Genomic DNA, 71,271 nt, shown 5'->3' with positions numbered 1-71,271 from the left:
ATCTTGCAAAGTCTTTCAGTCTATCTTGCTTTGTCTATTTTGCATTGTCTTTCCGTCTATCTTGCACTGTCTTTCAGTCTATCTTGCACTGTCTTTCCGTCTATTTTGCTCTGTTTTTCTGTCTATATTGCACTGTCTTTCAGTCTATCTTGCACTGTCTATCCGTCTATCTTGCTCTGTCTATCTTGCACTGTCTTTCCGTCTATCTTGCACTGTCTATCCGTCTCTCTTGCTCTGTTTTTCTGTCTATCTTACAATGTCTTTCTGTCTATCTTGCAAAGTCTTTCCGTCTATCTTGCTCTTTCTATCTTGCATTGTCTTTCCGTCTATCTTGCACTGTCTTTCCGTATATCTTGCACTGTCTTTCCATCTATATTGCTCTATTTTTCCGTCTACCTTGCTTTGTCTATTTTGCATTGTCTTTCCGTCTATCTTGCACTGTCTTTCAGTCTATCTTGCACTGTCTTTCCGTCTATCTTGCTCTGTCTATCTTGCACTGTCTTTCCGTCTATCTTGCACTGTCTATCCGTCTCTCTTGCTCTGTTTTTCTGTCTATCTTACAATGTCTTTCTGTCTATCTTGCAAAGTCTTTCCGTCTATCTTGCTCTTTCTATCTTGCATTGTCTTTCCGTCTATCTTGCACTGTCCTTCCGTCTATCTTGCACTTTCTTTAAATCTATATTGCTCTATTTTTCCGTCTACCTTGCTTTGTCTATTTTGCATTGTCTTTCCGTCTATCTTGCACTGTCTTTCAGTCTATCTTGCACTGTCTTTCAGTCTATCTTGCACTGTCTATCCGTCTCTCTTGCTCTGTTTTTTTGTCTATCTTACAATGTCTTTCTGTCTATCTTGCAAAGTCTTTCCGTCTATCTTTCTTTGTCTATCTTGCATTGTCTTTCCGTCTATCTTGTAATGTCTTTCCGTCTATCTTACTCTATTTTTCTGTCCATCTTACAATGTCTTTCCGTCTATCTTGCACTGTCTTTCTGTCTATCTTGCACTGTCTTTCCATCTATATTGCTCTATTTTTCCGTCTATCTTGCTTTGTCTATTTTACATTGTCTTTCCGTCTATCTTGCACTGTCTTTCCGTCTATCTTGCACTGTCTATCCGTCTCTCTTGCTCTGTTTTTCTGTCTATCTTACAATGTCTTTCTGTCTGTCTTGCAAAGTCTTTCCGTCTATCTTGCTTTGTCTATCTTGCATTGTCTTTCCGTCTATCTTGCACTGTCTTTCCGTCTATATTGCATTGTCTTTCCGTCTATCTTGCAATGTCTTTCTGTCTGTCTTGCACTGTCTTTTCGATTATCTTGCACTGTCTTTCCGTCTGTCTTGCTTTATTTTTCCGTCTATATTGCTTTGTCAATTTTGCATTGTCTCTCCGTCTATCTTGCAATGTCTTTCCGTCTATCTTACTCTATTTTTCTGTCCATCTTACAATGTCTTTCAGTCTATCTTGCAAAGTCTTTCCGTCTATCTTGCTTTGTCTATCTTGCATTGTCTTTCCGTCTATCTTACACTGTCCTTCCGTCTATCTTGCACTGTCTTTCCGTTTATATTGCATTGTCTTTCCGTCTATCTTGCACTGTCTTTCAGTCTATCTTGCACTGTCTTTCCGTCTATCTTGCACTGTCTATCCGTCTCTCTTGCTCTGTTTTTCTGTCTATCTTACAATGTCTTTCTGTCTATCTTGCAAAGTCTTTCCGTCTATCTTGCTCTTTCTATCTTGCATTGTCTTTCCGTCTATCTTGCACTGTCTTTCCGTATATCTTGCACTGTCTTTCAGTCTATCTTGCACTGTCTTTCCGTCTATCTTGCAAAGTCTTTCCGTCTATCTTGCTCTTTCTATCTTGCATTGTCTTTCCGTCTATCTTGCACTGTCCTTCCGTCTATCTTGCACTGTCTTTCCATCTATATTGCTCTATTTTTCCGTCTATCTTGCTTTGTCTATTTTGCATTGTCTTTCCGTCTATCTTGCACTGTCTTTCAGTCTATTTTGCACTGTCTTTCCGTCTATCTTGCACTGTCTATCCGTCTCTCTTGCTATGTTTTTCTGTCTATCTTGCAATGTCTTTCTGTCTATCTTGCAAAGTCTTTCCGTCTATCTTGCTCTGTCTATCTTGCATTGTCTTTTCGTCTATCTTGTATTGTCTTTCAGTCTATCTTGCACTGTCTTTTCGATTATCTTGCACTGTCTTTCCGTCTGTCTTGCTTTATTTTTCCGTCTATCTTACTTTGTCAATTTTGCATTGTCTTTCCGTCTATCTTGCAATATCTTTCCGTCTATCTTGCTCTGTTTTTTCTGTCTATCTTACAATGTCTTTCCATCTATCTTGCAAAGTCTTTCCGTCTATCTTGCTTTGTCTATCTTGCATTGTCTCTCCGTCTATCTTGCACTGTCCTTCCGTCTATCTTGCACTATCTTTCCGTCTATATTGCTCTATTTTTCCGTCTATCTTGCTTTGTCTATTTTGCATTGTCTTTCCGTCTATCTTGCACTGTCTTTCAGTCTATCTTGCACTGTCTTTCGTCTATCTTGCCCTGTCTATCAGTCTCTCTTGCTCTGTTTTTCTGTCTATCTTACAATGTCTTTCTGTCTATCTTGCAAAGTCTTTCCGTCTATCTTGCTCTGTCTATCTTGCATTGTCTTTTCGTCTATCTTGTATTGTCTTTCCGTCTATCTTGCACTGTATTTTCGATTATCTTGCACTGTCTTTCCGTCTGTCTTGCTTTATTTTTCCATCTATCTTGCTTTGTCAATTTTGCATTGTCTTTCCGTCTATCTTGCAATGTCTTTCCGTCTATCTTGCTCTGTTTTTCTGTCTATCTTACAATGTCTTTCCGTCTATCTTGCAAAGTCTTTCCGTCTATCTTGCTTTGTCTATCTTGCATTGTCTCTCCGTCTATATTGCACTGTCCTTCCGTCTATCTTGCACTTTCTTTCCATCTATATTGCTCTATTTTTCCGTCTACCTTGCTTTGTCTATTTTGCATTATCTTTCCGTCTATCTTGCACTGTCTTTCAGTCTATCTTGCACTGTCTTTCCGTCTATCTTGCACTGTCTTTCAGTCTATCTTGCACTGTCTTTCCGTCTATCTTGCACTGTCTATCCGTCTCTCTTGCTCTGTTTTTCTGTCTATCTTACAATGTCTTTCTGTCTATCTTGCAAAGTCTTTCCGTCTATCTTGCTCTTTCTATCTTGCATTGTCTTTCCGTCTATCTTGCACTGTCTTTCCGTATATCTTGCACTGTCTTTCAGTCTATCTTGCACTGTCTTTCCGTCTATCTTGCAAAGTCTTTCCGTCTATCTTGCTTTGTCTATCTTGCATTGTCTCTCCGTCTATCTTGCACTGTCCTTCCGTCTATCTTGCACTGTCTTTCCATCTATATTGCTCTATTTTTCCGTCTATCTTGCTTTATCTATTTTGCATTGTCTTTCCGTCTATCTTGCACTGTCTTTCAGTCTATCTTGCACTGTCTTTCCGTCTATCTTGCACTGTCTATCCGTCTCTCTTGCTCTGTTTTTCTATCTATCTTACAATGTCTTTCTGTCTATCTTGCAAAGTCTTTCCGTCTATCTTGCTCTGTCTATCTTGCACTGTCTTTCAGTCTATCTTGCACTGTCTTTCCGTCTATCTTGCACTGTCTTTCTGTCTATTTTGCTCTGTTTTTCTGTCTATCTTGCACTGTCTTTCAGTGTATCTTGCACTGTCTTTCCGTCTATCTTGCACTGTCTTTCAGTCTATCTTGCACTGTCTTTTCGATTATCTTGCACTGTCTTTCCGTCTGTCTTGCTTTATTTTTCCATCTATCTTGCTTTGTCAATTTTGCATTGTCTTTCCGTCTATCTTGCAATGTCTTTCCGTCTATCTTGCTCTGTTTTTCTGTCTATCTTACAATGTCTTTCCGTCTATCTTGCAAAGTCTTTCAGTCTATCTTGCTTTGTCTATTTTGCATTGTCTTTCCGTCTATCTTGCACTGTCTTTCAGTCTATCTTGCACTGTCTTTCCGTCTATTTTGCTCTGTTTTTCTGTCTATCTTGCACTGTCTTTCAGTCTATCTTGCACTGTCTATCCGTCTATCTTGCTCTGTCTATCTTGCACTGTCTTTCCGTCTATCTTGCACTGTCTATCCGTCTCTCTTGCTCTGTTTTTCTGTCTATCTTACAATGTCTTTCTGTCTATCTTGCAAAGTCTTTCCGTCTATCTTGCTCTTTCTATCTTGCATTGTCTTTCCGTCTATCTTGCACTGTCTTTCCGTATATCTTGCACTGTCTTTCCATCTATATTGCTCTATTTTTCCGTCTACCTTGCTTTGTCTATTTTGCATTGTCTTTCCGTCTATCTTGCACTGTCTTTCAGTCTATCTTGCACTGTCTTTCCGTCTATCTTGCTCTGTCTATCTTGCACTGTCTTTCCGTCTATCTTGCACTGTCTATCCGTCTCTCTTGCTCTGTTTTTCTGTCTATCTTACAATGTCTTTCTGTCTATCTTGCAAAGTCTTTCCGTCTATCTTGCTCTTTCTATCTTGCATTGTCTTTCCGTCTATCTTGCACTGTCCTTCCGTCTATCTTGCACTTTCTTTAAATCTATATTGCTCTATTTTTCCGTCTACCTTGCTTTGTCTATTTTGCATTGTCTTTCCGTCTATCTTGCACTGTCTTTCAGTCTATCTTGCACTGTCTTTCAGTCTATCTTGCACTGTCTATCCGTCTCTCTTGCTCTGTTTTTTTGTCTATCTTACAATGTCTTTCTGTCTATCTTGCAAAGTCTTTCCGTCTATCTTTCTTTGTCTATCTTGCATTGTCTTTCCGTCTATCTTGTAATGTCTTTCCGTCTATCTTACTCTATTTTTCTGTCCATCTTACAATGTCTTTCCGTCTATCTTGCACTGTCTTTCTGTCTATCTTGCACTGTCTTTCCATCTATATTGCTCTATTTTTCCGTCTATCTTGCTTTGTCTATTTTACATTGTCTTTCCGTCTATCTTGCACTGTCTTTCCGTCTATCTTGCACTGTCTATCCGTCTCTCTTGCTCTGTTTTTCTGTCTATCTTACAATGTCTTTCTGTCTGTCTTGCAAAGTCTTTCCGTCTATCTTGCTTTGTCTATCTTGCATTGTCTTTCCGTCTATCTTGCACTGTCTTTCCGTCTATATTGCATTGTCTTTCCGTCTATCTTGCAATGTCTTTCTGTCTGTCTTGCACTGTCTTTTCGATTATCTTGCACTGTCTTTCCGTCTGTCTTGCTTTATTTTTCCGTCTATCTTGCTTTGTCAATTTTGCATTGTCTCTCCGTCTATCTTGCAATGTCTTTCCGTCTATCTTACTCTATTTTTCTGTCCATCTTACAATGTCTTTCAGTCTATCTTGCAAAGTCTTTCCGTCTATCTTGCTTTGTCTATCTTGCATTGTCTTTCCGTCTATCTTACACTGTCCTTCCGTCTATCTTGCACTGTCTTTCAGTCTATCTTGCACTGTCTTTCCGTCTATCTTGCACTGTCTATCCGTCTCTCTTGCTCTGTTTTTCTGTCTATCTTACAATGTCTTTCTGTCTATCTTGCAAAGTCTTTCCGTCTATCTTGCTCTTTCTATCTCGCATTGTCTTTCCGTCTATCTTGCACTGTCTTTCCGTATATCTTGCACTGTCTTTCAGTCTATCTTGCACTGTCTTTCCGTCTATCTTGCAAAGTCTTTCCGTCTATCTTGCTTTGTCTATCTTGCATTGTCTCTCCGTCTATCTTGCACTGTCCTTCCGTCTATCTTGCACTGTCTTTCCATCTATATTGCTCTATTTTTCCGTCTATCTTGCTTTGTCTATTTTGCATTGTCTTTCCGTCTATCTTGCACTGTCTTTCAGTCTATTTTGCACTGTCTTTCCGTCTATCTTGCACTGTCTATCCGTCTCTCTTGCTATGTTTTTCTGTCTATCTTGCAATGTCTTTCTGTCTATCTTGCAAAGTCTTTCCGTCTATCTTGCTCTGTCTATCTTGCATTGTCTTTTCGTCTATCTTGTATTGTCTTTCAGTCTATCTTGCACTGTCTTTTCGATTATCTTGCACTGTCTTTCCGTCTGTCTTGCTTTATTTTTCCGTCTATCTTACTTTGTCAATTTTGCATTGTCTTTCCGTCTATCTTGCAATATCTTTCCGTCTATCTTGCTCTGTTTTTCTGTCTATCTTACAATGTCTTTCCATCTATCTTGCAAAGTCTTTCCGTCTATCTTGCTTTGTCTATCTTGCATTGTCTCTCCGTCTATCTTGCACTGTCCTTCCGTCTATCTTGCACTATCTTTCCGTCTATATTGCTCTATTTTTCCGTCTATCTTGCTTTGTCTATTTTGCATTGTCTTTCCGTCTATCTTGCACTGTCTTTCAGTCTATCTTGCACTGTCTTTCGTCTATCTTGCCCTGTCTATCAGTCTCTCTTGCTCTGTTTTTCTGTCTATCTTACAATGTCTTTCTGTCTATCTTGCAAAGTCTTTCCGTCTATCTTGCTCTGTCTATCTTGCATTGTCTTTTCGTCTATCTTGTATTGTCTTTCCGTCTATCTTGCACTGTATTTTCGATTATCTTGCACTGTCTTTCCGTCTGTCTTGCTTTATTTTTCCATCTATCTTGCTTTGTCAATTTTGCATTGTCTTTCCGTCTATCTTGCAATGTCTTTCCGTCTATCTTGCTCTGTTTTTCTGTCTATCTTACAATGTCTTTCCGTCTATCTTGCAAAGTCTTTCCGTCTATCTTGCTTTGTCTATCTTGCATTGTCTCTCCGTCTATATTGCACTGTCCTTCCGTCTATCTTGCACTTTCTTTCCATCTATATTGCTCTATTTTTCCGTCTACCTTGCTTTGTCTATTTTGCATTATCTTTCCGTCTATCTTGCACTGTCTTTCAGTCTATCTTGCACTGTCTTTCCGTCTATCTTGCACTGTCTTTCAGTCTATCTTGCACTGTCTTTCCGTCTATCTTGCACTGTCTATCCGTCTCTCTTGCTCTGTTTTTCTGTCTATCTTACAATGTCTTTCCGTCTATCTTGCAAAGTCTTTCCGTCTATCTTGCTTTGTCTATCTTGCATTGTCTCTCCGTCTATATTGCACTGTCCTTCCGTCTATCTTGCACTTTCTTTCCATCTATATTGCTCTATTTTTCCGTCTACCTTGCTTTGTCTATTTTGCATTATCTTTCCGTCTATCTTGCACTGTCTTTCAGTCTATCTTGCACTGTCTTTCCGTCTATCTTGCACTGTCTTTCAGTCTATCTTGCACTGTCTTTCCGTCTATCTTGCACTGTCTATCCGTCTCTCTTGCTCTGTTTTTCTGTCTATCTTACAATGTCTTTCTGTCTATCTTGCAAAGTCTTTCCGTCTATCTTGCTCTTTCTATCTTGCATTGTCTTTCCGTCTATCTTGCACTGTCTTTCCGTATATCTTGCACTGTCTTTCAGTCTATCTTGCACTGTCTTTCCGTCTATCTTGCAAAGTCTTTCCGTCTATCTTGCTTTGTCTATCTTGCATTGTCTCTCCGTCTATCTTGCACTGTCCTTCCGTCTATCTTGCACTGTCTTTCCATCTATATTGCTCTATTTTTCCGTCTATCTTGCTTTATCTATTTTGCATTGTCTTTCCGTCTATCTTGCACTGTCTTTCAGTCTATCTTGCACTGTCTTTCCGTCTATCTTGCACTGTCTATCCGTCTCTCTTGCTCTGTTTTTCTATCTATCTTACAATGTCTTTCTGTCTATCTTGCAAAGTCTTTCCGTCTATCTTGCTCTGTCTATCTTGCACTGTCTTTCAGTCTATCTTGCACTGTCTTTCCGTCTATCTTGCACTGTCTTTCTGTCTATTTTGCTCTGTTTTTCTGTCTATCTTGCACTGTCTTTCAGTCTATCTTGCACTGTCTTTCCGTCTATCTTGCACTGTCTTTCCGTCTATCTTGCACTGTCTTTCAGTCTATCTTGCACTGTCTTTTCGATTATCTTGCACTGTCTTTCCGTTTGTCTTGCTTTATTTTTCCATCTATCTTGCTTTGTCAATTTTGCATTGTCTTTCCGTCTATCTTGCAATGTCTTTCCGTCTATCTTGCTCTGTTTTTCTGTCTATCTTACAATGTCTTTCCGTCTATCTTGCAAAGTCTTTCCGTCTATCTTGCTTTGTCTATCTTGCATTGTCTCTCCGTCTATATTGCACTGTCCTTCCGTCTATCTTGCACTTTCTTTCCATCTATATTGCTCTATTTTTCCGTCTACCTTGCTTTGTCTATTTTGCATTGTCTTTCCGTCTATCTTGCACTGTCTTTCAGTCTATCTTGCACTGTCTTTCCGTCTATCTTGCTCTGTCTATCTTGCACTGTCTTTCCGTCTATCTTGCACTGTCTATCCGTCTCTCTTGCTCTGTTTTTCTGTCTATCTTACAATGTCTTTCTGTCTATCTGGCAAAGTCTTTCCGTCTATCTTGCTCTTTCTATCTTGCATTGTCTTTCCGTCTATCTTGCACTGTCTTTCCGTATATCTTGCACTGTCTTTCAGTCTATCTTGCACTGTCTTTCCGTCTATCTTGCAAAGTCTTTCCGTCTATCTTGCTTTGTCTATCTTGCATTGTCTCTCCGTCTATCTTGCACTGTCCTTCCGTCTATTTGCACTGTCTTTCCATCTATATTGCTCTATTTTTCCGTCTATCTTGCTTTATCTATTTTGCATTGTCTTTCCGTCTATCTTGCACTGTCTTTCAGTCTATCTTGCACTGTCTCTCCGTCTATCTTGCACTGTCTATCCGTCTCTCTTGCTCTGTTTTTCTGTCTATCTTACAATGTCTTTCTGTCTATCTTGCAAAGTCTTTCCGTCTATCTTGCTCTGTCTATCTTGCATTGTCTTTTCGTCTATCTTATATTGTCTTTCCGTCTATCTTGCACTGTCTTTTCGATTATCTTGCACTGTCTTTCCGTCTGTCTTGCTTTATTTTTCCGTCTATCTTGCTTTGTCAATTTTGCATTGACTTTCCGTCTATCTTGCAATGTCTTTCCGTCTATCTTGCTCTGTTTTTCTGTCTATCTTACAATGTCTTTCCGTCTATCTTGCAAAGTCTTTCCGTTTATCTTGCTTTGTCTATCTTGCATTGTCTCTCCGTCTATCTTGCACTGTCTTTCAGTCTATCTTGCACTGTCTTTCCGTCTATCTTGCAAAGTCTTTCCGTCTATCTTGCTTTGTCTATCTTGCATTGTCTCTCCGTCTATCTTGCACTGTCCTTCCGTCTATCTTGCACTGTCTTTCCATCTATATTGCTCTATTTTTCCGTCTATCTTGCTTTATCTATTTTGCATTGTCTTTCCGTCTATCTTGCACTGTCTTTCCGTCTATCTTGCACTGTCTATCCGTCTCTCTTGCTCTGTGTGAGGAAACGGGGTGCTACTGGACTGAGAACTATGTAATCATCACCCGTTTCTCACGGTTTATTGTACTTTTTAATCCTTGGCCCAGTCTAAGTATATACACCAGAGCATTGGTGTATTATGTGTATTATTATTTCATGTTATTGGATACATTTTGCCCATACTATTACCTGTGATATTGTATGTAGTATAAATAGAAACAATATTGCCATACTGTGTGAAAATATCAGAACAACAGCAGTCATTTTGCTTGTGCTAGCTAATGTAATTACCATTTGTCTCAAATGTGTATTGTATGGGGTGCAGCTGAGATGAGGTTTGTGATCAGAACAATGTCTGAGTTAATTAGCTGGCAGCCCATGTTAATTAGCTAGGTCAACAGATAACCTGAGAGGTAATGAGGTTAGAACTTCTACTCATATGCAATGTGCCTCCACAGTAATATATTGGTTGAAATAGCATGGGGAAATGTATCAATATGTGTCAATATAAATGTAATTGTATCAAAAGGTATCACAGACTTATATTGTGTAACCCTGCTGATATAATGTGTCAAAAGTCTTATTGTTCCATGTAAGCGTGCAGTGTCATTCCTTGATGTACTATTGTAACCCCATGTGTATTGTATACAGCCAAAACAGCTAATTGAGTCAAGCCATTCTATTGTCTAATCAAGGTAACAGGGACAGTATGTCTAGCAGCTAAATTGTTGACTGGGAGGCCCCTTCTGTAAAGGGGAGGTTTGAGACATTGGACCCTACTTCCTGGGTACAGAGAAAATAAGATAGGGGAGGAGAATGCCAGGGGAGTGATGCTAGTTTGGAGGATCCTGGTGTAGAAGACATCAGTGAAAAGGACTCTGGGCCAGGAACTGTGGTGCCGCTGGAGGGAACCCTACCAGGACAGGGTTGGTGTGAGCTAGTAACCCAGGCTAGGAGACACCATAACTGTTTTGCTAAACGGTAGTGGTAATATTGCGGGAGGATAAGACCCTGAAAGGGACAGAGATTATGACTTTGGAGTGCTGACTGCAGGAGGCTGCTGGAGGATACGTGCTACCATTTACCCTGTAACTTGTGAACGTCTTGTGGTGTTGTGCTGTCGTAATAAAGTCTTATTTTGGATATATCTTGGTCTACCCGAGTGAGTTGAATCCCACAGAGGGTAACAATGTCTTTCTGTCTATCTTGCAAAGTCTTTCCGTCTATCTTGCTCTGTCTATCTTGCATTGTCTTTTCGTCTATCTTGTATTGTCTTTCCGTCTATCTTGCACTGTCTTTTCGATTATCTTGCACTGTCTTTCCGTCTGTCTTGCTTTATTTTTCCGTCTATCTTGCAATGTCTTTCCGTCTATCTTGCTCTGTTTTTCTGTCTATCTTACAATGTCTTTCCGTCTATCTTGCAAAGTCTTTCCGTCTATCTTGCTTTGTCTATCTTGCATTGTCTCTCCGTCTATCTTGCACTGTCTTTCAGTCTATCTTGCACTGTCTTTCCGTCTATCTTGCAAAGTCTTTCCGTCTATCTTGCTTTGTCTATCTTGCATTGTCTCTCCGTCTATCTTGCACTGTCCTTCCGTCTATCTTGCACTGTCTTTCCATCTATATTGCTCTATTTTTCCGTCTATCTTGCTTTATCTATTTTGCATTGTCTTTCCGTCTATCTTGCACTGTCTTTCAGTCTATCTTGCACTGTCTTTCTGTCAATCTTGCAAAGTCTTTCCGTCTATCTTGCTCTGTCTATCTTGCATTGTCTTTTCGTCTATCTTGTATTGTCTTTCCGTCTATCTTGCACTGTCTTTTCGATTATCTTGCACTGTCTTTCCGTCTGTCTTGCTTTATTTTTCCGTCTATCTTGCTTTGTCAATTTTGCATTGTCTTTCCGTCTATCTTGCAATGTCTTTCCGTCTATCTTGCTCTGTTTTTCTGTCTATCTTACAATGTCTTTCCGTCTATCTTGCAAAGTCTTTCCGTCTATCTTGCTTTGTCTATCTTGCATTGTCTCGCCGTCTATCTTGCACTGTCCTTCCGTCTATCTTGCACTTTCTTTCCATCTATATTGCTCTATTTTTCCGTCTACCTTGCTTTGTCTATTTTGCATTGTCTTTCCGTCTATCTTGCAATGTCTTTCAGTCTATCTTGCACTGTCTTTCCGTCTATCTTGCTCTGTCTATCTTGCACTGTCTTTCCGTCTATCTTGCACTGTCTATCCGTCTCTCTTGGTCTGTTTTTCTGTCTATCTTACAATGTCTTTCTGTCTATCTTGCAATGTCTTTCCGTCTATCTTGCTCTTTCTATCTTGCATTGTCTTTCCGTCTATCTTGCACTGTCTTTCCGTATATCTTGCACTGTCTTTCAGTCTATCTTGCACTGTCTTTCCGTCTATCTTGCAAGGTCTTTCCGTCTATCTTGCTTTGTCAATTTTGCATTGTCTCTCCGTCTATCTTGCAATGTCTTTCCGTCTATCTTACTCTATTTTTCTGTCCATCTTACAATGTCTTTCAGTCTATCTTGCAAAGTCTTTCCGTCTATCTTGCTTTGTCTATCTTGCATTGTCTTTCCGTCTATCTTACACTGTCCTTCCGTCTATCTTGCACTGTCTTTCCGTTTATATTGCATTGTCTTTCCGTCTATCTTGCACTGTCTTTCAGTCTATCTTGCACTGTCTTTCCGTCTATCTTGCACTGTCTATCCGTCTCTCTTGCTCTGTTTTTCTGTCTATCTTACAATGTCTTTCTGTCTATCTTGCAAAGTCTTTCCGTCTATCTTGCTCTTTCTATCTTGCATTGTCTTTCCGTCTATCTTGCACTGTCTTTCCGTATATCTTGCACTGTCTTTCAGTCTATCTTGCACTGTCTTTCCGTCTATCTTGCAAAGTCTTTCCGTCTATCTTGCTTTGTCTATCTTGCATTGTCTCTCCGTCTATCTTGCACTGTCCTTCCGTCTATCTTGCACTGTCTTTCCATCTATATTGCTCTATTTTTCCGTCTATCTTGCTTTGTCTATTTTGCACTGTCTTTCCGTCTATCTTGCACTGTCTATCCGTCTCTCTTGCTATGTTTTTCTGTCTATCTTGCAATGTCTTTCTGTCTATCTTGCAAAGTCTTTCCGTTTATCTTGCTCTGTCTATCTTGCATTGTCTTTTCGTCTATCTTGTATTGTCTTTCCGTCTATCTTGCACTGTCTTTTCGATTATCTTGCACTGTCTTTCCGTCTGTCTTGCTTTATTTTTCCGTCTATCTTACTTTGTCAATTTTGCATTGTCTTTCCGTCTATCTTGCAATATCTTTCCGTCTATCTTGCTCTGTTTTTCTGTCTATCTTACAATGTCTTTCCATCTATCTTGCAAAGTCTTTCCGTCTATCTTGCTTTGTCTATCTTGCATTGTCTCTCCGTCTATCTTGCACTGTCCTTCCGTCTATCTTGCACTGTCTTTCCGTCTATATTGCTCTATTTTTCCGTCTATCTTGCTTTGTCTATTTTGCATTGTCTTTCCGTCTATCTTGCACTGTCTTTCAGTCTATCTTGCACTGTCTTTCGTCTATCTTGCACTGTCTATCCGTCTCTCTTGCTCTGTTTTTCTGTCTATCTTACAATGTCTTTCTGTCTATCTTGCAAAGTCTTTCCGTCTATCTTGCTCTGTCTATCTTGCATTGTCTTTTCGTCTATCTTGTATTGTCTTTCCGTCTATCTTGCACTGTCTTTTCGATTATCTTGCATTGTCTTTCCGTCTGTCTTGCTTTATTTTTCCATCTATCTTGCTTTGTCAATTTTGCATTGTCTTTCCGTCTATCTTGCAATGTCTTTCCGTCTATCTTGCTCTGTTTTTCTGTCTATCTTACAATGTCTTTCCGTCTATCTTGCAAAGTCTTTCCGTCTATCTTGCTTTGTCTATCTTGCATTGTCTCTCCGTCTATATTGCACTGTCCTTCCGTCTATCTTGCACTTTCTTTCCATCTATATTGCTCTATTTTTCCGTCTACCTTGCTTTGTCTATTTTGCATTATCTTTCCGTCTATCTTGCACTGTCTTTCAGTCTATCTTGCACTGTCTTTCCGTCTATCTTGCACTGTCTTTCAGTCTATCTTGCACTGTCTTTCCGTTTATCTTGCAAAGTCTTTCCGTCTGTCTTGCTTTGTCTATCTTGCATTGTCTCTCCGTCTATCTTGCACTGTCCTTCCGTCTATCTTGCACTGTCTTTCCATCTATATTGCTCTATTTTTTCGTCTATCTTGCTTTATCTATTTTGCATTGTCTTTCCGTCTATCTTGCACTGTCTTTCAGTCTATCTTGCACTGTCTTTCCGTCTATCTTGCACTGTCTTTCAGTCTATCTTGCACTGTCTTTCCGTCTATCTTGCACTGTCTATCCGTCTCTCTTGCTCTGTTTTTCTGTCTATCTTACAATGTCTTTCTGTCTATCTTGCAAAGTCTTTCCGTCTATCTTGCTCTTTCTATCTTGCATTGTCTTTCCGTCTATCTTGCACTGTCTTTCCGTATATCTTGCACTGTCTTTCAGTCTATCTTGCACTGTCTTTCCGTCTATCTTGCAAAGTCTTTCCGTCTATCTTGCTTTGTCTATCTTGCATTGTCTCTCCGTCTATCTTGCACTGTCCTTCCGTCTATCTTGCACTGTCTTTCCATCTATATTGCTCTATTTTTCCGTCTATCTTGCTTTATCTATTTTGCATTGTCTTTCCGTCTATCTTGCACTGTCTTTCCGTCTATCTTGCACTGTCTTTCAGTCTATCTTGCACTGTCTTTCCGTCTATCTTGCACTGTCTATCCGTCTCTCTTGCTCTGTTTTTCTGTCTATCTTACAATGTCTTTCTGTCTATCTTGCAAAGTCTTTCCGTCTATCTTGCTCTTTCTATCTTGCATTGTCTTTCCGTCTATCTTGCACTGTCTTTCCGTATATCTTGCACTGTCTTTCAGTCTATCTTGCACTGTCTTTCCGTCTATCTTGCAAAGTCTTTCCGTCTATCTTGCTTTGTCTATCTTGCATTGTCTCTCCGTCTATCTTGCACTGTCCTTCCGTCTATCTTGCACTGTCTTTCCATCTATATTGCTCTATTTTTCCGTCTATCTTGCTTTATCTATTTTGCATTGTCTTTCCGTCTATCTTGCACTGTCTTTCAGTCTATCTTGCACTGTCTTTCCGTCTATCTTGCACTGTCTATCCGTCTCTCTTGCTCTGTTTTTCTATCTATCTTACAATGTCTTTCTGTCTATCTTGCAAAGTCTTTCCGTCTATCTTGCTCTGTCTATCTTGCACTGTCTTTCAGTCTATCTTGCACTGTCTTTCCGTCTATCTTGCACTGTCTTTCTGTCTATTTTGCTCCGTTTTTCTGTCTATCTTGCACTGTCTTTCAGTCTATCTTGCACTGTCTTTCCGTCTATCTTGCACTGTCTTTCCGTCTATCTTGCACTGTCTTTCAGTCTATCTTGCACTGTCTTTTCGATTATCATGCACTGTCTTTCCGTCTGTCTTGCTTTATTTTTCCATCTATCTTGCTTTGTCAATTTTGCATTGTCTTTCCGTCTATCTTGCAATGTCTTTCCGTCTATCTTGCTCTGTTTTTCTGTCTATCTTACAATGTCTTTCCGTCTATCTTGCAAAGTCTTTCCGTCTATCTTGCTTTGTCTATCTTGCATTGTCTCTCCGTCTATATTGCACTGTCCTTCCGTCTATCTTGCACTTTCTTTCCATCTATATTGCTCTATTTTTCCGTCTACCTTGCTTTGTCTATTTTGCATTGTCTTTCCGTCTATCTTGCACTATCTTTCAGTCTATCTTGCACTGTCTTTCCGTCTATCTTGCTCTGTCTATCTTGCACTGTCTTTCCGTCTATCTTGCACTGTCTATCCGTCTCTCTTGCTCTGTTTTTCTGTCTATCTTACAATGTCTTTCTGTCTATCTTGCAAAGTCTTTCCGTCTATCTTGCTCTTTCTATCTTGCATTGTCTTTCCGTCTATCTTGCACTGTCTTTCCGTATATCTTGCACTGTCTTTCAGTCTATCTTGCACTGTCTTTCCGTCTATCTTGCAAGGTCTTTCCGTCTATCTTGCTTTGTCTATCTTGCATTGTCTCTCCGTCTATCTTGCACTGTCCTTCCGTCTATCTTGCACTGTCTTTCCATCTATATTGCTCTTTTTTTCCGTCTATCTTGCTTTATCTATTTTGCATTGTCTTTCCGTCTATCTTGCACTGTCTTTCAGTCTATCTTGCACTGTCTTTCCGTCTATCTTGCACTGTCTATCTGTCTCTCTTGCTCTGTTTTTCTGTCTATCTTACAATGTCTTTCTGTCAATCTTGCAAAGTCTTTCCGTCTATCTTGCTCTGTCTATCTTGCATTGTCTTTTCGTCTATCTTGTATTGTCTTTCCGTCTATCTTGCACTGTCTTTTCGATTATCTTGCACTGTCTTTCCGTCTGTCTTGCTTTATTTTTCCGTCTATCTTGCTTTGTCAATTTTGCATTGTCTTTCCGTCTATCTTGCAATGTCTTTCCGTCTATCTTGCTCTGTTTTTCTGTCTATCTTACAATGTCTTTCCGTCTATCTTGCAAAGTCTTTCCGTCTATCTTGCTTTGTCTATCTTGCATTGTTTCTCCGTCTATCTTGCACTGTCCTTCCGTCTATCTTGCACTTTCTTTCCATCTATATTGCTCTATTTTTCCGTCTACCTTGCTTTGTCTATTTTGCATTGTCTTTCCGTCTATCTTGCACTGTCTTTCTTTCTATCTTGCACTGTCTTTCCGTATATCTTGCACTGTCTTTCAGTCTATCTTGCACTGTCTCTGGTCTATCTTGCACTGTCTATCCGTCTCTCTTGCTCTGTTTTTCTGTCTGTCTTACAATGTCTTTCTGTCTATCTTGCAAAGTCTTTCCGTCTATCTTGCTTTGTCTATCTTGCATTGTCTTTCCGTCTATCTTGCACTGTCTTTCCGTCTATCTTGCTTTATTTTTCCGTCTATCTTGCTTTGTCAATTTTGCATTGTCTTTCCGTCTATCTTGCAATGTCTTTCCGTCTATCTTGCTCTGTTTATCTTGAATTGTCTTTCCGTCTATCTTGCATTGTCTTTCCGTCTATCTTGCAATGTCTTTCAGTCTATCTTGCACTGTCTTTCCGTCTATCTTGCACTGTCTTTCTGTCTATTTTGCTCTTTTTTTCTGTCTATCTTGCAAACAATTTCCGACTATCTTGCTCTCTCTGTCTTCCATTGTCTTTCTGTCTATCTAGCACTGTCTTTTCGTCTATCTAGCACTGTTTTTCCGTCTATCTTGCAATATCTTTCCGTCTATCTTACACTGTCTTTCCGTTTATCTTGCAATGTCTTTCCGTCTATCTTGCACTGTCTTTCTGTCTATCTTGCACTGTCTTTCCATCTATATTGCTCTATTTTTCCGTCTATCTTGCTTTGTCTATTTTGCATTGTCTTTCCGTCTATCTTGCAATGTGTTTCAGTCTATCTTGCACCGTCTTTCCGTCTATCTTGCACTGTCTATCCGTCTCTCTTGCTCTGTTTTTCTGTCTATCTTACAATGTCTTTCTGTCTATCTTGCAAAGTCTTTCCGTCTATCTTGCTCTGTCTATCTTGCATTGTCTTTTCGTCTATCTTGTATTGTCTTTCCGTCTATCTTGCAATGTCTTTCCGTCTATCTTGCTCTGTTTTTCTGTCTATTTTACAATGTCTTTCCGTCTATCTTGCAAAGTCTTTCCGTCTATCTTGCTTTGTCTATCTTGCATTGTCTCTCCGTCTATCTTGCACTGTCCTTCCGTCTATCTTGCACTTTCTTTCCATCTATATTGCTCTATTTTTCCGTCTACCTTGCTTTGTCTATTTTGCATTGTCTTTCCGTCTATCTTGCACTGTCTTTCAGTCTATCTTGCACTGTCTTTCCGTCTATCTTGCACTGTCTTTCAGTCTATTTTGCATTGTCTTTCCGTCTATCTTGCACTGTCTTTCCGTCTATCTTGCACTGTCTATCCGTCTCTCTTGCTCTGTTTTTCTGTCTATCTTACAATGTCTTTCTGTCTGTCTTGCAAAGTCTTTCCGTCTATCTTGCTTTGTCTATCTTGCATTGTCTTTCCGTCTATCTTGCACTGTCTTTCCGTCTATATTGCATTGTCTTTCCGTCTATCTTGCAATGTCTTTCTGTCTGTCTTGCACTGTCTTTTCGATTATCTTGCACTGTCTTTCCGTCTGTCTTGCTTTATTTTTCCGTCTATCTTGCTTTGTCAATTTTGCATTGTCTCTCCGTCTATCTTGCAATGTCTTTCCGTCTATCTTACTCTTTTTTTCTGTCCATCTTACAATGTCTTTCAGTCTATCTTGCAAAGTCTTTCCGTCTATCTTGCTTTGTCTATCTTGCATTGTCTTTCCGTCTATCTTACACTGTCCTTCCGTCTATCTTGCACTGTCTTTCCGTTTATATTGCATTGTCTTTCCGTCTATCTTGCACTGTCTTTCAGTCTATCTTGCACTGTCTTTCCGTCTATCTTGCACTGTCTATCCGTCTCTCTTGCTCTGTTTTTCTGTCTATCTTACAATGTCTTTCTGTCTATCTTGCAAAGTCTTTCCGTCTATCTTGCTCTTTCTATCTTGCATTGTCTTTCCGTCTATCTTGCACTGTCTTTCCGTATATCTTGCACTGTCTTTCAGTCTATCTTGCACTGTCTTTCCGTCTATCTTGCTTTGTCTATCTTGCATTGTCTCTCCGTCTATCTTGCACTGTCCTTCCGTCTATCTTGCACTGTCTTTCCATCTATATTGCTCTATTTTTCCGTCTATCTTGCTTTGTCTATTTTGCATTGTCTTTCCGTCTATCTTGCACTCTCTTTCAGTCTATTTTGCACTGTCTTTCCGTCTATCTTGCACTGTCTATCCGTCTCTCTTGCTATGTTTTTCTGTCTATCTTGCAATGTCTTTCTGTCTATCTTGCAAAGTCTTTCCGTTTATCTTGCTCTGTCTATCTTGCATTGTCTTTTCGTCTATCTTGTATTGTCTTTCCGTCTATCTTGCACTGTCTTTTCGATTATCTTGCACTGTCTTTCCGTCTGTCTTGCTTTATTTTTCCGTCTATCTTACTTTGTCAATTTTGCATTGTCTTTCCGTCTATCTTGCAATATCTTTCCGTCTATCTTGCTCTGCTTTTCTGTCTATCTTACAATGTCTTTCCATCTATCTTGCAAAGTCTTTCCGTCTATCTTGCTTTGTCTATCTTGCATTGTCTCTCCGTCTATCTTGCACTGTCCTTCCGTCTATCTTGCACTGTCTTTCCGTCTATATTGCTCTATTTTTCCGTCTATCTTGCTTTGTCTATTTTGCATTGTCTTTCCGTCTATCTTGCACTGTCTTTCCGTCTATCTTGCTTTGTCTATCTTGCACTGTCTATCCGTCTCTCTTGCTCTGTTTTTCTGTCTATCTTACAATGTCTTTCTGTCTATCTTGCAAAGTCTTTCCGTCTATCTTGCTCTGTCTATCTTGCATTGTCTTTTCGTCTATCTTGTATTGTCTTTCCGTCTATCTTGCACTGTCTTTTCGATTATCTTGCATTGTCTTTCCGTCTGTCTTGCTTTATTTTTCCATCTATCTTGCTTTGTCAATTTTGCATTGTCTTTCCGTCTATCTTGCAATGTCTTTCCGTCTATCTTGCTCTGTTTTTCTGTCTATCTTACAATGTCTTTCCGTCTATCTTGCAAAGTCTTTCCGTCTATCTTGCTTTGTCTATCTTGCATTGTCTCTCCGTCTATATTGCACTGTCCTTCCGTCTATCTTGCACTTTCTTTCCATCTATATTGCTCTATTTTTCCGTCTACCTTGCTTTGTCTATTTTGCATTATCTTTCCGTCTATCTTGCACTGTCTTTCAGTCTATCTTGCACTGTCTTTCCGTCTATCTTGCACTGTCTATCCGTCTCTCTTGCTCTGTTTTTCTATCTATCTTACAATGTCTTTCTGTCTATCTTGCAAAGTCTTTCCGTCTATCTTGCTCTGTCTATCTTGCACTGTCTTTCAGTCTATCTTGCACTGTCTTTCCGTCTATCTTGCACTGTCTTTCCGTCTATCTTGCACTGTCTTTCAGTCTATCTTGCACTGTCTTTTCGATTATCTTGCACTGTATTTCCGTCTGTCTTGCTTTATTTTTCCATCTATCTTGCTTTGTCAATTTTGCATTGTCTTTCCGTCTATCTTGCAATGTCTTTCCGTCTATCTTGCTCTGTTTTTCTGTCTATCTTACAATGTCTTTCCGTCTATCTTGCAAAGTCTTTCCGTCTATCTTGCTTTGTCTATCTTGCATTGTCTCTCCGTCTATATTGCACTGTCCTTCCGTCTATCTTGCACTTTCTTTCCATCTATATTGCTCTATTTTTCCGTCTACCTTGCTTTGTCTATTTTGCATTGTCTTTCCGTCTATCTTGCACTATCTTTCAGTCTATCTTGCTCTGTCTATCTTGCACTGTCTTTCCGTCTATCTTGCACTGTCTATCCGTCTCTCTTGCTCTGTTTTTCTGTCTATCTTACAATGTCTTTCTGTCTATCTTGCAAAGTCTTTCCGTCTATCTTGCTCTTTCTATCTTGCATTGTCTTTCCGTCTATCTTGCACTGTCTTTCCGTATATCTTGCACTGTCTTTCAGTCTATCTTGCACTGTCTTTCCGTCTATCTTGCAAAGTCTTTCCGTCTATCTTGCTTTGTCTATCTTGCATTGTCTCTCCGTCTATCTTGCACTGTCCTTCCGTCTATTTGCACTGTCTTTCCATCTATATTGCTCTATTTTTCCGTCTACCTTGCTTTGTCTATTTTGCATTATCTTTCCGTCTATCTTGCACTGTCTTTCAGTCTATCTTGCACTGTCTTTCCGTCTATCTTGCACTGTCTTTCAGTCTATCTTGCACTGTCTTTCCGTCTATCTTGCACTGTCTATCCGTCTCTCTTGCTCTGTTTTTCTGTCTATCTTACAATGTCTTTCTGTCTATCTTGCAAAGTCTTTCCGTCTATCTTGCTCTTTCTATCTTGCATTGTCTTTCCGTCTATCTTGCACTGTCTTTCCGTATATCTTGCACTGTCTTTCAGTCTATCTTGCACTGTCTTTCCGTCTATCTTGCAAAGTCTTTCCGTCTATCTTGCTTTGTCTATCTTGCATTGTCTCTCCGTCTATCTTGCACTGTCCTTCCGTCTATCTTGCACTGTCTTTCCATCTATATTGCTCTATTTTTCCGTCTATCTTGCTTTATCTATTTTGCATTGTCTTTCCGTCTATCTTGCACTGTCTTTCAGTCTATCTTGCACTGTCTTTCCGTCTATCTTGCACTGTCTATCCGTCTCTCTTGCTCTGTTTTTCTATCTATCTTACAATGTCTTTCTGTCTATCTTGCAAAGTCTTTCCGTCTATCTTGCTCTGTCTATCTTGCACTGTCTTTCAGTCTATCTTGCACTGTCTTTCCGTCTATCTTGCACTGTCTTTCTGTCTATTTTGCTCTGTTTTTCTGTCTATCTTGCACTGTCTTTCAGTCTATCTTGCACTGTCTTTCCGTCTATCTTGCACTGTCTTTCCGTCTATCTTGCACTGTCTTTCAGTCTATCTTGCACTGTCTTTCAGTCTATCTTGCACTGTCTTTTCGATTATCTTGCACTGTCTTTCCGTCTGTCTTGCTTTATTTTTCCATCTATCTTGCTTTGTCAATTTTGCATTGTCTTTCCGTCTATCTTGCAATGTCTTTCCGTCTATCTTGCTCTGTTTTTCTGTCTATCTTACTATGTCTTTCCGTCTATCTTGCAAAGTCTTTCCGTCTATCTTGCTTTGTCTATCTTGCATTGTCTCTCCGTCTATATTGCACTGTCCTTCCGTCTATCTTGCACTTTCTTTCCATGTATATTGCTCTATTTTTCCGTCTAACTTGCTTTGTCTATTTTGCATTGTCTTTCCGTCTATCTTGCACTGTCTTTCAGTCTATCTTGCACTGTCTTTCCGTCTATCTTGCTCTGTCTATCTTGCACTGTCTTTCCGTCTATCTTGCACTGTCTATCCGTCTCTCTTGCTCTGTTTTTCTGTCTATCTTACAATGTCTTTCTGTCTATCTTGCAAAGTCTTTCCGTCTATCTTGCTCTTTCTATCTTGCATTGTCTTTCCGTCTATCTTGCACTGTCTTTCCGTATATCTTGCACTGTCTTTCAGTCTATCTTGCACTGTCTTTCCGTCTATCTTGCAAAGTCTTTCCGTCTATCTTGCTTTGTCTATCTTGCATTGTCTCTCCGTCTATCTTGCACTGTCCTTCCGTCTATTTGCACTGTCTTTCCATCTATATTGCTCTATTTTTCCGTCTATCTTGCTTTATCTATTTTGCATTGTCTTTCCGTCTATCTTGCACTGTCTTTCAGTCTATCTTGCACTGTCTTTCCGTCTATCTTGCACTGTCTATCCGTCTCTCTTGCTCTGTTTTTCTGTCTATCTTACAATGTCTTTCTGTCTATCTTGCAAAGTCTTTCCGTCTATCTTGCTCTGTCTATCTTGCATTGTCTTTTCGTCTATCTTGTATTGTCTTTCCGTCTATCTTGCACTGTCTTTTCGATTATCTTGCACTGTCTTTCCGTCTGTCTTGCTTTGTCTATCTTGCATTGTCTCTCCGTCTATCTTGCACTGTCCTTCCGTCTATCTTGCACTGTCTTTCCGTCTATATTGCTCTATTTTTCCGTCTATCTTGCTTTGTCTATTTTGCATTGTCTTTCCGTCTATCTTGCACTGTCTTTCAGTCTATCTTGCACTGTCTTTCGTCTATCTTGCACTGTCTATCCGTCTCTCTTGCTCTCTTTTTCTGTCTATCTTACAATGTCTTTCTGTCTATCTTGCAAAGTCTTTCCGTCTATCTTGCTCTGTCTATCTTGCATTGTCTTTTCGTCTATCTTGTATTGTCTTTCCGTCTATCTTGCACTGTCTTTTCGATTATCTTGCACTGTCTTTCCGTCTGTCTTGCTTTATTTTTCCATCTATCTTGCTTTGTCAATTTTGCATTGTCTTTCCGTCTATCTTGCAATGTCTTTCCGTCTATCTTGCTCTGTTTTTCTGTCTATCTTACAATGTCTTTCCGTCTATCTTGCAAAGTCTTTCCGTCTATCTTGCTTTGTCTATCTTGCATTGTCTCTCCGTCTATCTTGCACTGTCCTTCCGTCTATCTTGCACTGTCTTTCCATCTATATTGCTCTATTTTTTCGTCTATCTTGCTTTATCTATTTTGCATTGTCTTTCCGTCTATCTTGCACTGTCTTTCAGTCTATCTTGCACTGTCTTTCCGTCTATCTTGCACTGTCTATCTTTCTCTCTTGCTCTGTTTTTCTATCTATCTTACAATGTCTTTCTGTCTATCTTGCAAAGTCTTTCCGTCTATCTTGCTCTGTCTATCTTGCACTGTCTTTCAGTCTATCTTGCACTGTCTTTCCGTCTATCTTGCACTGTCTTTCTGTCTATTTTGCTCTGTTTTTCTGTCTATCTTGCACTGTCTTTCAGTCTATCTTGCACTGTCTTTCCGTCTATCTTGCACTGTCTTTCCGTCTATCTTGCACTGTCTTTCAGTCTATCTTGCACTGTCTTTCCGTCTGTCTTGCTTTATTTTTCCATCTATCTTGCTTTGTCAATTTTGCATTGTCTTTCCGTCTATCTTGCAATGTCTTTCCGTCTATCTTGCTCTGTTTTTCTGTCTATCTTACAATGTCTTTCCGTCTATCTTGCAAAGTCCTTTCCGTCTATCTTGCTTTGTCTATCTTGCATTGTCTCTCCGTCTATATTGCACTGTCCTTCCGTCTATCTTGCACTTTCTTTCCATCTATATTGCTCTATTTTTCCGTCTACCTTGCTTTGTCTATTTTGCATTGTCTTTCCGTCTATCTTGCACTATCTTTCAGTCTATCTTGCACTGTCTTTCCATCTATCTTGCTCTGTCTATCTTGCACTGTCTTTCCGTCTATCTTGCACTGTCTATCCGTCTCTCTTGCTCTGTTTTTCTGTCTATCTTACAATGTCTTTCTGTCTATCTTGCAAAGTCTTTCCGTCTATCTTGCTCTTTCTATCTTGCATTGTCTTTCCGTCTATCTTGCACTGTCTTTCCGTATATCTTGCACTGTCTTTCAGTCTATCTTGCACTGTCTTTCCGTCTATCTTGCAAAGTCTTTCCGTCTATCTTGCTTTGTCTATCTTGCATTGTCTCTCCGTCTATCTTGCACTGTCCTTCCGTCTATTTGCACTGTCTTTCCATCTATATTGCTCTATTTTTCCGTCTACCTTGCTTTGTCTTTTTTGCATTATCTTTCCGTCTATCTTGCACTGACTTTCAGTCTATCTTGCACTGTCTTTCCGTCTATCTTGCACTGTCTTTCAGTCTATCTTGCACTGTCTTTCCGTCTATCTTGCACTGTCTATCCGTCTCTCTTGCTCTGTTTTTCTGTCTATCTTACAATGTCTTTCTGTCTATCTTGCAAAGTCTTTCCGTCTATCTTGCTCTTTCTATCTTGCATTGTCTTTCCGTCTATCTTGCACTGTCTTTCCGTATATCTTGCACTGTCTTTCAGTATATCTTGCACTGTCTTTCCGTCTATCTTGCAAAGTCTTTCCGTCTATCTTGCTTTGTCTATCTTGCATTGTCTCTCCGTCTATCTTGCACTGTCCTTCCGTCTATCTTGCACTGTCTTTCCATCTATATTGCTCTATTTTTCCGTCTATCTTACTTTATCTATTTTGCATTGTCTTTCCGTCTATCTTGCACTGTCTTTCAGTCTATCTTGCACTGTCTTTCCGTCTATCTTGCACTGTCTATCCGTCTCTCTTGCTCTGTTTTTCTATCTATCTTACAATGTCTTTCTGTCTATCTTGCAAAGTCTTTCCGTCTATCTTGCTCTGTCTATCTTGCACTGTCTTTCAGTCTATCTTGCACTGTCTTTCCGTCTATCTTGCACTGTCTTTCTGTCTATTTTGCTCTGTTTTTCTGTCTATCTTGCACTGTCTTTCAGTCTATCTTGCACTGTCTTTCCGTCTATCTTGCACTGTCTTTCCGTCTATCTTGCACTGTCTTTCAGTCTATCTTGCACTGTCTTTTCGATTATCTTGCACTGTCTTTCCGTCTGTCTTGCTTTATTTTTCCATCTATCTTGCTTTGTCAATTTTGCATTGTCTTTCCGTCTATCTTGCAATGTCTTTCCGTCTATCTTGCTCTGTTTTTCTGTCTATCTTACAATGTCTTTCCGTCTATCTTGCAAAGTCTTTCCGTCTATCTTGCTTTGTCTATCTTGCATTGTCTCTCCGTCTATATTGCACTGTCCTTCCGTCTATCTTGCACTTTCTTTCCATCTATATTGCTCTATTTTTCCGTCTAACTTGCTTTGTCTATTTTGCATTGTCTTTCCGTCTATCTTGCACTGTCTTTCAATCTATCTTGCACTGTCTTTCCGTCTATCTTGCTCTGTCTATCTTGCACTGTCTTTCCGTATATCTTGCACTGTCTATGCGTCTCTCTTGCTCTGTTTTTCTGTCTATCTTACAATGTCTTTCTGTCTATCTTGCAAAGTCTTTCCGTCTATCTTGCTCTTTCTATCTTGCATTGTCTTTCCGTCTATCTTGCACTGTCTTTCCGTATATCTTGCACTGTCTTTCAGTCTATCTTGCACTGTCTTTCCGTCTATCTTGCAAAGTCTTTCCGTCTATCTTGCTTTGTCTATCTTGCATTGTCTCTCCGTCTATCTTGCACTGTCCTTCCGTCTATTTGCACTGTCTTTCCATCTATATTGCTCTATTTTTCCGTCTATCTTGCTTTATCTATTTTGCATTGTCTTTCCGTCTATCTTGCACTGTCTTTCAGTCTATCTTGCACTGTCTTTCCGTCTATCTTGCACTGTCTATCCGTCTCTCTTGCTCTGTTTTTCTGTCTATCTTACAATGTCTTTCTGTCTATCTTGCAAAGTCTTTCCGTCTATCTTGCTCTGTCTATCTTGCATTGTCTTTTCGTCTATCTTGTATTGTCTTTCCGTCTATCTTGCACTGTCTTTTCGATTATCTTGCACTGTCTTTCCGTCTGTCTTGCTTTATTTTTCCGTCTATCTTGCTTTGTCAATTTTGCATTGTCTTTCCGTCTATCTTGCAATGTCTTTCCGTCTATCTTGCTCTGCAAGATAGACGGAAAGACAGTGCAAGATAGACTGCAAGACAGTGCAAGATAGACGGAGAGACAAAGCAAGATAAAAGGAAAGACTTTGCAAGATAGACGGAAAGACATTGTAAGATAGACAGAAAAACAAAGTCTTTCCGTTTATCTTGCTTTGTCTATCTTGCATTGTCTCTCCGTCTATCTTGCACTGTCTTGCAGTCTATCTTGCACTGTCTTTCCGTCTATCTTGCAAAGTCTTTCCGTCTATCTTGCTTTGTCTATCTTGCATTGTCTCTCCGTCTATCTTGCACTGTCCTTCCGTCTATCTTGCACTGTCTTTCCATCTATATTGCTCTATTTTACCGTCTATCTTGCTTTGTCTATTTTGCATTGTCTTTCCGTCTATCTTGCACTGTCTTTCAGTCTATCTTGCACTGTCTTTCCGTATATCTTGCACTGTCTTTCAGTCTATCTTGCACTGTCTTTCCGTCTATCTTGCAAAGTCTTTCCGTCTATCTTGCTTTGTCTATCTTGCATTGTCTCTCCGTCTATCTTGCACTGTCCTTCCGTCTATTTGCACTGTCTTTCCATCTATATTGCTCTATTTTTCCGTCTATCTTGCTTTATCTATTTTGCATTGTCTTTCCGTCTATCTTGCACTGTCTATCCGTCTCTCTTGCTCTGTTTTTCTGTCTATCTTACAATGTCTTTCTGTCTATCTTGCAAAGTCTTTCCGTCTATCTTGCTCTGTCTATCTTGCATTGTCTTTTCGTCTATCTTGTATTGTCTTTAAGTCTATCTTGCACTGTCTTTTCGATTATCTTGCACTGTCTTTCCGTCTGTCTTGCTTTATTTTTCCGTCTATCTTGCTTTGTCAATTTTGCATTGTCTTTCCGTCTATCTTGCAATGTCTTTCAGTCTATCTTGCTCTGTTTTTCTGTCTATCTTACAATGTCTTTCCGTCTATCTTGCAAAGTCTTTCCGTCTATCTTGCTTTGTCTATCTTGCATTGTCTCTCCGTCTATCTTGCACTGTCTTTCAGTCTATCTTGCACTGTCTTTCCGTCTATCTTGCAAAGTCTTTCCGTCTATCTTGCTTTGTCTATCTTGCATTGTCTCTCCGTCTATCTTGCACTGTCCTTCCGTCTATCTTGCACTGTCTTTCCATCTATATTGCTCTATTTTTCCGTCTATCTTGCTTTATCTATTTTGCATTGTCTTTCCGTCTATCTTGCACTGTCTTTCAGTCTATCTTGCACTGTTTTTCCGTCTATCTTGCACTGTCTATCCGTCTCTCTTGCTCTGTTTTTCTGTCTATCTTACAATGTCTTTCTGTCTATCTTGCAAAGTCTTTCCGTCTATCTTGCTCTGTCTATCTTGCATTGTCTTTTCGTCTATCTTGTATTGTCTTTCCGTCTATCTTGCACTGTCTTTTCGATTATCTTGCACTGTCTTTCCGTCTGTCTTGCTTTATTTTTCCGTCTATCTTGCTTTGTCAATTTTGCATTGTCTTTCCGTCTATCTTGCAATGTACTTTTCTCGTCTATCTTGCTCTGTTTTTCTGTCTATCTTACAAAGTCTTTCCGTCTATCTTGCAAAGTCTTTCCGTCTATCTTGCTTTGTCTATCTTGCATTGTCTCTCCGTCTATCTTGCACTGTCCTTCCGTCTATCTTGCACTTTCTTTCCATATATATTGCTCTATTTTTCCGTCTACCTTGCTTTGTCTATTTTGCATTGTCTTTCCGTGTATCTTGCACTGTCTTTCAGTCTATCTTGCACTGTCTTTCCGTCTATCTTGCACTGTCTTTCAGTCTATCTTGCACTGTCTCTGGTCTATCTTGCACTGTCTATCCGTCTCTCTTGCTCTTTTTTTTTGTCTGTCTTACAATGTCTTTCTGTCTATCTTGCAAAGTCTTTCCGTCTATGTTGCTTTGTCTATCTTGCATTGTCTTTCCGTCTATCTTGCACTGTCTTTCCGTCTATCTTGCTTTATTTTTCCGTCTATCTTGCTTTGTCAATTTTGCATTGTCTTTCCGTCTATCTTGCAATGTCTTTCCGTCTATCTTACTCTATTTTTCTGTCCATCTTACAATGTCTTTCAGTCTATCTTGCAAAGTCTTTCCGTCTATCTTGCTCTGTCTATCTTGAATTGTCTTTCCGTCTATCTTGCATTGTCTTTCCGTCTATCTTGCAATGTCTTTCAGTCTATCTTGCACTGTCTTTCCGTCTATCTTGCACTGTCTTTCTGTCTATTTTGCTCTGTTTTTCTGTCTATCTTGCAAAGAATTTCCGTCTATCTTGCTCTCTCTGTCTTCCATTGTCTTTCTGTCTATCTAGCACTGTCTTTCCGTCTATCTAGCACTGTTTTTCCGTCTATCTTGCAATATCTTTCCGTCTATCTTACACTGTCTTTCCGTTTATCTTGCAATGTCTTTCCGTCTATCTTGCACTGTCGTTCTGTCTATCTTGCACTGTCTTTCCATCTATATTGCTCTATTTTTCCGTCTATCTTGCTTTGTCTATTTTGCATTGTCTTTCCGTCTATCTTGCAATGTGTTTCAGTCTATCTTGCACCGTCTTTCCATCTATCTTGCACTGTCTATCCGTCTCTCTTGCTCTGTTTTTCTGTCTATCTTACAATGTCTTTCTGTCTATCTTGCAAAGTCTTTCTGTCTATCTTGCTCTGTCTATCTTGCATTGTCTTTTCGTCTATCTTGTATTGTCTTTCCGTCTATCTTGCACTGTCTTTTCGATTATCTTGCACTGTCTTTCCGTCTGTCTTGCTTTATTTTTCCGTCTATCTTGCTTTGTCAATTTTGCATTGTCTTTCCGTCTATCTTGCAATGTCTTTCCGTCTATCTTGCTCTGTTTTTCTGTCTATTTTACAATGTCTTTCCGTCTATCTTGCAAAGTCTTTCCGTCTATCTTGCTTTGTCTATCTTGCATTGTCTCTCCGTCTATCTTGCACTGTCCTTCCGTCTATCTTGCACTTTCTTTCCATCTATATTGCTCTATTTTTCCCGTCTACCTTGCTTTGTCTCTTTTGCATTGTCTTTCCGTCTATCTTGCACTGTCTTTCAGTCTATCTTGCACTGTCTTTCTGTCTATCTTGCACTGTCTTTCAGTCTATCTTGCACTGTCTCTGGTCTATCTTGCACTGTCTTTCAGTCTATCTTGCACTGTCTATCCGTCTCTCTTGCTCTGTTTTTTTGTCTATCTTACAATGTCTTTCTGTCTATCTTGCAAAGTCTTTCCGTCTATCTTTCTTTGTCTATCTTGCATTGTCTTTCCGTCTATCTTGTAATGTCTTTCCGTCTATCTTACTCTATTTTTCTGTCCATCTTACAATGTCTTTCCGTCTATCTTGCACTGTCTTTCTGTCTATCTTGCACTGTCTTTCCATCTATATTGCTCTATTTTTCCGTCTATCTTGCTTTGTCTATTTTGCATTGTCTTTCCGTCTATCTTGCACTGTCTTTCCGTCTATCTTGCACTGTCTTTCCGTCTATCTTGCTTTGTCTATCTTGCATTGTCTTTCCGTCTATCTTGCACTGTCTTTCCGTCTATATTGCATTGTCTTTCCGTCTATCTTGCAATGTCTTTCTGTCTGTCTTGCACTGTCTTTTCGATTATCTTGCACTGTCTTTCCGTCTGTCTTGCTTTATTTTTCCGTCTATCTTGCTTTGTCAATTTTGCATTGTCTTTCTGTCTATCTTGCAATATCTTTCCGTCTATCTTGCTCTGTTTTTCTGTCTATCTTACAATGTCTTTCCATCTATCTTGCAAAGTCTTTCCGTCTATCTTGCTTTGTCTATCTTGCATTGTCTCTCCGTCTATCTTGCACTGTCCTTCCGTCTATCTTGCACTGTCTTTCCGTCTATATTGCTCTATTTTTCCGTCTATCTTGCTTTGTCTATTTTGCATTGTCTTTCCGTCTATCTTGCACTGTCTTTCAGTCTATCTTGCACTGTCTTTCGTCTATCTTGCACTGTCTATCCGTCTCTCTTGCTCTGTTTTTCTGTCTATCTTACAATGTCTTTCTGTCTATCTTGCAAAGTCTTTCCGTCTATCTTGCTTTGTCTATCTTGCATTGTCTTTCCGTCTATCTTGCAATGTCTTTCCGTCTATCTTGCTTTATTTTTCCGTCTATCTTGCTTTGTCAATTTTGCATTGTCTTTCCGTCTATCTTGCAATGTCTTTCCGTCTATCTTACTCTATTTTTCTGTCCATCTTACAATGTCTTTCAGTCTATCTTGCAAAGTCTTTCCGTCTATCTTGCTTTGTCTATCTTGCACTGTCTTTCTGTCTATCTTGCACTGTCTTTCCATCTATATTGCTCTATTTTCCGTCTATCTTGCTTTGTCTATTTTGCATTGTCTTTCCGTCTATCTTGCACTGTGTTTCAGTCTATCTTGCACTGTCTTTCCGTCTATCTTGCACTGTCTATCCGTCTCTCTTGCTCTGTTTTTCTGTCTATCTTACAATGTCTTTCTGTCTATCTTGCAAAGTCTTTCCGTCTATCTTGCTCTGTCTATCTTGCATTGTCTTTTCGTCTATCTTGTATTGTCTTTCCGTCTATCTTGCACTGTCTTTTCGATTATCTTGCACTGTCTTTCCGTTTCTTTCTTGCTTATTTCCGTCTATCTTGCTTTGTCAATTTTGCATTGTCTTTCCGTCTATCTTGCAATGTCTTTCCGTCTATCTTGCTCTATTTTTCTGTCCATTCTTACAATGTCTTTCCGTCTATCTTGCAAAGTCTTTCCGTCTATCTTGCTTTGTCTATCTTGCATTGTCTCTCCGTCTATCTTGCACTGTCCTTCGTCTATCTTGCACTGTCTTTCCATCTATATTGCTCTATTTTCCGTCTATCCTTGCTTTGTCTATTTTGCATTGTCTTTCCGTATATCTTGCACTGTCTTTCAGTCTATCTTGCACTGTCTTTCCGTCTATCTGCACTGTCTCTGTCTATCTTGCACTGTCTATCCGTCTCTCTTGCTCTGTTTTTTTGTCTATCTTACAATGTCTTTCTGTCTATCTTGCAAAGTCTTTCCGTCTATGTTGCTTTGTCTATCTTGCATTGTCTTTTCGTCTATCTTGCACTGTCTTTCCGTCTAGTCTTGCTTTATTTTTCCGTCTATCTTGCTTTGTCAATTTTGCATTGTCTTTCCGTCTATCTTGCAATGTCTTTCCGTCAATCTTACTCTATTTTTCTGTCCATCTTACAATGTCTTTCAGTCTATCTTGCAAAGTCTTTCCGTCTATCTTGCTCTGTCTATCTTGAATTGTCTTTCCGTCTATCTTGCATTGTCTTTCCGTCTATCTTGCAATGTCTTTCAGTCTATCTTGCACTGTCTTTCCGTCTATCTTGCACTGTCTTTCTGTCTATTTTGCTCTGTTTTTCTGTCTATCTTGCAAAGAATTTCCGTCTATCTTGCTCTCTCTGTCTTCCATTGTCTTTCTGTCTATCTAGCACTGTCTTTCCGTCTATCTAGCACTGTTTTTCCGTCTATCTTGCAATATCTTTCCGTCTATCTTACACTGTCTTTCCGTTTATCTTGCAATGTCTTTCCGTCTATCTTGCACTGTCGTTCTGTCTATCTTGCACTGTCATTCCATCTATATTGCTCTATTTTTCCGTCTATCTTGCTTTGTCTATTTTGCATTGTCTTTCCGTCTATCTTGCAATGTGTTTCAGTCTATCTTGCACCGTCTTTCCGTCTATCTTGCACTGTCTATCCGTCTCTCTTGCTCTGTTTTTCTGTCTATCTTACAATGTCTTTCTGTCTATCTTGCAAAGTCTTTCCGTCTATCTTGCTCTGTCTATCTTGCATTGTCTTTTCGTCTATCTTGTATTGTCTTTCCGTCTATCTTGCACTGTCTTTTCGATTATCTTGCACTGTCTTTCCGTCTGTCTTGCTTTATTTTTCCGTGTATCTTGCTTTGTCAATTTTGCATTGTCTTTCCGTCTATCTTGCAATGTCTTTCCGTCTATCTTGCTCTGTTTTTCTGTCTATTTTACAATGTCTTTCCGTCTATCTTGCAAAGTCTTTCCGTCTATCTTGCTTTGTCTATCTTGCATTGTCTCTCCGTCTATCTTGCACTGTCCTTCCGTCTATCTTGCACTTTCTTTCCATCTATATTGCTCTATTTTTCCGTCTACCTTGCTTTGTCTATTTTGCATTGTCTTTCCGTCTATCTTGCACTGTCTTTCAGTCTATCTTGCACTGTCTTTCCGTCTATCTTGCACTGTCTTTCAGTCTATCTTGCACTGTCTCTGGTCTATCTTGCACTGTCTTTCAGTCTATCTTGCACTGTCTATCCGTCTCTCTTGCTCTGTTTTTTTGTCTAAATTACAATGTCTTTCTGTCTATCTTGCAAAGTCTTTCCGTCTATCTTTCTTTGTCTATCTTGCATTGTCTTTCCGTCTATCTTGTAATGTCTTTCCGTCTATCTTACTCTATTTTTCTGTCCATCTTACAATGTCTTTCCGTCTATCTTGCACTGTCTTTCTGTCTATCTTGCACTGTCTTTCCATCTATATTGCTCTATTTTTCCGTCTATCTTGCTTTGTCTATTTTGCATTGTCTTTCCGTCTATCTTGCACTGTCTTTCCGTCTATCTTGCACTGTCTTTCCGTCTATCTTGCTTTGTCTAGTCTATCTTGCATTGTCTTTCCGTCTATCTTGCACTGTCTTTCCGTCTATATTGCATTGTCTTTCCGTCTATCTTGCAATGTCTTTCTGTCTGTCTTGCACTGTCTTTTCGATTATCTTGCACTGTCTTTCCGTCTGTCTTGCTTTATTTTTCCGTCTATCTTGCTTTGTCAATTTTGCATTGTCTTTCTGTCTATCTTGCAATATCTTTCCGTCTATCTTGCTCTGTTTTTCTGTCTATCTTACAACGTCTTTCCATCTATCTTGCAAAGTCTTTCCGTCTATCTTGCTTTGTCTATCTTGCATTGTCTCTCCGTCTATCTTGCACTGTCCTTCCGTCTATCTTGCACTGTCTTTCCGTCTATATTGCTCTATTTTTCCGTCTATCTTGCTTTGTCTATTTTGCATTGTCTTTCCGTCTATCTTGCACTGTCTTTCAGTCTATCTTGCACTGTCTTTCGTCTATCTTGCACTGTCTATCCGTCTCTCTTGCTCTGTTTTTCTGTCTATCTTACAATGTCTTTCTGTCTATCTTGCAAAGTCTTTCCGTCTATCTTGCTTTGTCTATCTTGCATTGTCTTTCCGTCTATCTTGCAATGTCTTTCCGTCTATCTTGCTTTATTTTTCCGTCTATCTTGCTTTGTCAATTTTGCATTGTCTTTCCGTCTATCTTGCAATGTCTTTCCGTCTATCTTACTCCTATTTTTCTGTCCATCTTACAATGTCTTTCAGTCTATCTTGCAAAGTCTTTCCGTCTATCTTGCTTTGTCTATCTTGCACTGTCTTTCTGTCTATCTTGCACTGTCTTTCCATCTATATTGCTCTATTTTCCGTCTATCTTGCTTTGTCTATTTTGCATTGTCTTTCCGTCTATCTTGCACTGTGTTTCAGTCTATCTTGCACTGTCTTTCCGTCTATCTTGCACTGTCTATCCGTCTCTCTTGCTCTGTTTTTCTGTCTATCTTACAATGTCTTTCTGTCTATCTTGCAAAGTCTTTCCGTCTATCTTGCTCTGTCTATCTTGCATTGTCTTTTCGTCTATCTTGCACTGTCCTTCCGTCTATCTTGCACTTTCTTTCCATCTATATTGCTCTATTTTTCCGTCTACCTTGCTTTGTCTATTTTGCATTGTCTTTCCGTCTATCTTGCACTGTCTTTCAGTCTATCTTGCACTGTCCTCTGGTCTATCTTGCACTGTCTTTCAGTCCTATCTTGCACTGTCTATCCGTCTCTCTTGCTCTGTTTTTTTGTCTATCTTACAATGTCTTTCTGTCTATCTTGCAAAGTCTTTCCGTCTATCTTTCTTTGTCTATCTTGCATTGTCTTTCCGTCTATCTTGTAATGTCTTTCCGTCTATCTTACTCTATTTTTCTGTCCATCTTACAATGTCTTTCCGTCTATCTTGCACTGTCTTTCTGTCTATCTTGCACTGTCCTTTCCATCTATATTGCTCTATTTTTCCGTCTATCTTGCTTTGTCTATTTTGCATTGTCTTTCCGTCTATCTTGCACTGTCTTTCCGTCTATCTTGCACTGTCTTTCCGGTCTATCTTGCTTTGTCTATCTTGCATTGTCTTTCTGTCTATCTTGCACTGTCTTTCCGTCTATATTGCATTGTCTTTCCGTCTATCTTGCAATGTCTTTCTGTCTGTCCTTGCACTGTCTTTTCGATTATCTTGCACTGTCTTTCCGTCTGTCTTGCTTTATTTTTCCGTCTATCTTGCTTGCTTTGTCAATTTTGCATTGTCTTTCTGTCTATCTTGCAATATCTTTCCGTCTATCTTGCTCTGTTTTTCTGTCTATCTTACAATGTCTTTCCATCTATCTTGCAAAGTCTTTCCGTCTATCTTGCTTTGTCTATCTTGCATTGTCTCTCCGTCTATCTTGCACTGTCCTTCCGTCTATCTTGCACTGTCTTTCCGTCTATATTGCTCTATTTTTTCCGTCTATCTTGCTTTGTCTATTTTGCATTGTCTTTCCGTCTATCTTGCACTGTCTTTCAGTCTATCTTGCACTGTCTTTCGTCTATCTTGCACTGTCTATCCGTCTCTCTTGCTCTGTTTTTCTGTCTATCTTACAATGTTTTTCTGTCTATCTTGCAAAGTCTTTCCGTCTATCTTGCTTTGTCTATCTTGCATTGTCTTTCCGTCTATCTTGCAATGTCTTTCCGTCTATCTTGCTTTATTTTTCCGTCTATCTTGCTTTGTCAATTTTGCATTGTCTTTCCGTCTATCTTGCAATGTCTTTCCGTCTATCTTACTCTATTTTTCTGTCCATCTTACAATGTCTTTCAGTCTATCTTGCAAAGTCTTTCCGTCTATCTTGCTTTGTCTATCTTGCACTGTCTTTCTGTCTATCTTGCACTGTCTTTCCATCTATATTGCTCTATTTTCCGTCTATCTTGCTTTGTCTATTTTGCATTGTCTTTCCGTCTATCTTGCACTGTGTTTCAGTCTATCTTGCACTGTCTTTCCGTCTATCTTGCACTGTCTATCCGTCTCTCTTGCTCTGTTTTTCTGTCTATCTTACAATGTCTTTCTGTCTATCTTGCAAAGTCTTTCCGTCTATCTTGCTCTGTCTATCTTGCATTGTCTTTTCGTCTATCTTGTATTGTCTTTCCGTCTATCTTGCACTGTCTTTTCGATTATCTTGCACTGTCTTTCCGTCTGTCTTGCTTTATTTTTCCGTCTATCTTGCTTTGTCAATTTTGCATTGTCTTTCCGTCTATCTTGCAATGTCTTTCCGTCTATCTTGCTCTGTTTTTCTGTCTTTCTTACAATGTCTTTCCGTCTATCTTGCAAAGTCTTTCCGTCTATCTTGCTTTGTCTATCTTGCATTGTCTCTCCGTCTATCTTGCACTGTCCTTCCGTCTATCTTGCACTGTCTTTCCATCTATATTGCTCTATTTTTCCGTCTACCTTGCTTTGTCTATTTTGCATTGTCTTTCCGTATATCTTGCACTGTCTTTCAGTCTATCTTGCACTGTCTTTCCGTCTATCTTGCACTGTCTTTCAGTCTATCTTGCACTGTCTCTGGTCTATCTTGCACTGTCTATCCGTCTCTCTTGCTCTGTTTTTCTGTCTATCTTACAATGTCTTTTTTGTCTATCTTGCAAAGTCTTTCCGTCTATCTTGCTTTGTCTATCTTGCATTGTCTTTCCGTCTATCTTGCAATGTCTTTCCGTCTATCTTGCACTGTCTTTCAGTCTATCTTGCACTGTCTTTCCGTCTATCTTGCACTCTCTTTCTGTCTATTTTGCTCTGTTTTTCTGTCTATCTTGCAAAGTATTTCCGTCTATCTTGCTCTCTCTGTCTTACATTGTCTTTCTGTCTATCTAGCACTGTCTTTCCGTCTATCTAGCACTGTTTTTCTGTCTATCTTGCAATGTCTTTACGTCTATCTTGCACTGTCTTTCAGTCTATCTTGCAACGTCTTTCCGTCTATTTTGCTCTGTTTTTCTGTCTATCTTGCAAAGTATTTCTGTCTATCTTGCTCTGCCTGTCTTGCATTGTCTTTCTGTCTATCTAGCACTGTCTTTCCGTCTATCTAGCACTGTCTTTCCGTTTATCTTGCAGTGTCTTTCTGTCTATCTTGTACTGTCTTACCATCTATATTGCTCTATTTTTCTGTCTATCTTGCTTTGTCTATTTTGCATTGTCTTTCCGTCTATCTTGCACTGTCTTTCAGTCTATCTTGCACTGTCTTTCCGTCTGTCTTGCACTGTCTATCCGTCTCTCTTGCTCTGTTTTTCTGTCTATCTTACAATGTCTTTCTGTCTATCTTGCAAAGTCTTTCCGTCTATCTTGCTCTGTCTATCTTGCATTGTCTTTCAGTCTATCTTGCACTGTCTTTCCGTCTATCTTGCTCTATATTTCCGTCTATCTTGCTTTGTCAATTTTGCATTGTCTTTCTGTCTATCTTGCAATGTCTTTCCGTCTATCTTGCTCTGTTTTTCTGTCTATCTTACAATGTCTTTCCGTCTATCTTGCAAAGTCTTTCCGTCTATCTTGCTTTGTCTATCTTGCACTGTCTTTCCGTCTATATTGCATTGTCTTTCCGTCTATCTTGCAATGTCTTTCTGTCTGTCTTGCACTGTCTTTTCGATTATCTTGCACTGTCTTTCCGTCTGTCTTGCTTTATTTTTCCGTCTCTCTTGCTTTGTCAATTTTGCATTGTCTTTCCTTCTATCTTGCAATGTCTTTCCGTCTATCTTACTCTATTTTTCTGTCCATCTTACAATGTCTTTCAGTCTATCTTGCAAAGTCTTTCCGTCTATTTTGCTTTGTCTATCTTGCATTGTCTTTCCGTCTATCTTGCACTGTCTTTCCGTCTGTATTGCATTGTCTTTCCGTCTATCTTGCACTGTCTTTCAGTCTATCTTGCACTTTCTTTCCGTCTAACTTGCACTGTCTATCCGTCTCTCTTGCTCTGTTTTTCTGTCTATCTTACAATGTCTTTCTGTCTATCTTGCAAAGTCTTTCCGTCTATCTTGCTCTGTCTATCTTGCACTGTCTTTCCGTCTATCTTGCACTGTCTTTCAGTCTATCTTGCACTGTCTTTCCGTCTATCTTGCACTGTCTATCCGTCTCTCTTGTTCTGTTTTTCTGTCTATCTTACAATGTCTTTCTGTCTATCTTGCAAAGTCTTTCCGTCTATCTTGCTCTGTCTATCTTGCATTGTTTTTCAGTCTATCTTGCACTGTCTTTCCGTCTATCTTGCTCTATTTTTCCGTCTATCTTGCTTTGTCAATTTTGCATTGTCTTTCCGTCTATCTTGCAATGTCTTTCCGTCTATCTTGCTCTGTTTTTCTGTCTATCTTGCAATGTCTTTCCGTCTATCTTGCAAAGTCTTTCCGTCTATCTTGCTTTGTCTATCTTGCACTTTCTTTCCGTCTGTCTTGCACTTTCTATCCGTCTCTCTTGCTCTGTTTTTCTGTCTATCTTACAATGTCTTTCTGTCTATCTTGCAAAGTCTTTCCGTCTATCTTGCTCTGTCTATCTTGCACTGGCTTTCCGTCTATCTTGCACTGTCTTTCAGTCTATCTTGCACTGTCTTTCCGTCTATCTTGCACTGTCTTTCTGTCTATTTTGCTCTGTTTTTCATTCTATCTTGCAAAGTATTTCCGTCTATCTTGCTCTCTTTGTCTTACATTGTCTTTCTGTCTATCTAGCACTGTCTTTCCGTCTATCTTGCACTGTCTTTCTGTCTATTTTGCTCTGTTTTTCTGTCTATCTTGCAAAGTATTTCCGTCTATCTTGCTCTCTCTGTCTTACATTGTCTTTCTGTCTATCTAGCACTGTCTTTCCGTCTATCTAGCACTGTTTTTACGTCTATTTTGCAATGTCTTTCCGTCTTTCTTGCACTGTCTTTCCGTCTATCTTGCACTGTCTTTCCGTCTATTTTGCTCTGTTTTTTCTGTCTATCTTGCAAAGTATTTCTGTCTATCTTGCTCTGTCTGTCTTGCATTGTCTTTCCGTCTATCTAGCACTGTCTTTCCGTTTATCTTGCAATGTCTTTCCGTCTATCTTGCACTGTCTTTCTGTCTATCTTGCACTGTCTTTCCATCTATATTACTCTATTTTTCCGTCTATGTTGCTTTGACTATTTTGCATTATCTTTCCGTCTATCTTGCACTGTCTTTCCGTCTATCTTGCACTGTCTATCCGTCTCTCTTGCTCTGTTTTTCTGTCTATCTTACAAAGTCTTTCTGTCTGTCTTGCAAAGTCTTTCCGTCTAACTTGCTTTGTCAATTTTGCATTGTCTTTCCGTCTATCTTGCAATGTCTTTCCGTCTATCTTGCTCTGTTTTTCTGTCTATCTTACAATGTCTTTCCGTCTATCTTGCAAAGTCTTTCCGTCTATCTTGCTTTGTCTATCTTGCATTGTCTTTCCGTCTATCTTGCACTGTCTTTCCGTCTATTTTGCATTGTCTTTCCGTCTATCTTGCAATGTCTTTCTGTCTGTCTTGCACTGTCTTTTCGATTATCTTGCACTGTCTTTCCGTCTGTCTTGCTTTATTTTTCCGTCTATCTTGCTTTGTCAATTTTGCATTGTCTTTCCGTCTATCTTGCAATGTCTTTCCGTCTATCTTACTCTATTTTTCTGTCCATCTTACAATGTCTTTCAGTCTATCTTGCAAAGTCTTTCCGTCTATCTTGCTTTGTCTATCTTGCATTGTCTTTCCGTCTATCTTGCACTTTCCTTCCGTCTATCTTGCACTGTCTTTCCGTTTATATTGCATTGTCTTTCCGTCTATCTTGCACTGTCTTTCAGTCTATCTTGCACTGTCTTTCCGTCTATCTTGCACTGTCTATCCGTCTCTCTTGCTCTGTTTTTCTGTCTATCTTACAATGTCTTTCTGTCTATCTTGCAAAGTCTTTCCGTCTATCTTGCTCTTTCTATCTTGCATTGTCTTTCCGTCTATCTTGCACTGTCTTTCCGTATATCTTGCACTGTCTTTCAGTCTATCTTGCACTGTCTTTCCGTCTATCTTGCTTTGTCTATTTTGCATTGTCTTTCCGTCTATCTTGCACTGTCTTTCAGTCTATCTTGCACTGTCTTTCCGTCTCTCTTGCACTGTCTATCCGTCTCTCTTGCTATGTTTTTCTGTCTATCTTGCAATGTCTTTCTGTCTATCTTGCAAAGTATTTCCGTCTATCTTGCTCTGTCTATCTTGCATTGTCTTTTCGTCTATCTTGTATTGTCTTTCCGTCTATCTTGCACTGTCTTTTCGATTATCTTGCACTGTCTTTCCGTCTGTCTTGCTTTATTTTTCCGTCTATCTTGCTTTGTCAATTTTGCATTGTCTTTCTGTCTATCTTGCACTGTGTTTCAGTCTATCTTGCACTGTCTTTCGTCTATCTTGCACTGTCTATCCGTCTCTCTTGCTCTGTTTTTCTGTCTATCTTACAATGTCTTACCGTCTATCTTGCAAAGTCTTTCCGTCTATCTTGCTTTGTCTATCTTGCATTGTCTCTCCGTCTATCTTGCACTGTCCTTCCGTCTATCTTGCACTGTCTTTCCATCTATATTGCTCTATTTTTCCGTCTATCTTGCTTTGTCTATTTTGCATTGTCTTTTCGTCTATCTTGTATTGTCTATCTTGCATTGTCTTTCCGTCTATCTTGCAATGTCTTTCCGTCTATCTTGCTTTATTTTTCCGTCTATCTTGCTTTGTCAATTTTGCATTGTCTTTCCGTCTATCTTGCAATGTCTTTCCGTCTATCTTACTCTATTTTTCTGTCCATCTTACAATGTCTTTCAGTCTATCTTGCAAAGTCTTTCCGTCTATCTTGCTTTGTCTATCTTGCACTGTCTTTCTGTCTATCTTGCACTGTCTTTCCATCTATATTGCTCTATTTTCCGTCTATCTTGCTTTGTCTATTTTGCATTGTCTTTCCGTCTATCTTGCACTGTGTTTCAGTCTATCTTGCACTGTCTTTCCGTCTATCTTGCACTGTCTATCCGTCTCTCTTGCTCTGTTTTTCTGTCTATCTTACAATGTCTTTCTGTCTATCTTGCAAAGTCTTTCCGTCTATCTTGCTCTGTCTATCTTGCATTGTCTTTTCGTCTATCTTGTATTGTCTTTCCGTCTATCTTGCACTGTCTTTTCGATTATCTTGCACTGTCTTTCCGTCTGTCTTGCTTTATTTTTCCGTCTATCTTGCTTTGTCAATTTTGCATTGTCTTTCCGTCTATCTTGCAATGTCCTTCCGTCTATCTTGCTCTGTTTTTCTGTCTTTCTTACAATGTCTTTCCGTCTATCTTGCAAAGTCTTTCCGTCTATCTTGCTTTGTCTATCTTGCATTGTCTCTCCGTCTATCTTGCACTGTCCTTCCGTCTATCTTGCACTGTCTTTCCATCTATATTGCTCTATTTTTCCGTCTACCTTGCTTTGTCTATTTTGCATTGTCTTTCCGTATATCTTGCACTGTCTTTCAGTCTATCTTGCACTGTCTTTCCGTCTATCTTGCACTGTCTTTCAGTCTATCTTGCACTGTCTCTGGTCTATCTTGCACTGTCTATCCGTCTCTCTTGCTCTGTTTTTCTGTCTATCTTACAATGTCTTTCTGTCTATCTTGCAAAGTCTTTCCGTCTATCTTGCTTTGTCTATCTTGCATTGTCTTTCCGTCTATCTTGCAATGTCTTTCCGTCTATCTTGCACTGTCTTTCAGTCTATCTTGCACTGTCTTTCCGTCTATCTTGCACTCTCTTTCTGTCTATTTTGCTCTGTTTTTCTGTCTATCTTGCAAAGTATTTCCGTCTATCTTGCTCTCTCTGTCTTACATTGTCTTTCTGTCTATCTAGCACTGTCTTTCCGTCTATCTACCACTGTTTTTCTGTCTATCTTGCAATGTCTTTCCGTCTATCTTGCACTGTCTTTCAGTCTATCTTGCAACGTCTTTCCGTCTATTTTGCTCTGTTTTTCTGTCTATCTTGCAAAGTATTTCTGTCTATCTTGCTCTGCCTGTCTTGCATTGTCTTTCTGTCTATCTAGCACTGTCTTTCCGTCTATCTAGCACTGTCTTTCCGTTTATCTTGCAGTGTCTTTCTGTCTATCTTGTACTGTCTTACCATCTATATTGCTCTATTTTTCTGTCTATCTTGCTTTGTCTATTTTGCATTGTCTTTCCGTCTATCTTGCACTGTCTTTCAGTCTATCTTGCACTGTCTTTCCGTCTATCTTGCACTGTCTATCCGTCTCTCTTGCTCTGTTTTTCTGTCTATCTTACAATGTCTTTCTGTCTATCTTGCAAAGTCTTTCCGTCTATCTTGCTCTGTCTATCTTGCATTGTCTTTCAGTCTATCTTGCACTGTCTTTCCGTCTATCTTGCTCTATTTTTCCGTCTATCTTGCTTTGTCAATTTTTGCATTGTCTTTCTGTCTATCTTGCAATGTCTTTCCGTCTATCTTGCTCTGTTTTTCTGTCTATCTTACAATGTCTTTCCGTCTATCTTGCAAAGTCTTTCCGTCTATCTTGCTTTGTCTATCTTGCACTGTCTTTCCGTCTATATTGCATTGTCTTTCTGTCTATCTTGCAATGTCTTTCTGTCTGTCTTGCACTGTCTTTTCGATTATCTTGCACTGTCTTTCCGTCTGTCTTGCTTTATTTTTCCGTCTCTCTTGCTTTGTCAATTTTGCATTGTCTTTCCTTCTATCTTGCAATGTCTTTCCGTCTATCTTACTCTATTTTTCTGTCCATCTTACAATGTCTTTCAGTCTATCTTGCAAAGTCTTTCCGTCTATTTTGCTTTGTCTATCTTGCATTGTCTTTCCGTCTATCTTGCACTGTCTTTCCGTCTGTATTGCATTGTCTTTCCGTCTATCTTGCACTGTCTTTCAGTCTATCTTGCACTGTCTTTCCGTCTGTCTTGATTTATTTTTCCGTCTATCTTGCTTTGTCAATTTTGCATTGTCTTTCCGTCTATCTTGCAATGTCTTTCCGTCTATCTTGCTCTGTTTTTCTGTCTTTCTTACAATGTCTTTCCGTCTATCTTGCAAAGTCTTTCCGTCTATCTTGCTTTGTCTATCTTGCATTGTCTCTCCGTCTATCTTGCACTGTCCTTCCGTCTATCTTGCACTGTCTTTCCATCTATATTGCTCTATTTTTCCGTCTACCTTGCTTTGTCTATTTTGCATTGTCTTTCCGTATATCTTGCACTCTCTTTCAGTCTATCTTGCACTGTCTTTCCGTCTATCTTGCACTGTCTTTCAGTCTATCTTGCACTGTCTCTGGTCTATCTTGCACTGTCTATCCGTCTCTCTTGCTCTGTTTTTCTGTCTATCTTACAATGTCTTTCTGTCTATCTTGCAAAGTCTTTCCGTCTATCTTGCTTTGTCTATCTTGCATTGTCTTTCCGTCTATCTTGCAATGTCTTTCCGTCTATCTTGCACTGTCTTTCAGTCTATCTTGCACTGTCTTTCCGTCTATCTTGCACTCTCTTTCTGTCTATTTTGCTCTGTTTTTCTGTCTATCTTGCAAAGTATTTCCGTCTATCTTGCTCTCTCTGTCTTACATTGTCTTTCTGTCTATCTAGCACTGTCTTTCCGTCTATCTAGCACTGTTTTTCTGTCTATCTTGCAATGTCTTTACGTCTATCTTGCACTGTCTTTCAGTCTATCTTGCAACGTCTTTCCGTCTATTTTGCTCTGTTTTTCTGTCTATCTTGCAAAGTATTTCTGTCTATCTTGCTCTGCCTGTCTTGCATTGTCTTTCTGTCTATCTAGCACTGTCTTTCCGTCTATCTAGCACTGTCTTTCCGTTTATCTTGCAGTGTCTTTCTGTCTATCTTGTACTGTCTTACCATCTATATTGCTCTATTTTTCTGTCTATCTTGCTTTGTCTATTTTGCATTGTCTTTCCGTCTATCTTGCACTGTCTTTCAGTCTATCTTGCACTGTCTTTCCGTCTATCTTGCACTGTCTATCCGTCTCTCTTGCTCTGTTTTTCTGTCTATCTTACAATGTCTTTCTGTCTATCTTGCAAAGTCTTTCCGTCTATCTTGCTCTGTCTATCTTGCATTGTCTTTCAGTCTATCTTGCACTGTCTTTCCGTCTATCTTGCTCTATATTTCCGTCTATCTTGCTTTGTCAATTTTGCATTGTCTTTCTGTCTATCTTGCAATGTCTTTCCGTCTATCTTGCTCTGTTTTTCTGTCTATCTTACAATGTCTTTCCGTCTATCTTGCAAAGTCTTTCCGTCTATCTTGCTTTGTCTATCTTGCACTGTCTTTCCGTCTATATTGCATTGTCTTTCCGTCTATCTTGCAATGTCTTTCTGTCTGTCTTGCACTGTCTTTTCGATTATCTTGCACTGTCTTTCCGTCTGTCTTGCTTTATTTTTCCGTCTCTCTTGCTTTGTCAATTTTGCATTGTCTTTCCTTCTATCTTGCAATGTCTTTCCGTCTATCTTACTCTATTTTTCTGTCCATCTTACAATGTCTTTCAGTCTATCTTGCAAAGTCTTTCCGTCTATTTTGCTTTGTCTATCTTGCATTGTCTTTCCGTCTATCTTGCACTGTCTTTCCGTCTGTATTGCATTGTCTTTCCTTCTATCTTGCACTGTCTTTCAGTCTATCTTGCACTGTCTTTCCGTCTAACTTGCACTGTCTATCCGTCTCTCTTGCTCTGTTTTTCTGTCTATCTTACAATGTCTTTCTGTCTATCTTGCAAAGTCTTTCCGTCTATCTTGCTCTGTCTATCTTGCACTGTCTTTCCGTCTATCTTGCACTGTCTTTCAGTCTATCTTGCACTGTCTTTCCGTCTATCTTGCACTGTCTATCCGTCTCTCTTGTTCTGTTTTTCTGTCTATCTTACAATGTCTTTCTGTCTATCTTGCAAAGTCTTTCCGTCTATCTTGCTCTGTCTATCTTGCATTGTTTTTCAGTCTATCTTGCACTGTCTTTCCGTCTATCTTGCTCTATTTTTCCGTCTATCTTGCTTTGTCAATTTTGCATTGTCTTTCCGTCTATCTTGCAATGTCTTTCCGTCTATCTTGCTCTGTTTTTCTGTCTATCTTACAATGTCTTTCCGTCTATCTTGCAAAGTCTTTCCGTCTATCTTGCTTTGTCTATCTTGCACTTTCTTTCCGTCTGTCTTGCACTTTCTATCCGTCTCTCTTGCTCTGTTTTTCTGTCTATCTTACAATGTCTTTCTGTCTATCTTGCAAAGTCTTTCCGTCTATCTTGCTCTGTCTATCTTGCACTGGCTTTCCGTCTATCTTGCACTGTCTTTCAGTCTATCTTGCACTGTCTTTCCGTCTATCTTGCACTGTCTTTCTGTCTATTTTGCTCTGTTTTTCATTCTATCTTGCAAAGTATTTCCGTCTATCTTGCTCTCTTTGTCTTACATTGTCTTTCTGTCTATCTAGCACTGTCTTTCCGTCTATCTTGCACTGTCTTTCTGTCTATTTTGCTCTGTTTTTCTGTCTATCTTGCAAAGTATTTCCGTCTATCTTGCTCTCTCTGTCTTACATTGTCTTTCTGTCTATCTAGCACTGTCTTTCCGTCTATCTAGCACTGTTTTTACGTCTATTTTGCAATGTCTTTCCGTCTTTCTTGCACTGTCTTTCCGTCTATCTTGCACTGTCTTTCCGTCTATTTTGCTCTGTTTTTTCTGTCTATCTTGCAAAGTATTTCTGTCTATCTTGCTCTGTCTGTCTTGCATTGTCTTTCCGTCTATCTAGCACTGTCTTTCCGTTTATCTTGCAATGTCTTTCCGTCTATCTTGCACTGTCTTTCTGTCTATCTTGCACTGTCTTTCCATCTATATTACTCTATTTTTCCGTCTATGTTGCTTTGACTATTTTGCATTATCTTTCCGTCTATCTTGCACTGTCTTTCCGTCTATCTTGCACTGTCTATCCGTCTCTCTTGCTCTGTTTTTCTGTCTATCTTACAAAGTCTTTCTGTCTGTCTTGCAAAGTCTTTCCGTCTAACTTGCTTAGTCAATTTTGCATTGTCTTTCCGTCTATCTTGCAATGTCTTTCCGTCTATCTTGCTCTGTTTTTCTGTCTATCTTACAATGTCTTTCCGTCTATCTTGCAAAGTCTTTCCGTCTATCTTGCTTTGTCTATCTTGCATTGTCTTTCCGTCTATCTTGCACTGTCTTTCCGTCTATTTTGCATTGTCTTTCCGTCTATCTTGCAATGTCTTTCTGTCTGTCTTGCACTGTCTTTTCGATTATCTTGCACTGTCTTTCCGTCTGTCTTGCTTTATTTTTCCGTCTATCTTGCTTTGTCAATTTTGCATTGTCTTTCCGTCTATCTTGCAATGTCTTTCCGTCTATCTTACTCTATTTTTCTGTCCATCTTACAATGTCTTTCAGTCTATCTTGCAAAGTCTTTCCGTCTATCTTGCTTTGTCTATCTTGCATTGTCTTTCCGTCTATCTTGCACTTTCCTTCCGTCTATCTTGCACTGTCTTTCCGTTTATATTGCATTGTCTTTCCGTCTATCTTGCACTGTCTTTCAGTCTATCTTGCACTGTCTTTCCGTCTATCTTGCACTGTCTATCCGTCTCTCTTGCTCTGTTTTTCTGTCTATCTTACAATGTCTTTCTGTCTATCTTGCAAAGTCTTTCCGTCTATCTTGCTCTTTCTATCTTGCATTGTCTTTCCGTCTATCTTGCACTGTCTTTCCGTATATCTTGCACTGTCTTTCAGTCTATCTTGCACTGTCTTTCCGTCTATCTTGCTTTGTCTATTTTGCATTGTCTTTCCGTCTATCTTGCACTGTCTTTCAGTCTATCTTGCACTGTCTTTCCGTCTCTCTTGCACTGTCTATCCGTCTCTCTTGCTATGTTTTTCTGTCTATCTTGCAATGTCTTTCTGTCTATCTTGCAAAGTATTTCCGTCTATCTTGCTCTGTCTATCTTGCATTGTCTTTTCGTCTATCTTGTATTGTCTTTCCGTCTATCTTGCACTGTCTTTTCGATTATCTTGCACTGTCTTTCCGTCTGTCTTGCTTTATTTTTCCGTCTATCTTGCTTTGTCAATTTTGCATTGTCTTTCTGTCTATCTTGCACTGTGTTTCAGTCTATCTTGCACTGTCTTTCGTCTATCTTGCACTGTCTATCCGTCTCTCTTGCTCTGTTTTTCTGTCTATCTTACAATGTCTTACCGTCTATCTTGCAAAGTCTTTCCGTCTATCTTGCTTTGTCTATCTTGCATTGTCTCTCCGTCTATCTTGCACTGTCCTTCCGTCTATCTTGCACTGTCTTTCCATCTATATTGCTCTATTTTTCCGTCTATCTTGCTTTGTCTATTTTGCATTGTCTTTTCGTCTATCTTGTATTGTCTATCTTGCATTGTCTTTCCGTCTATCTTGCAATGTCTTTCCGTCTATCTTGCTTTATTTTTCCGTCTATCTTGCTTTGTCAATTTTGCATTGTCTTTCCGCCTATCTTGCAATGTCTTTCCGTCTATCTTACTCTATTTTTCTGTCCATCTTACAATGTCTTTCAGTCTATCTTGCAAAGTCTTTCCGTCTATCTTGCTTTGTCTATCTTGCACTGTCTTTCTGTCTATCTTGCACTGTCTTTCCATCTATATTGCTCTATTTTCCGTCTATCTTGCTTTGTCTATTTTGCATTGTCTTTCCGTCTATCTTGCACTGTGTTTCAGTCTATCTTGCACTGTCTTTCCGTCTATCTTGCACTGTCTATCCGTCTCTCTTGCTCTGTTTTTCTGTCTATCTTACAATGTCTTTCTGTCTATCTTGCAAAGTCTTTCCGTCTATCTTGCTCTGTCTATCTTGCATTGTCTTTTCGTCTATCTTGTATTGTCTTTCCGTCTATCTTGCACTGTCTTTTCGATTATCTTGCACTGTCTTTCCGTCTGTCTTGCTTTATTTTTCCGTCTATCTTGCTTTGTCAATTTTGCATTGTCTTTCCGTCTATCTTGCAATGTCCTTCCGTCTATCTTGCTCTGTTTTTCTGTCTTTCTTACAATGTCTTTCCGTCTATCTTGCAAAGTCTTTCCGTCTATCTTGCTTTGTCTATCTTGCATTGTCTCTCCGTCTATCTTGCACTGTCCTTCCGTCTATCTTGCACTGTCTTTCCATCTATATTGCTCTATTTTTCCGTCTACCTTGCTTTGTCTATTTTGCATTGTCTTTCCGTATATCTTGCACTGTCTTTCAGTCTATCTTGCACTGTCTTTCCGTCTATCTTGCACTGTCTTTCAGTCTATCTTGCACTGTCTCTGGTCTATCTTGCACTGTCTATCCGTCTCTCTTGCTCTGTTTTTCTGTCTATCTTACAATGTCTTTCTGTCTATCTTGCAAAGTCTTTCCGTCTATCTTGCTTTGTCTATCTTGCATTGTCTTTCCGTCTATCTTGCAATGTCTTTCCGTCTATCTTGCACTGTCTTTCAGTCTACCTTGCACTGTCTTTCCGTCTATCTTGCACTCTCTTTCTGTCTATTTTGCTCTGTTTTTCTGTCTATCTTGCAAAGTATTTCCGTCTATCTTGCTCTCTCTGTCTTACATTGTCTTTCTGTCTATCTAGCACTGTCTTTCCGTCTATCTACCACTGTTTTTCTGTCTATCTTGCAATGTCTTTCCGTCTATCTTGCACTGTCTTTCAGTCTATCTTGCAACGTCTTTCCGTCTATTTTGCTCTGTTTTTCTGTCTATCTTGCAAAGTATTTCTGTCTATCTTGCTCTGCCTGTCTTGCATTGTCTTTCTGTCTATCTAGCACTGTCTTTCCGTCTATCTAGCACTGTCTTTCCGTTTATCTTGCAGTGTCTTTCTGTCTATCTTGTACTGTCTTACCATCTATATTGCTCTATTTTTCTGTCTATCTTGCTTTGTCTATTTTGCATTGTCTTTCCGTCTATCTTGCACTGTCTTTCAGTCTATCTTGCACTGTCTTTCCGTCTATCTTGCACTGTCTATCCGTCTCTCTTGCTCTGTTTTTCTGTCTATCTTACAATGTCTTTCTGTCTATCTTGCAAAGTCTTTCCGTCTATCTTGCTCTGTCTATCTTGCATTGTCTTTCAGTCTATCTTGCACTGTCTTTCCGTCTATCTTGCTCTATTTTTCCGTCTATCTTGCTTTGTCAATTTTGCATTGTCTTTCTGTCTATCTTGCAATGTCTTTCCGTCTATCTTGCTCTGTTTTTCTGTCTATCTTACAATGTCTTTCCGTCTATCTTGCAAAGTCTTTCCGTCTATCTTGCTTTGTCTATCTTGCACTGTCTTTCCGTCTATATTGCATTGTCTTTCTGTCTATCTTGCAATGTCTTTCTGTCTGTCTTGCACTGTCTTTTCGATTATCTTGCACTGTCTTTCCGTCTGTCTTGCTTTATTTTTCCGTCTCTCTTGCTTTGTCAATTTTGCATTGTCTTTCCTTCTATCTTGCAATGTCTTTCCGTCTATCTTACTCTATTTTTCTGTCCATCTTACAATGTCTTTCAGTCTATCTTGCAAAGTCTTTCCGTCTATTTTGCTTTGTCTATCTTGCATTGTCTTTCCGTCTATCTTGCACTGTCTTTCCGTCTGTATTGCATTGTCTTTCCGTCTATCTTGCACTGTCTTTCAGTCTATCTTGCACTGTCTTTCCGTCTAACTTGCACTGTCTATCCGTCTCTCTTGCTCTGTTTTTCTGTCTATCTTACAATGTCTTTCTGTCTATCTTGCAAAGTCTTTCCGTCTATCTTGCTCTGTCTATCTTGCACTGTCTTTCCGTCTATCTTGCACTGTCTTTCAGTCTATCTTGCACTGTCTTTCCGTCTATCTTGCACTGTCTATCCGTCTCTCTTGTTCTGTTTTTCTGTCTATCTTACAATGTCTTTCTGTCTATCTTGCAAAGTCTTTCCGTCTATCTTGCTCTGTCTATCTTGCATTGTTTTTCAGTCTATCTTGCACTGTCTTTCCGTCTATCTTGCTCTATTTTTCCGTCTATCTTGCTTTGTCAATTTTGCATTGTCTTTCCGTCTATCTTGCAATGTCTTTCCGTCTATCTTGCTCTGTTTTTCTGTCTATCTTACAATGTCTTTCCGTCTATCTTGCAAAGTCTTTCCGTCTATCTTGCTTTGTCTATCTTGCACTGTCTTTCCGTCTGTCTTGCACTTTCTATCCGTCTCTCTTGCTCAGTTTTTCTGTCTATCTTACAATGTCTTTCTGTCTATCTTGCAAAGTCTTTCCGTCTATCTTGCTCTGTCTATCTTGCACTGGCTTTCCGTCTATCTTGCACTGTCTTTCAGTCTATCTTGCACTGTCTTTCCGTCTATCTTGCACTGTCTTTCTGTCTATTTTGCTCTGTTTTTCATTCTATCTTGCAAAGTAATTCCGTCTATCTTGCTCTCTTTGTCTTACATTGTCTTTCTGTCTATCTAGCACTGTCTTTCCGTCTATCTAGCACTGTTTTTCCGTCTATTTTGCAATGTATTTCAGTCTATCTTGCACTGTCTTTCCGTCTATCTTGCACTGTCTTTCTGTCTATTTTGCTCTGTTTTTCTGTTTATCTTGCAAAGTATTTCCGTCTATCTTGCTCTCTCTGTCTTACATTGTCTTTCTGTCTATCTAGCACTGTCTTTCCGTCTATCTAGCACTGTTTTTCCGTCTATTTTGCAATGTCTTTCCGTCTTTCTTGCACTGTCTTTCCGTCTATCTTGCACTGTCTTTCCGTCTATTTTGCTCTGTTTTTTCTGTCTATCTTGCAAAGTATTTCTGTCTATCTTGCTCTGTCTGTCTTGCATTGTCTTTCCGTCTATCTAGCACTGTCTTTCCGTTTATCTTGCAATGTCTTTCCGTCTATCTTGCACTGTCTTTCTGTCTATCTTGCACTGTCTTTCCATCTATATTACTCTATTTTTCCGTCTATGTTGCTTTGACTATTTTGCATTATCTTTCCGTCTATCTTGCACTGTCTTTCCGTCTATCTTGCACTGTCTATCCGTCTCTCTTGCTCTGTTTTTCTGTCTATCTTACAATGTCTTACCGTCTATCTTGCAAAGTCTTTCCGTCTATCTTGCTTTGTCTATCTTGCATTGTCTCTCCGTCTATCTTGCACTGTCCTTCCGTCTATCTTGCACTGTCTTTCCATCTATATTGCTCTATTTTTCCGTCTATCTTGCTTTGTCTATTTTGCATTGTCTTTTCGTCTATCTTGTATTGTCTATCTTGCATTGTCTTTCCGTCTATCTTGCAATGTCTTTCCGTCTATCTTGCTTTATTTTTCCGTCTATCTTGCTTTGTCAATTTTGCATTGTCTTTCCGTCTATCTTGCAATGTCTTTCCGTCTATCTTACTCTATTTTTCTGTCCATCTTACAATGTCTTTCAGTCTATCTTGCAAAGTCTTTCCGTCTATCTTGCTTTGTCTATCTTGCACTGTCTTTCTGTCTATCTTGCACTGTCTTTCCATCTATATTGCTCTATTTTCCGTCTATCTTGCTTTGTCTATTTTGCATTGTCTTTCCGTCTATCTTGCACTGTGTTTCAGTCTATTTTGCACTGTCTTTCCGTCTATCTTGCACTGTCTATCCGTCTCTCTTGCTCTGTTTTTCTGTCTATCTTACAATGTCTTTCTGTCTATCTTGCAAAGTCTTTCCGTCTATCTTGCTCTGTCTATCTTGCATTGTCTTTTCGTCTATCTTGTATTGTCTTTCCGTCTATCTTGCACTGTCTTTTCGATTATCTTGCACTGTCTTTCCGTCTGTCTTGCTTTATTTTTCCGTCTATCTTGCTTTGTCAATTTTGCATTGTCTTTCCGTCTATCTTGCAATGTCTTTCCGTCTATCTTGCTCTGTTTTTCTGTCTTTCTTACAATGTCTTTCCGTCTATCTTGCAAAGTCTTTCCGTCTATCTTGCTTTGTCTATCTTGCATTGTCTCTCCGTCTATCTTGCACTGTCCTTCCGTCTATCTTGCACTGTCTTTCCATCTATATTGCTCTATTTTTCCGTCTACCTTGCTTTGTCTATTTTGCATTGTCTTTCCGTATATCTTGCACTGTCTTTCAGTCTATCTTGCACTGTCTTTCCGTCTATCTTGCACTGTCTTTCAGTCTATCTTGCACTGTCTTTCAGTCTATCTTGCACTGTCTATCCGTCTCTCTTGCTCTGTTTTTCTGTCTATCTTACAATGTCTTTCTGTCTATCTTGCAAAGTCTTTCCGTCTATCTTGCTTTGTCTATCTTGCATTGTCTTTCCGTCTATCTTGCAATGTCTTTCCGTCTATCTTGCACTGTCTTTCAGTCTATCTTGCACTGTCTTTCCGTCTATCTTGCACTCTCTTTCTGTCTATTTTGCTCTGTTTTTCTGTCTATCTTGCAAAGTATTTCCGTCTATCTTGCTCTCTCTGTCTTACATTGTCTTTCTGTCTATCTAGCACTGTCTTTCCGTCTATCTACCACTGTTTTTCTGTCTATCTTGCAATGTCTTTCCGTCTATCTTGCACTGTCTTTCAGTCTATCTTGCAACGTCTTTCCGTCTATTTTGCTCTGTTTTTCTGTCTATCTTGCAAAGTATTTCTGTCTATCTTGCTCTGCCTGTCTTGCATTGTCTTTCTGTCTATCTAGCACTGTCTTTCCGTCTATCTAGCACTGTCTTTCCGTTTATCTTGCAGTGTCTTTCTGTCTATCTTGTACTGTCTTACCATCTATATTGCTCTATTTTTCTGTCTATCTTGCTTTGTCTATTTTGCATTGTCTTTCCGTCTATCTTGCACTGTCTTTCAGTCTATCTTGCACTGTCTTTCCGTCTATCTTGCACTGTCTATCCGTCTCTCTTGCTCTGTTTTTCTGTCTATCTTACAATGTCTTTCTGTCTATCTTGCAAAGTCTTTCCGTCTATCTTGCTCTGTCTATCTTGCATTGTCTTTCAGTCTATCTTGCACTGTCTTTCCGTCTATCTTGCTCTATTTTTCCGTCTATCTTGCTTTGTCAATTTTGCATTGTCTTTCTGTCTATCTTGCAATGTCTTTCCGTCTATCTTGCTCTGTTTTTCTGTCTATCTTACAATGTCTTTCCGTCTATCTTGCAAAGTCTTTCCGTCTATCTTGCTTTGTCTATCTTGCACTGTCTTTCCGTCTATATTGCATTGTCTTTCTGTCTATCTTGCAATGTCTTTCTGTCTGTCTTGCACTGTCTTTTCGATTATCTTGCACTGTCTTTCCGTCTGTCTTGCTTTATTTTTCCGTCTCTCTTGCTTTGTCAATTTTGCATTGTCTTTCCTTCTATCTTGCAATGTCTTTCCGTCTATCTTACTCTATTTTTCTGTCCATCTTACAATGTCTTTCAGTCTATCTTGCAAAGTCTTTCTGTCTATTTTGCTTTGTCTATCTTGCATTGTCTTTCCGTCTATCTTGCACTGTCTTTCCGTCTGTATTGCATTGTCTTTCCGTCTATCTTGCACTGTCTTTCAGTCTATCTTGCACTGTCTTTCCGTCTAACTTGCACTGTCTATCCGTCTCTCTTGCTCTGTTTTTCTGTCTATCTTACAATGTCTTTCTGTCTATCTTGCAAAGTCTTTCCGTCTATCTTGCTCTGTCTATCTTGCACTGTCTTTCCGTCTATCTTGCACTGTCTTTCAGTCTATCTTGCACTGTCTTTCCGTCTATCTTGCACTGTCTATCCGTCTCTCTTGTTCTGTTTTTCTGTCTATCTTACAATGTCTTTCTGTCTATCTTGCAAAGTCTTTCCGTCTATCTTGCTCTGTCTATCTTGCATTGTTTTTCAGTCTATCTTGCACTGTCTTTCCGTCTATCTTGCTCTATTTTTCCGTCTATCTTGCTTTGTCAATTTTGCATTGTCTTTCCGTCTATCTTGCAATGTCTTTCCGTCTATCTTGCTCTGTTTTTCTGTCTATCTTACAATGTCTTTCCGTCTATCTTGCAAAGTCTTTCCGTCTATCTTGCTTTGTCTATCTTGCACTGTCTTTCCGTCTGTCTTGCACTTTCTATCCGTCTCTCTTGCTCTGTTTTTCTGTCTATCTTACAATGTCTTTCTGTCTATCTTGCAAAGTCTTTCCGTCTATCTTGCTCTGTCTATCTTGCACTGTCTTTCCGTCTATCTTGCACTGTCTTTCAGTCTATCTTGCACTGTCTTTCCGTCTATCTTGCACTGTCTTTCTGTCTATTTTGCTCTGTTTTTCTGTCTATCTTGCAAAGTATTTCCGTCTATCTTGCTCTCTTTGTCTTACATTGTCTTTCTGTCTATCTAGCACTGTCTTTCCATCTATCTAGCACTGTTTTTCCGTCTATTTTGCAATGTATTTCAGTCTATCTTGCACTTTCTTTCCGTCTATCTTGCACTGTCTTTCTGTCTATTTTGCTCTGTTTTTCTGTCTATCTTGCAAAGTATTTCCGTCTATCTTGCTCTCTCTGTCTTACATTGTCTTTCTGTCTATCTAGCACTGTCTTTCCGTCTATCTAGCACTGTTTTTCCGTCTATTTTGCAATGTCTTTCCGTCTTTCTTGCACTGTCTTTCCGTCTATCTTGCACTGTCTTTCCGTCTATTTTGCTCTGTTTTTTCTGTCTATCTTGCAAAGTATTTCTGTCTATCTTGCTCTGTCTGTCTTGCATTGTCTTTCCGTCTATCTAGCACTGTCTTTCCGTTTATCTTGCAATGTCTTTCCGTCTATCTTGCACTGTCTTTCTGTCTATCTTGCACTGTCTTTCCATCTATATTACTCTATTTTTCCGTCTATGTTGCTTTGTCTATTTTGCATTATCTTTCCGTCTATCTTGCACTGTCTTTCCGTCTATCTTGCACTGTCTATCCGTCTCTCTTGCTCTGTTTTTCTGTCTATCTTACAATGTCTTTCTGTCTATCTTGCAAAGTCTTTCCGTCTAACTTGCTTTGTCAATTTTGCATTGTCTTTCCGTCTATCTTGCAATGTCTTTCCGTCTATCTTGCTCTGTTTTTCTGTCTATCTTACAATGTCTTTCCGTCTATCTTGCAAAGTCTTTCCGTCTATCTTGCTTTGTCTATCTTGCATTGTCTTTCCGTCTATCTTGCACTGTCTTTCCGTCTATTTTGCATTGTCTTTCCGTCTATCTTGCAATGTCTTTCTGTCTGTCTTGCACTGTCTTTTCGATTATCTTGCACTGTCTTTCCGTCTGTCTTGCTTTATTTTTCCGTCTATCTTGCTTTGTCAATTTTGCATTGTCTTTCCGTCTATCTTGCAATGTCTTTCCGTCTATCTTACTCTATTTTTCTGTCCATCTTACAATGTCTTTCAGTCTATCTTGCAAAGTCTTTCCGTCTATCTTGCTTTGTCTATCTTGCATTGTCTTTCCGTCTATCTTGCACTTTCCTTCCGTCTATCTTGCACTGTCTTTCCGTTTATATTGCATTGTCTTTCCGTCTATCTTGCACTGTCTTTCAGTCTATCTTGCACTGTCTTTCCGTCTATCTTGCACTGTCTATCCGTCTCTTTTGCTCTGTTTTTCTGTCTATCTTACAATGTCTTTCTGTCTATCTTGCAAAGTCTTTCCGTCTATCATGCTCTTTCTATCTTGCATTGTCTTTCCGTCTATCTTGCACTGTCTTTCCGTATATCTTGCACTGTTTTTCAGTCTATCTTGCACTGTCTTTCCGTCTATCTTGCTTTGTCTATCTTGCATTGTCTCTCCGTCTATCTTGCACTGTCCTTCCGTCTATCTTGCACTGTCTTTCCATCTATATTGCTCTATTTTTCCGTCTATCTTGCTTTGTCTATCTTGCATTGTCTTTCCGTCTATCTTGCACTTTCCTTCCGTCTATCTTGCACTGTCTTTCCGTTTATATTGCATTGTCTTTCCGTCTATCTTGCACTGTCTTTCAGTCTATCTTGCACTGTCTTTCCGTCTATCTTGCACTGTCTATCCGTCTCTCTTGCTCTGTTTTTCTGTCTATCTTACAATGTCTTTCTGTCTATCTTGCAAAGTCTTTCCGTCTATCTTGCTCTTTCTATCTTGCATTGTCTTTCCGTCTATCTTGCACTGTCTTTCCGTATATCTTACAATGTCTTTCCATCTATCTTGCAAAGTCTTTCCGTCTATCTTGCTTTGTCTATCTTGCATTGTCTCTCCGTCTATCTTGCACTGTCCTTCCGTCTATCTTGCACTGTCTTTCCTTCTATATTGCTCTATTTTTCCGTCTATCTTGCTTTGTCTATTTTGCATTGTCTTTCCGTCTATCTTGCACTGTCTTTCAGTCTATCTTGCACTGTCTTTCGTCTATCTTGCACTGTCTATCCGTCTCTCTTGCTCTGTTTTTCTGTCTATCTTACAATGTCTTTCTGTCTATCTTGCAAAGTCTTTCCGTCTATCTTGCTTTGTCTATCTTGCATTGTCTTTCCGTCTATCTTGCAATGTCTTTCCGTCTATCTTGCTTTATTTTTCCGTCTATCTTGCTTTGTCAATTTTGCATTGTCTTTCCATCTATCTTGCAATGTCTTTCCGTCTATCTTACTCTATTTTTCTGTCCATCTTACAATGTCTTTCAGTCTATCTTGCAAAGTCTTTCCGTCTATCTTGCTTTGTCTATCTTGCATTGTCTCTCCGTCTATCTTGCACTGTCCTTCCGTCTATCTTGCACTGTCTTTCCATCTATATTGCTCTATTTTTCCGTCTATCTTGCTTTGTCTATTTTGCATTGTCTTTCCGTCTATCTTGCACTGTCTTTCAGTCTATCTTGCACTGTCTTTCCGTCTATCTTGCACTGTCTATCCGTCTCTCTTGCTATGTTTTTCTGTCTATCTTGCAATGTCTTTCTGTCTATCTTGCAAAGTATTTCCGTCTATCTTGCTCTGTCTATCTTGCATTGTCTTTTCGTCTATCTTGTATTGTCTTTCCGTCTATCTTGCACTGTCTTTTCGATTATCTTGCACTGTCTTTCCATCTGTCTTGCTTTATTTTTCCGTCTATCTTGCTTTGTCAATTTTGCATTGTCTTTCCGTCTATCTTGCACTGTCTTTCAGTCTATCTTGCAAAGTCTTTCCGTCTATCTTGCTTTGTCTATCTTGTATTGTCTTTCCGTCTATCTTGCACTGTCTTTTCGATTATCTTGCACTGTCTTTCCGTCTGTCTTGCTTTATTTTTCCGTCTATCTTGCTTTGTAAATTTTGCATTGTCTTTCTGTCTATCTTGCAATATCTTTCCGTCTATCTTGCTCTGTTTTTCTGTCTATCTTACAATGTCTTTCTGTCTATCTTGCAAAGTCTTTCCGTCTATCTTGCTCTGTCTATCTTGCATTGTCTTTCCGTCTATCTTCCATTGTCTTTCCGTCTATCTTGCACTGTCTTTCAGTCTATCTTGCACTGTCTTTCCGTTTATCTTGCACTGTCTTTCTGTCAATTTTGCTCTGTTTTTCAGTCTATCTTGCAAAGTATTTCCGTCTATCTTGCTCTCTCTGTCTTCCATTGTCTTTCTGTCTATCTAGCACTGTCTTTCCGTCTATCTAGCACTATCTTTCCATCTATATTGCTCTATTTTTCCGTCTATCTTGCTTTGTCTGTTTTGCATTGTCTTTCCGTCTATCTTGCACTGTGTTTCAGTCTATCTTGCACTGTCTTTCCGTCTATCTTGCACTGTCTATCCGTCTCTCTTGCTCTGTTTTTCTGTCTATCTTACAATGTCTTTCTGTCTATCTTGCAAAGTCTTTCCGTCTATCTTGCTCTATCTATCCTGCATTGTCTTTCCGTCTATCTTGCACTGTCTTTCTGTATATCTTGCAAAGTCTTTCCGTCTATCTTGCTTTGTCTATCTTGCATTGTCTCTCCGTCTATCTTGCACTGTCCTTCCGTCTATCTTGCACTGTCTTTCCATCTATATTGCTCTATTTTTCCGTCTATCTTGCTTTTTCTATTTTGCATTGTCTTTCCGTCTATCTTGCACTGTCTTTCAGTCTATCTTGCACTGTCTTTCGTCTATCTTGCACTGTCTATCCGTCTCTCTTGCTCTGTTTTTCTGTCTATCTTACAATGTCTTTCTGTCTATCTTGCAAAGTCTTTCCGTCTATCTTGCTTTGTCTATCTTGCACTGTCTTTCCGTCTATCTTGCTCTATTTTTCCGTCTATCTTGCTTTGTCTATTTTGCATTGTCTTTCCGTCTATCTTGCACTGTGTTTCAGTCTATCTTGCACTGTCTTTCTGTCTATCTTGCACTGTCTATCCGTCTCTCTTGCTCTGTTTTTCTGTCTATCTTACAATGTCTTTCTGTTTATCTTGCAAAGTCTTTCCATCTATCTTGCTCTGTCTATCTTGCATTGTCTATTCGTCTATCTTGCACTGTCTTTCCGTCTATCTTGCACTGTCTATCCGTCTCTCTTGCTCTGTTTTTCTGTCTATCTTACAATGTCTTTCTGTCTATCTTGCAAAGTCTTTCCGTCTATCTTGCTCTTTCTATCTTGCATTGTCTTTCCGTCTATCTTGCACTGTCTTTCCGTATATCTTACAATGTCTTTCCATCTATCTTGCAAAGTCTTTCCGTCTATCTTGCTTTGTCTATCTTGCATTGTCTCTCCGTCTATCTTGCACTGTCCTTCCGTCTATCTTGCACTGTCTTTCCTTCTATATTGCTCTATTTTTCCGTCTATCTTGCTTTGTCTATTTTGCATTGTCTTTCCGTCTATCTTGCACTGTCTTTCAGTCTATCTTGCACTGTCTTTCGTCTATCTTGCACTGTCTATCCGTCTCTCTTGCTCTGTTTTTCTGTCTATCTTACAATGTCTTTCTGTCTATCTTGCAAAGTCTTTCCGTCTATCTTGCTTTGTCTATCTTGCATTGTCTTTCCGTCTATCTTGCAATGTCTTTCCGTCTATCTTGCTTTATTTTTCCGTCTATCTTGCTTTGTCAATTTTGCATTGTCTTTCCATCTATCTTGCAATGTCTTTCCGTCTATCTTACTCTATTTTTCTGTCCATCTTACAATGTCTTTCAGTCTATCTTGCAAAGTCTTTCCGTCTATCTTGCTTTGTCTATCTTGCATTGTCCCTCCGTCTATCTTGCACTGTCCTTCCGTCTATCTTGCACTGTCTTTCCATCTATATTGCTCTATTTTTCCGTCTATCTTGCTTTGTCTATTTTGCATTGTCTTTCCGTCTATCTTGCACTGTCTTTCAGTCTATCTTGCACTGTCTTTCCGTCTATCTTGCACTGTCTATCCGTCTCTCTTGCTATGTTTTTCTGTCTATCTTGCAATGTCTTTCTGTCTATCTTGCAAAGTATTTCCGTCTATCTTGCTCTGTCTATCTTGCATTGTCTTTTCGTCTATCTTGTATTGTCTTTCCGTCTATCTTGCACTGTCTTTTCGATTATCTTGCACTGTCTTTCCATCTGTCTTGCTTTATTTTTCCGTCTATCTTGCTTTGTCAATTTTGCATTGTCTTTCCGTCTATCTTGCACTGTCTTTCAGTCTATCTTGCAAAGTCTTTCCGTCTATCTTGCTTTGTCTATCTTGCATTGTCTTTCCGTCTATCTTGCATTGTCTTTCTGTCTATCTTGCAATATCTTTCCGTCTATCTTGCTCTGTTTTTCTGTCTATCTTACAATGTCTTTCTGTCTATCTTGCAAAGTCTTTCCGTCTATCTTGCTCTGTCTATCTTGCATTGTCTTTCCGTCTATCTTCCATTGTCTTTCCGTCTATCTTGCACTGTCTTTCAGTCTATCTTGCACTGTCTTTCCGTTTATCTTGCACTGTCTTTCTGTCAATTTTGCTCTGTTTTTCAGTCTATCTTGCAAAGTATTTCCGTCTATCTTGCTCTCTCTGTCTTCCATTGTCTTTCTGTCTATCTAGCACTGTCTTTCCGTCTATCTAGCACTATCTTTCCATCTATATTGCTCTATTTTTCCGTCTATCTTGCTTTGTCTGTTTTGCATTGTCTTTCCGTCTATCTTGCACTGTGTTTCAGTCTATCTTGCACTGTCTTTCCGTCTATCTTGCACTGTCTATCCGTCTCTCTTGCTCTGTTTTTCTGTCTATCTTACAATGTCTTTCTGTCTATCTTGCAAAGTCTTTCCGTCTATCTTGCTCTATCTATCCTGCATTGTCTTTCCGTCTATCTTGCACTGTCTTTCTGTATATCTTGCAAAGTCTTTCCGTCTATCTTGCTTTGTCTATCTTGCATTGTCTCTCCGTCTATCTTGCACTGTCCTTCCGTCTATCTTGCACTGTCTTTCCATCTATATTGCTCTATTTTTCCGTCTATCTTGCTTTTTCTATTTTGCATTGTCTTTCCGTCTATCTTGCACTGTCTTTCAGTCTATCTTGCACTGTCTTTCGTCTATCTTGCACTGTCTATCCGTCTCTCTTGCTCTGTTTTTCTGTCTATCTTACAATGTCTTTCTGTCTATCTTGCAAAGTCTTTCCGTCTATCTTGCTTTGTCTATCTTGCACTGTCTTTCCGTCTATCTTGCTCTATTTTTCCGTCTATCTTGCTTTGTCTATTTTGCATTGTCTTTCCGTCTATCTTGCACTGTGTTTCAGTCTATCTTGCACTGTCTTTCTGTCTATCTTGCACTGTCTATCCGTCTCTCTTGCTCTGTTTTTCTGTCTATCTTACAATGTCTTTCTGTCTATCTTGCAAAGTCTTTCCATCTATCTTGCTCTGTCTATCTTGCATTGTCTATTCGTCTATCTTGTATTGTCTTTCCGTCTATCTTGCACTGTCTTTTCGATTATCTTGCACTGTCTTTCCGTCTGTCTTGCTCTATTTTTCCGTCTACCTTGCTTTGTCTATTTTGCATTGTCTTTCCGTCTATCTTGCACTGTCTTTCAGTCTATCTTGCACTGTCTTTCCGTCTATCTTGCACTGTCTTTCAGTCTATCTTGCACTTTCTCTGGTCTATCTTGCACTGTCTATCCGTCTCTCTTGCTCTGTTTTTCTGTCTATCTTACAATGTCTTTCTGCTTATCTTGCAAAGTCTTTCCGTCTATCTTGCAAAGTCTTTCCGTCTATCTTGCTTTGTCTATCTTGCTTTGTCTTTCCGTCTATCTTGCACTGTCTTTCTGTCTATCTTGCTCTATTTTTCCGTCTATCTTGCTTTGTCAATTTTGCATTGTCTTTCCGTCTATCTTGCAATGTCTTTCCGTCTATCTTGCTCTGTTTTTCTGTCTATCTTAGAATGTCTTTCCGTCTATCTTGCAAAGTCTTTCCGTCTATCTTGCTTTGTCTATCTTGCATTGTCTTTCCGTCTATCTTGTACTGTCCCTCTGTCTATCTTGCACTGTCTTTCCGTCTATATTGCATTGTCTTTCCGTCTATCTTGCAATGTCTTTCTGTCTGTCTTGCACTGTCTTTTCGATTATCTTGCACTGTCTTTCCGTCTGTCTTGCTTTATTTTTCCGTCTATCTTGCTTTGTCAATTTTGCATTGTCTTTCCGTCTACCTCGCAATGTCTTTCCGTCTATCTTACTCTATTTTTCTGTCCATCTTACAATGTCTTTCAGTCTATCTTGCAAAGTCTTTCCGTCTATCTTGCTTTGTCTATCTTGCATTGTCTTTCCGTCTATCTTGTACTGTCCTTCCGTCTATCTTGCACTGTCTTTCCGTCTATATTGCATTGTCTTTCCGTCTATCTTGCACTGTCTTTCAGTCTATCTTGCACTGTCTTTCCGTCTATCTTGCACTGTCTATCCGTCTCTCTTGCTCTGTTTTTCTGTCTATCTTACAATGTCTTTCTGTCTATCTTGCAAAGTCTTTCCGTCTATCTTGCTCTATCTATCCTGCATTGTCTTTCCGTCTATCTTGCACTGTCTTACTGTATATCTTGCAAAGTCTTTCCGTCTATCTTGCTTTGTCTATCTTGCATTGTCTCTCCGTCTATCTTGCACTGTCCTTCCGTCTATCTTGCACTGTCTTTCCATCTATATTGCTCTATTTTTCCGTCTATCTTGCTTTGTCTATTTTGCATTGTCTTTCCGTCTATCTTGCACTGTCTTTCAGTCTATCTTGCACTGTCTTTCCGTCTATCTTGCACTGTCTATCCATCTCTCTTGCTCTGTTTTTCTGTCTATCTTACAATGTCTTTCTGTCTATCTTACAAAGTCTTTCCGTCTATCTTGCTCTGTCTATCTTGCATTGTCTTTTCGTCTATCTTGTATTGTCTTTCCGTCTATCTTGCACTGTCTTTCCGTCTGTCTTGCTTTATTTTTCCGTCTATCTTGCTTTGTCAATTTTGCATTGTCTTTCCGTCTATCTTGCAATGTCTTTCCGTCTATCTTGCTCTGTTTTTCTGTCTATCTTACAATGTCTTTCCGTCTATCTTGCAAAGTCTTTCCGTCTATCTTGCTTTGTCTATCTTGCATTGTCTCTCCGTCTATCTTGCACTGTCCTTCCGTCTATCTTGCAATGTCTTTTTGTCTATATTGCTCTATTTTACCGTCTATCTTGCTCTGTTTTTCTGTCTATCTTACAATGTCTTTCTGTCTATCTTGCAAAGTCTTTCCGTCTATCTTGCTTTGTCTATCTTGCACTGTCTTTCCGTCTATCTTGCTCTATTTTTCCGTCTATCTTGCTTTGTCAATTTTGCATTGTCTTTCCGTCTATCTTGCAATTTCTTTCCGTCTATCTTGCTCTGTTTTTCTGTCTATCTTACAATGTCTTTCCGTCTATCTTGCAAAGTCTTTCCGTCTATCTTGCTTTGTATATCTTGCATTGTCTTTCCGTCTATCTTGTACTGTCCTTCCGTCTATCTTGCACTGTCTTTCCGTCTATATTGCATTGTCTTTCCGTCTATCTTGCAATGTCTTTCTGTCTGTCTTGCACTGTCTTTTCGATTATATTGCACTGTCTTTCCGTCTGTCTTGCTTTATTTTTCCGTCTATCTTGCTTTGTCAATTTTGCATTGTCTTTCCGTCTATCTTGCAATGTCTTTCCGTCTATATTACTCTATTTTTCTGTCCATCTTACAATGTCTTTCAGTCTATCTTGCAAAGTCTTTCCGTCTATCTTGCTTTGTCTATCTTGCATTGTCTTTCCGTCTATCTTGCACTGTCCTTCCGTCTATCTTGCACTGTCTTTCCGTCTATATTGCATTGTCTTTCCGTCTATCTTGCACTGTCTTTCAGTCTATCTTGCACTGTCTTTCCGTCTATCTTGCACTGTCTATCCGTCTCTCTTGCTCTGTTTTTCTGTCTATCTTACAATGTCTTTCTGTCTATCTTGCAAAGTCTTTCCGTCTATCTTGCTCTGTCTATCTTGCATTGTCTTTTCGTCTATCTAGTATTTTCTTTCCGTCTATCTTGCACTGTCTTTTCGATTATCTTGCACTGTCTTTCCGTCTGTCTTGCTTTATTTTTCCGTCTACCTTGCTTTGTCTATTTTGCATTGTCTTTCCGTCTATCTTGCACTGTCTTTCAGTCTTTCTTGCACTGTCTTTCCGTCTATCTTGCACTGTCTTTCAGTCTATCTTGCACTTTCTCTGGTCTATCTTGCACTGTCTATCCGTCTCTCTTGCTCTGTTTTTCTGTCTATCTTACAATGTCTTTCTGTCTATCTTGCAAAGTCTTTCCGTCTATCTTGCAAAGTCTTTCCGTCTATCTTGCTTTGTCTATCTTGCTTTGTCTTTCTGTCTATCTTGCACTGTCTTTCCGTCTATCTTGCTCTATTTTTCCGTCTATCTTGCTTTGTCAATTTTGCATTGTCTTTCCGTCTATCTTGCAATGTCTTTCCGTCTATCTTGCTCTGTTTTTCTGTCTATCTTAGAATGTCTTTCCGTCTATCTTGCAAAGTCTTTCCGTCTATCTTGCATTGTCTATCTTGCATTGTCTTTCCGTCTATCTTGTACTGTCCCTCCGTCTATCTTGCACTGTCTTTCCGTCTATATTGCATTGTCTTTCCGTCTATCTTGCAATGTCTTTCTGTCTGTCTTGCACTGTCTTTTCGATTATCTTGCACTGTCTTTCCGTCTGTCTTGCTTTATTTTTCCGTCTATCTTGCTTTGTCAATTTTGCATTGTCTTTCCGTCTACCTCGCAATGTCTTTCCGTCTATCTTACTCTATTTTTCTGTCCATCTTACAATGTCTTTCAGTCTATCTTGCAAAGTCTATCCGTCTATCTTGCTTTGTCTATCTTGCATTGTCTTTCCGTCTATCTTGTACTGTCCTTCCGTCTATCTTGCACTGTCTTTCTGTCTATATTGCATTGTCTTTCCGTCTATCTTGCACTGTCTTTCAGTCTATCTTGCACTGTCTTTCCGTCTATCTTGCACTGTCTATCCGTCTCTCTTGCTCTGTTTTTCTGTCTATCTTACAATGTCTTTCTGTCTATCTTGCAAAGTCTTTCCGTCTATCTTGCTCTATCTATCCTGCATTGTCTTTCCGTCTATCTTGCACTGTCTTTCTGTATATCTTGCAAAGTCTTTTCGTCTATCTTGCTTTGTCTATCTTGCATTGTCTCTCCGTCTATCTTGCACTGTCCTTCCGTCTATCTTGCACTGTCTTTCCATCTATATTGCTCTATTTTTCCGTCTATCTTGCTTTGTCTATTTTGCATTGTCTTTCCGTCTATCTTGCACTGTCTTTCAGTCTATATTGCACTGTCTTTCCGTCTATCTTGCTCTGTCTATCTTGCATTGTATTTTCGTCTATCTTGTATTGTCTTTCCGTCTATCTTGCACTGTCTTTCAGTCTGTCTTGCTTTATTTTTCCGTGTATCTTGCTTTGTCAATTTTGCATTGTCTTTCCGTCTATCTTGCAATGTCTTTCCGTCTATCTTGCTCTGTTTTTCTGTCTATCTTACAATGTCTTTCCGTCTATCTTGCAAAGTCTTTCCGTCTATCTTGCTTTGTCTATCTTGCATTGTCTCTCCGTCTATCTTGCACTGTCCTTCCGTCTATCTTGCACTGTCTTTTTGTCTATATTGCTCTATTTTTCCGTCTATCTTGCTTTGTCTATTTTGCATTGTCTTTCCGTCAATCTTGCACTGTCTTTTTGTCTATATTGCTCTATTTTTCCGTCTATCTTGCTTTGTCTATTTTGCATTGTCTTTCAGTCTATCTTGCACTGTCTTTCGTCTATCTTGCACTGTCTATCCGTCTCTCTTGCTCTGTTTTTCTGTCTATCTTACAATGTCTTTCTGTCTATCTTGCAAAGTCTTTCCGTCTATCTTGCTTTGTCTATCTTGCACTGTCTTTCCGTCTATCTTGCTCTATTTTTCCGTCTATCTTGCTTTGTCAATTTTGCATTGTCTTTCCGTCTATCTTGCAATTTCTTTCCGTCTATCTTGCTCTGTTTTTCTGTCTATCTAACAATGTCTTTCCCTCTATCTTGCAAAGTCTTTCCGTCTATCTTGCTTTGTATATCTTGCATTGTCTTTCCGTCTATCTTGTACTGTCCTTCCGTCTATCTTGCACTGTCTTTCCGTCTATATTGCATTGTCTTTCCGTCTATCTTGCAATGTCTTTCTGTCTGTCTTGCACTGTCTTTTCGATTATCTTGCACTGTCTTTCCGTCTGTCTTGCTTTATTTTTCCGTCTATCTTGCTTTGTCAATTTTGCATTGTCTTTCCGTCTATCTTGCAATGTCTTTCCATCTATCTTACTCTATTTTTCTGTCCATCTTACAATGTCTTTCAGTCTATCTTGCAAAGTCTTTCCGTCTATCTTGCTTTGTCTATCTTGCATTGTCTTTCCGTCTATCTTGCACTTTCCTTCCGTCTATCTTGTACTGTCTTTCCGTCTATATTGCATTGTCTTTCCGTCTATCTTGCACTGTCTTTCAGTCTATCTTGCACTGTCTTTCCGTCTATCTTGCTGTCACGGGCACTAGGAGTCTTTACCCAGGGATCACCAGGTGATAGGCTTACCAGAGCAGTATAGGTGGTAATATGGTACTCTGGTAGCAGGGTGATCACGGAACAGGAAATAGCAGATGATGAGATGCTCAGGAAAGTCTATGACTAGCAGCACTGGCAATATGGAGGTAGTAATACACGAGGAACTGTATGGACAAAGGACACGTGAAGGTAGTCAGTGGTCTGCGGTAGCAAGTTGTACCACTGCTATAGTGAGGAGGAATGTCCAACAGAAACGAGGGGGTGATGAGAGTCAGCGGTCTGCGGATAGCAAGTTGTACCGCTGTCTGAGTGAAGGAATAGAATCCAAGTGGAGGTATCCGGGGAGTCAGTGGTCTGCGTTAGCAAGTTGTACCACTGCTATGTGAGAGGATACTGGAACAGATGAAACTGGAAACAGGGGTCAGTGGTCTGCCACCAGCAAGTTGTACCACTGAATATATATGTGAGGAGGTGCACGGGGAGAGACTGCAACACAAGATATACACGGGCACCTTGACTTTGATCCACAGTAATATGCACAATATAAATGTATAGATGACTGAACAACACTGCCAATATAGAAAGTCTCTTGAAGTAGTCCAGCACGAGATAACACAGTCAATGATGGCAATAGACTCAGCGGATAGCACACTCCAGAGGAGAACCAACACAGTCCAGCAAGGTATGCAATACACAGCAAAGTCAATGAGAAGTATGCATACCGTGGTTCAGGAGAAGGCAGTCAGACAGGAGTACAGAGATACCTGAACGGCAGGAGGCCGGCAGGATGCGAAGTCCCTGGATGGGTGAAGCGGTGGTCTAGTAGGTGCAGCGCACAGGTAGGTAGACCAGCAGGGAACACAGGAAAGCGTGGAGAGCGGATCGGCAGTAGATGGATGAGTAGCGCTGAGGAGTAGCAGCAGCGGGTCTCTGCGGGAACACGGAGGTAGCCAATAGCAACCAGCAGGTGCAGTAACGATGGGACACGGGAGAGCAGAGTTGAACTGGAACTGTTGATCACGGAGAATAGCGGGTAGCAATAGTGGCAGCAGACTCAAGGAAACACGGGAGAGTTGACAAGGACTGAAGACTGAAGCGCACAGAGGCAGCGGATAGGAATCAGCTAAACAGTCACGATGAAACACAGACGGGTTGCAGGTTGAAGACTGTAGTGCACGGAGGCAGCGGATAGGAATCAGCTAGCAGTCACGATGATGAAACACAGACGAGTTGCAGGTTGAAGACTGTAGTGCACGGAGGCAGCGGATAGGAATCAGCCAAACAGTCACGATGATGAAACACAGACGAGTTGCAGGTTGAAGCCTGTAGTGCACGGAGGCAGCGGATAGGAATCAGCTGGCAGTCACAATCATGAACAGGTGAGTGGATGTGAATGAAAGACTGTAGTGCACGGAGGCAGCGGATAGGCATCAGCTAACAGTCCCAATGATACAAGGTAGAGTTGAAGTGGTTAGAAGACTGTAGTGCACGGAGGCAGCGGATAGGAATCAGCTCACAGTCACGATGATACAGTAGATGGTAGAAGTGGTATGGGAACCACAGTAGTAGAAGTGGTTTGGAAACCACAGAGGTAGAAGTGGTTTGGAAACCACAGGAATCAGCTGGGCTGAATAAACGAGGAAACACAGGAACACCTTCAGAGACTCATGGGGAATGAGACTCCAAGATCAGGCAACGTGGTGTTGACCACAGGTGCTTAATATAGGGAGGTTGCCTGATCTGCCAATTAAGTTAAAGGAACATACACTGAAGGTTTAGAAAGGGCTGCGCATGCGCAGTCCCTCAGGATGGAGGACGACCACGGTTCCTAAATGTCCGGGAAGAAGCACTCACAGTCCGGTGAGTGACAGTACCCCCCCTTTTAAAGGTGGGCACAGAACGCCTGGAACCGGGCTTGTCCGGATTTTTGGAATAAAACTTCTTCAGAAGGGCAGGAGCATTAAGATCTTCAGCTTTGATCCATGAACGCTCTTCAGGACCAAAGCCCTTCCAATGAACGAGGAAACGGAGGACTCCTCGCGAAATTTTTGCATCCAATACCTCAGTAATCTCGAAATCCTCCTCCTGATGAACTTGAACTGGCTGCGGTGCTGAGGGAGGAGTCGAGAAACGGTTGATGATGAGAGGTTTGAGCAAGGACACATGGAAGGCATTGGAAATCCGAAGATTCTTAGGAAGAAGAAGTTTAACACATACTGGATTGATAACTTGAATGATCCTATATGGACCAATAAAACGAGGGGCGAATTTCATAGATGGAACCTTCAAACGAATATTTTTGGTAGATAACCAGACACGATCTCCAATTTTTAGTGGTGGAATAGCCCGCCTCTTCTTATCTGCGAAAGACTTATATTTGTTAGATGTCTTCTTTAAACAGGTTTTGACCTGAGACCAGATGTTTTTGAAGGTCTGACAAGCAGTCTCCACAGCAGGAACTTGGGTGGGCGGGAGGGCAGGAAATTCCGGAAAAGACGGATGGTGACCGTAGACCACAAAGAATGGAGTTTTGGATGATGACTCATGGTACATGTTGTTATGGGCGAATTCAGCCCAAGGGAGCAATTCTACCCAGTTGTCTTGGTTGGCTGAAGAGAACATCCTAATAAAAGTCTCAAGATCTTGATTGACTCGTTCCGTTTGTCCGTTAGATTGCGGATGGTAAGACGATGAGAGTGCTAATCGTATGCCCAAGGTTTTACAAAGGGCCCGCCAGAATCTGGAAACGAATTGTACTCCTCTATCTGACACAATCTCAGACGGACATCCATGGATGCGGAAGATTTCTTTAATGAAATGTTCAGCCAGAGTAGACGAGGAAGGTAAACCGGACAGAGGGACGAAATGAGCCATCTTCGAAAATCTGTCTACCACTACCCAAATAGTATTGTGATTCTTACTTGGTGGCAAATCAGTAACGAAATCCATACTAATATGGGTCCAAGGCTTGGACGGAATGGGTAGTGGTCGCAGCAACCCTGCTGGAGTTCTGCGGGAGGATTTGAACTGAGAACATAAATCACAGGAAGCAATAAACTCTTTGACGTCTCTCCTCATTGAAGGCCACCAGTAACTTCGAGAGAGAATCTCAAAGGTCTTGTGTTCACCGGCGTGTCCAGAAAAACGAGAGGCATGGAACCACGAAAGGATTTTCCTCCTCAGAGTAGGAGGCACGAGGGTCTTCCCAAATGGTAGCATTTTGGTGGATGAAGCAGCCAGAGAAATACATTTGGGGTCTAGAATAGCATGGTTGGGAACCTCTTCTACATCAGAGGACGTCACAAAAGCTCGAGATAAAGCGTCAGCTTTCTTGTTCTTAGCGGCTGGTTTGAAGGTTATAATTAATTCAAAACGGGAAAAGAAAAGAGACCATCTTGCTTGACGAGGGTTCAAGCATTGAGCAGATTGCAAATATGACAAGTTCTTATGATCCGTGAAGATCGTCACCGGATGGCGAGCTCCTTCCAACAAGTATCTCCATTCCTCTAATGCAGCTTTGATGGCCAGCAACTCCTTGTCCCCGATAGTATAATTTTTCTCTGCGGGCAGAAGACCCCGAGAGTAGAAGGCACAAGGATGTAATTTTTGTTGCTCCGAGCGTTGGGAGAGAATGGCTCCTAAGCCCACATTAGAGGCATCTACTTCTAGGAAGAAGGGGAGTGTCACATCAGGCTGTCGAAGAATGGGAGCAGACGAGAAGGACTCTTTGAGAATTTGAAAGGCTTGGAGAGCCTCAGATGACCATTGCTTAGTATTAGCCCCTTTCCGAGTTAGGGCCACAATAGGAGATGCAATGGATGAAAAGTCTTGAATGAAGCGTCTATAGTAATTGGCAAAACCTAAAAAACGCTGGATGGCACGAAGAGTAGTTGGCTGAGGCCAATGTAGTACAGCATTTACTTTGTCTGGATCCATCTTCAGGCCAACTCCGGAAACTATATACCCCAAGAATGGAATCTGGGGTAACTCGAATGAACATTTTTCCAATTTACAGAACAATGAGTTTTTCCGTAGTCTGGAGAGGACCTCTGCCACATGTTGGTGATGAGAAGGCAGGTCCTGTGAGAAGATCAATATGTCGTCCAAGTAGACAACGACACATACATATAATAAGTCCCGAAAGATCTCATTGATGAAACCCTGGAAAACAGCGGGGGCATTACACAGCCCGAAGGGCATTACTAAATATTCGTAATGCCCATCTCTGGTGTTGAACGCGGTCTTCCATTCGTCACCGGAACGGATTCTAATTAAATTGTAGGCACCACGAAGATCCAACTTAGTAAATATCCGGGCTCCCTTGATGCGATCAAATAGCTCAGTGATCAGCGGAATGGGATACCGATTCTTGATAGTAATGGCGTTGAGTCCACGAAAATCTATACAAGGGCGTAATGATCCATCCTTCTTTTTGACGAAGAAGAACCCAGCTCCAGCGGGAGAGGTGGAAGGTCGAATGAACCCACGCTGGAGATTCTCCTGTATGTACTCAGATGTGGCTTGAGTTTCAGGTAACGAGAGAGGATAGACCCGACCCCTGGGAGGAGTCTTGCCAGGTAGAAGGTCGATCGGACAATCCCAAGAACGATGAGGAGGAAGACGTTCAGACTGAGCTTTATCAAACACATCGGCAAATGAAGCATACTGAGGAGGGAGTCCCGGGGAGGAAGATGAGATGGAAGATTGCTGTACTTTAAGAGGAATAACTTGAGAAAGACAACGATGGTGACATTCAGACCCCCAAGACGTAACTTGAGGGGTGCGCCAGTCAATCTGGGGAGAGTGACACTGAAGCCATGGAAGGCCTAAGACAATCGGACTTGTCGTAACTGGAAGAATTAAAAACGAAATTTCTTCATGGTGTAGTACACCAATCTGAAGGGTTACTGGAGACGTACTCTGGGTGATGAGACCATTGATGAGACGTGATCCATCTATAGCCGTCACAGTAATGGGTGTTTTTAAAGTGATCACTGGTAGGGACCATTGATTCACTAGTGATTTAGAAATGAAATTTCCTGCTGCTCCGGAATCAATCAATGCCTGTGACTCAAAGGATTTGGTAGCAAAGGAGATCGTAACATCAAAAGCGCAGACTTTAGATTTCATAGACAATGGAGAGGACTCCAGGGACCCTAACTTCACCTCTCCAGAACTAGTTAGGGCCTGGCATTTCCCGATCTCTTAGGGCAAGAGCTGAGCATATGCGTGGAATCAGCACAATAGATACAGAGTCTATTCTTTACTCTTCGTTTCCTCTCCTCTGAAGATAATTTGGAACGTCCTATCTCCATGGGAATCACAGAGGATGGAGCTGGACGAAATTGAGGGTTTGAACGAAGAGGTGCTTTGACAGCCGTTGTTTTCTCAGACTCTCTTTCACGAAATCTCATATCCACACGATGGCAAAGAGAGATCAAATCTTCTAGTGACGAAGGAAGCTCTTGGGTAGTCAGTGCATCTTTAATTTTATCGGAGAGCCCCTGCCAGAAGGCGGCAACTAATGCTTCAGTGTTCCACTGAAGTTCAGAGGCTAAGATCCTAAATTGAATGACATACTGTCCTACTGTATGGGAGCCTTGTCGCAAACGAAGAATGCTGGAAGCAGCGGAGGTCACACGACCTGGTTCATCGAACACACTTCGGAACGTGGAAATGAATTTGGCACTATCTTGTAGAATTGGATCGTTTCTTTCCCACAGAGGGGAGGCCCAAGCCAGGGCTTGTCCAGAAAACAATGAGATAAGATAGGCCACTCTGGAACGATGGGTAGAAAAATTTTGAGGTTGGAGTTCAAAATGGACTGAACATTGGTTAAGGAAACCTCTACAAGTTTTGGGGTCCCCGTCATATTTTGACGGAGTAGGCAGGTGAAGCGTAGGAGCTGTAGACACCTGGGATGGCACTGGGGAAACGGAGGAAAGCACAGGAGCTTCAATATTAGCTGTAACAGTCTGTCCAGATGTTCCTTGGGAGGTTAACAATTGGTAACATTGAAGTAACAGCTGTTGGCGAGCATCCTGTTGCTCCACACGGCTGACCAGATGCTGCAGCATCTCTTTAGCGGTAGGTTCCGTATCTGGGTCTGTCATGGCCTGATCTTACTGTCACGGGCACTAGGAGTCTTTACCCAGGGATCACCAGGTGATAGGCTTACCAGAGCAGTATAGGTGGTAATATGGTACTCTGGTAGCAGGGTGATCACGGAACAGGAAATAGCAGATGATGAGATGCTCAGGAAAGTCTATGACTAGCAGCACTGGCAATATGGAGGTAGTAATACACGAGGAACTGTATGGACAAAGGACACGTGAAGGTAGTCAGTGGTCTGCGGTAGCAAGTTGTACCACTGCTATAGTGAGGAGGAATGTCCAACAGAAACGAGGGGGTGATGAGAGTCAGCGGTCTGCGGATAGCAAGTTGTACCGCTGTCTGAGTGAAGGAATAGAATCCAAGTGGAGGTATCCGGGGAGTCAGTGGTCTGCGTTAGCAAGTTGTACCACTGCTATGTGAGAGGATACTGGAACAGATGAAACTGGAAACAGGGGTCAGTGGTCTGCCACCAGCAAGTTGTACCACTGAATATATATGTGAGGAGGTGCACGGGGAGAGACTGCAACACAAGATATACACGGGCACCTTGACTTTGATCCACAGTAATATGCACAATATAAATGTATAGATGACTGAACAACACTGCCAATATAGAAAGTCTCTTGAAGTAGTCCAGCACGAGATAACACAGTCAATGATGGCAATAGACTCAGCGGATAGCACACTCCAGAGGAGAACCAACACAGTCCAGCAAGGTATGCAATACACAGCAAAGTCAATGAGAAGTATGCATACCGTGGTTCAGGAGAAGGCAGTCAGACAGGAGTACAGAGATACCT

Source organism: Mixophyes fleayi, chromosome 1 (genome assembly GCF_038048845.1).
Source record: "Mixophyes fleayi isolate aMixFle1 chromosome 1, aMixFle1.hap1, whole genome shotgun sequence".
Lineage (NCBI taxonomy): Eukaryota > Metazoa > Chordata > Amphibia > Anura > Limnodynastidae > Mixophyes > Mixophyes fleayi.
This window is presented reverse-complemented; position numbering follows the sequence as displayed.